The 51,670-nt window shown below is 38.3% G+C and overlaps 2 protein-coding genes across 4 annotated transcripts; one reads left to right on the top strand and one right to left on the bottom strand.

Moving 5' to 3' along the window:
• Window positions 1-1,190: 1,190 nt before the first annotated feature.
• On the bottom strand, window positions 1,191-37,562 carry LOC137045108 (heme-binding protein 2-like). Of its 3 annotated transcripts, none has more exons than XM_067421600.1 (8): window positions 37,434-37,562; window positions 5,030-5,089; window positions 4,846-4,927; window positions 2,925-3,045; window positions 1,938-2,071; window positions 1,690-1,853; window positions 1,493-1,596; window positions 1,191-1,395 (listed from the first exon to the last, which is right to left on the bottom strand). In XM_067421600.1, exons 1-7 carry the CDS (start codon window positions 37,490-37,492, stop codon window positions 1,518-1,520), a joined length of 699 nt encoding a protein of 232 aa, XP_067277701.1. In that variant the 5' UTR covers window positions 37,493-37,562; the 3' UTR covers window positions 1,191-1,395; window positions 1,493-1,517. The 3 variants fall into 3 exon arrangements, with proteins under 3 accessions (XP_067277701.1, XP_067277710.1, XP_067277716.1); XM_067421609.1 differs by lacking the exon at window positions 37,434-37,562 and adding an exon at window positions 9,475-9,845; XM_067421615.1 differs by lacking the exon at window positions 37,434-37,562 and adding an exon at window positions 5,187-5,257 and having other exon boundaries at window positions 1,192-1,395.
• Window positions 19,623-33,258, top strand: LOC137089544 (uncharacterized). The gene is made up of 4 exons (XM_067453143.1): window positions 19,623-19,664; window positions 24,932-25,047; window positions 25,850-27,421; window positions 33,151-33,258. Exons 2-4 carry the CDS (start codon window positions 24,940-24,942, stop codon window positions 33,256-33,258), a joined length of 1,788 nt encoding a protein of 595 aa, XP_067309244.1. The 5' UTR covers window positions 19,623-19,664; window positions 24,932-24,939.
• Window positions 37,563-51,670: the final 14,108 nt, after the last annotated feature.

Here is a 51,670-nt window from a genome sequence, read left to right as displayed (position 1 = left end):
AGTCCCATATTTACATTTTTTTTTGCTTACATTCTTGATTATACATATACAACCGAAAGTTGTTTAATGATTATACTTTTTTTTTCTGTTTCAGAAATTTAGCATAAATACTCAAAGATCCTAAGCTTAGAAAGATGGTTCCAAACCCAACCCACAACTCAAGTCACCATGTTTACTTGTCAATAGGTGGTGCTATAATACACAATATTACTCTGTTGATTATAATTTAAGTCTTCATGGATGGGTACGTTGTTCATATTTAGCCTAATCATTTACCAGTTTTCTTTTCTTTTTGTGATGTCCCAAAAACATAATTTTCATAAATGTAACATGTAAGTAGATGAAAATTCATATTTATTAACTAAATTTATAAATAACTGCACTATTGTTATTTCTGATTTTTAATGAGAACTAAAGAAAGTGATTTCATAATGATAATGAATAAAATACAAATTTCATTTGGGCAATTCATTTAGCTGCTATGCATGAAACAAATGGGAATGTGGGACTACTGACCATGTAAATCCTGACATTAGAAATAATTCAGATTTAGAATTATATATATTTTTTTTTCTGTAACAGTTTATTGAACTTCATAAATTTTACAAAAGTTGGCTTATGTTGTGTATCATATTTTAAACATCTTTTTCGGCTCATACAGTGTGATACTGGACAATATAGATCTCATTCACAAGGAGAAAAGATTGGGAAAGCTCTGGCTTCGCATGGACGGGGGGCCTAAGTTGCATCAGTGTTTCATTTTCAGTGTTAAATGTTCATCTTGAAATATTAATAACAATATTAAAGTTATTCTTCCATTTACAATAAAAATCATTGAAGATTTCACATAAATTGACACGTGTATCCCGACCTGAAAGGGGACATTCTTATGTCCAAAAAGCAGCATGCTTCTCTAATATCCTTTAAGAATTTTTAATGTTTCTGGGTCCACAGCCTACAGTATATTAAGGGTTTGCAATTTTTTCTGTGCAAATAATAATCATTTTACCACTGGACATCCACAGCATATATACGTAGTCTAATTGTGGCCATTTTCCAACCTGCACCTGTTGTATATTAATATACAATATATATTAATTATATTGTATATTAAAAAAAATCCAATAATGAAAAAAATTGGAAAAAAAATCCAATAATACACAAGTTACCAATGATGTTTTTATTTTCATTTAAAAACATATAAAATGCTTATAAGTATGCCATTGTTTGAAATTTGACATTTTTCTTAAACAAACTGCATTTTTTTATGTTCTCTATTGAACCTAACCCAACCCATTTATAATATGTGTTTATGGTATAAAATTCTAAGGTACTAAACACCTAAATAAAAACAAAGGCAGTTTATCTTGTTAGGACTGTAGCACACTTGCTGCTCTGAAACAGAAATTACAAATACATGTCCAGTTAGGCATATAGTCCTCTAAATGATAATTAATGGTCAGACTTTTATTCAGATGAGTTATTTATTTACCTTGTTAGAGAGGACCTCAGAGAAATTATTGACTCTTAGGACACACAGGCTCACCCGTTGCAATATACCACGCCTCATTGCGTCTGTTCCTAATCTTCATTGGGCTGAAACACACACACACAGGCACAAGAATATACATAAGAAATACAGAAATAATAGCTGGCAGAACGGAAGTATCAATTGGAAGCTAAGCGCACCTGTCATAGCCGACATTATAGAAATACTTGTCCTCGTATTTAGCCTGTACTTTGTTCAGCGATGTCTTAAGACTCCCAGCCTGTGATCTGGACACGAATGACATCATCCAGCCCCCGTAGCTTCTGACGTACACGTTCATATCTGGAGTTTCTGTGAAGTATATCTGCAAATACATTGACCTCAGGTTCATTAATAAAGAGTAAGACAATCATTTCAATTCAATATTCATCATATCACAGAGACTCACAGATGAATCAGTAGGTTTGGGTGGGTTGTCCTGGTAGCTGGAGGGCAGGAGGAAGCTGAGAGCAGGTGACTGCCACATACTTGCATTCTCACTGACTTTAATGATGACTGGTGCAGTCATGTCAATCTTAGCTCCTAGAAAATTAGAATTAGAAATTATTTGATTACGGGTGAATCTCACAAAACTTAAAGAACTCCCCCTGGTGATTAAAATCACAAGCCAAAATGAATATAAATTTTTTGATGTCAGTTATGTACATCTACCTCCTCCAATTTTCATTACCATAATGCAAACAAACGAATATATGCGACGAGACTGTAATCACAACTTCTGAAGTGGGAAGTAGGAAAGCAATGAAGGCAGCAAAAGTGAGAGGTTGCTCTTTGCAGAGCCAATGGGTGGAGCTTATATCTAGCTCCTCCTCACAAGTCAAACAGTGGGGAGGAGTGAATTTAATTTGAGCTTAATGGTGCAGCTAGAATGACCAACCACACCCTATCATTTGGCATTAGTACCTGTATGGACGAACAAGCAGAAAAGGTCTGAAGCCAGATGAAATAAAGACAGCCAAAAACAAAACAAAAAAAGTGAAAAAATTGATACGGCAAATCTAAATGTAAAAATTCTGATGATCAAGATCCTTTTTTTCATCGGACAGTCAAGATCATTAATTTTTGAGTGGCGTTCTTTAAACTCATTATCAGTGTAATTACATTAAGTTTGATTAAACAATCTTATCGATAGATGGCAGTGCTGTGTCTAGCTGCACTGTGGTCTCGCAGCCTACTGAATGCATATTAATTAAAGCCATACTCCACCCCAAAATGAAAATTCAATAATTTAATCACCCTTACGCATTTACGAAAGTAAATGATGGGAGACCGCTTTTTATCTTTTGGTAATCCTTTTTCTTTTTTGGTCCCCACAATATAGTTAAAACATTTGGTCCCACATAATCTAGGCAAAATCTGACCTGCGCAAACTCACCAGCAACATTTTCCCCAGTGATGTATTTAAAAAGTTTCCTGAAAGCTTGTATAATCGCAATGTCCATTAAAGGGGATTCAGCTTCTGCGGTTACCCACTTAGCGGCATCATAGTGACGTACCTGTATAGAGAAGGTTACTTCATCTCATTACCATGACCTGCTGATGTGTTTGAGCTTGTCATTTCATTTCTTGCTATACTAGGGATGCACCGAAATCGATATTCTTGGCGGAAACCAAAAACCGAAAAAGAGGAAACCATGGCTGAAAACCGAAACACTGAAAGAAATTATGCCAATTATTAGTACCATTACATTAATGGCTATAGCACTATTCGCACAGGATATGTATTATCAGGGACCTCTGGTGATTTGTAATAATTACAGAGAATGTCTGTGATCTTAATCCTGTGCGAATCGGCTATGTCTGTAATTTGTAAAATAAGAATTCCCCTGCAAATACCATATTTCGCCGAACACCGAGGTCCTGTGATAATATTAGTCTTGTGCGAATCGACAGGATTAGGCGGATCGTATATAATTTTTGCAAGGTTTTTTTCCCCTGTGAGCATACTATCTTTATCTTTCACAAAGAATGGAGGCTGCATTTATAATGTGCACCGTTATGAATTCCCGTTTAAATGAGCGCTTTTTATTTAGCATTGAAACTGAATCATCCACCGTGTGTCAGCTTCTCACTCGGGGTAAATGAAATCTGACTCCTGCCGCTGGTCTGTGCTCAGTTCATGGCGTCTACTATAGCCTACTATAAAATAATCAAAACGATGTGATAAAGTAAAATCACAGGCTTTGCTTATCCAGTGCTAATGCGCCACGCAAAACTCAGATGTGGGGGAGTCATTTCTAAATCACAGAGGTCCCTAGATAATACTAATCCCGTGCGAATAGTGCTTATGACTGTGTAACTTTAGTAAAAATCAAGGCATTGCAATTGCAAAAATGTATATTAAAGTTTCAAATAATAAATCAATTACAAATTATGCAAATATTTGTTTTGCACATTGCAACAATGCACAGTATAAAATTAAATTCAAACTAAAATGTTTAACTTGACCTCACTTGAGTCATGTGTACATTAATAATGTACAGGCCTATTGGCCTGCAGAAAGGTACAGAAATTGAATAAAGTAATCAAACGTAAAATAACTGCATATTACACTGTTTAAATTAAAGATGAATTCTTTTTAAACTTACAAAAGCTATTCAATCAAGAGCAGTGAGTGATGTTCTTTTGTTTCGACATCCCCTTTAAGACCTACTGCTGGGATATGCATGGTCTTTCTTGACTGTATAAAGTTCTCTTAGGGCATATTCAGACTGACTGCTTGGATACTCATCAATATGGACATGTTGATATACTTCTTGTGTAAGTTTGTCCGTTTAAGCGCAAGACTTGAAAGTGAACTCAATATTTGTGCGCTGTGAGACCTGCGCGTGCTTTCGGATGATGCACAGAGACAGATCTTCTCACAGCGTGTGAGTTCTCATTCGGGTCTTCTGGCTCTACACCCTGGCGATGGCGGCGACAACGGACATACGGCAGCACTCGCATGCATTGTTTAAAGGTTACAAAGAGAGACCATTTTGCCCACATTTTTCTTTTATTGTTGCTTTTGTTCGTTTCCATCGACAAAAAAATAAACAAAGCATTCTTTTCAAGTTACAACCCATATTATAGATGCGTCATCAGATGTGAGATGAACCACATACGTCCAACACCGCAGACATGTGAAAAGTACGTTTAGGTCGCGGTTTCTGTTTGCGTCATCAAAACATTTTGACTGTATTGTTTCGGTGATAAAAGTCTTTCGGACGAAAACCGAAAATTTTCAGTGACCGAATATTCGGTACATCCCTACTACTCAATCTATTTATGCTCTAGTTTTCTATCTTATGTCTCACCTCATAGTCAGCTCCCGTACAAACCAAGTCATACAGCAAGCACTCTTTCGTCTCAGAGCAGAAACTGTCACTAGTGGATTCACTGAAAGATGCAAACAAAACACATTAAACATTACATACTACAAAAGACAGAAGTACACATACAGTAGGCTATTGTAGTAGGCTAATTAAACATGAATCTCACCCAACTCTTCCATCTACAGCCAATGCAAAGAGCAGTACGGTCACCCCTGTCAGGCAAATCCTTAAAAACACAAAGTTATTTTTAGGCTACTCTTGTTGTAACTTGTTAAAGACATTCTTGTACAGCAGTGTACGAGAGTAAAAGCTTCCGTACTTACATGTTGTAAATGTTGTAACTGTGAAGAGAAGTGTGTGCATGTTCGCTTGAAGGCTCTTATTTATACATGTAATGTTATGAAAGATGTTCCCTCCCACGACACACCCCTGCCTCAGAGTCATATAAGCATGTTAAGTAATAGTTGGTTTCATCCACTAGGGACAGATTTAATCTTTTTTTTCTTCTAACCTTGTTGTGGTTGAAAAATCTTTTGAAATCATTACACGATGCCATGTTATTGCAATACATGCAGTATTTAGAAATGTTTTAAATACAGAACTATAAATTGATTCATGTACTTTTATATAATTTCTCCGATTTTTATGTAATGGATTATTTGTTATTTGTATTTTTTTAAGGGTGTAAAATTTAATGTAATATTTTTTTAAGGGTGGATAGATAGGGTTCTCTTTAGAAGGTTGTTACAGTAAATCTGGAATTTTGCTGTAAAGCTTAACTGTATCTTTATGTCTGGTGTTCAAATTTTTTTTTGGTCAATATTTCTTAACATGGAGTAGAAAAGGAATATTTTTCAGGTGACAAACTGCAAATGTATGCCCTTTGATAAACGCTTGTTAGCTCACAGTTCTATAAATGCAAATGTTTTTGTTTTAATGTCTCTTCAAGGGTGTCAAATTTATCATGGTTTTGATGTTGTAATTTGGCCAAGTAACTATACACAAAACTTTGGAGTGTGTTTTCCCCCCATTCAATGGTTCTTTGAGTTAAGGAAAATAGGCTCCATGCAAAAGGTTTAGCTAAAAGGAAACTATTCTTTGTCTATTTAGTCTTGATGCTACCTGATATCTTTTGTTTAGGGTTTTGTAATGGCTTTACAAATGTTGGGTGTAGCTGGGTGTCTTGTTTCATGAATTGTTTTGGTCAGCATCATACACCAAATGAGTTCATTCCACACCTGTTAAGATTGTTTGTCAATGTAATTATGCAGTAGGCACATTGTTCAAAGATTTTATGTAGGCTAATACCAAAGACAACCCTCTTCTCATAAAATCGTAATTTAATCCAGTTAATCTTTATTTTGACACATTAATAGTGGGTTTAACCATTTTTTTTTGTCTTTAGTCATAGTTTTTCCCTGCACTTCCCCGAAATTGAGTTCTCTGTGAAACCCTTTTGTATAACAGCATGTTTCATAAGGCAGACATAACAGAAAACCTGTTTTATTTATCAAAGAGCGGACTGCTTTTTTTCTTAAAGGTCCCATGGCATTAAATATTTATTTTATGAGGTTTTTCAACATTAATATGAGTTCCCCTAGCCTAAATGTTGTCCCCAAGTCACTAGAAATTTTGATCAGTGTGTAAAACGAGTTCAGGCTGTCTTTCTCTGCCTTTGAGAAAATGAGAGCCCAGACGAGCTGATCTTAGCTGTGAAGTGCGTGCACTTAGAAGGCCGCATTTGAAGTGCGATTACGTCATACGGGCACTACGAAGGCTGTCCCAAAGTTAAACCTGTGCTGCGTTCCACTCCACTTTAAGACACGCACTTGCAAACTTCCCTAAGCACTTCCCCTTGGGGGAATCCCTGCCGCCATTTTGAAGTGCGTTCCACTTCGTGAAGTGGACAAGGGAAATTTATATGGACAGACCCTTGCTCCCTCGATTTTGACCGAGTGAGCGAGTCTACTTCATGTGGACATTTCAGGCAGCTTCATATACCACAATGCAACGCGTGACGTCACCACATATCGCTTTTCATTTACCCCACCACAAACAACTCTATTTTTTAAACATTTAAAACAACCCAAACACATCCATATACATATAGAATGCTGCATTAAACAATTTCGTAAAGGAATTTTTTTTTATAATAAATCAACTCCATAGTGGATTCCAAGTGATCAAGGGCGTTAGGGTGTTCCAGTTCAGTGCATTGCAAAGTTTCCGCCAGTAGTGGGCACTCATGCAACGTAAGCAATGACGCACATCTGAGTGAACGAGACTGAGGGAAGTTTGCGAGTGAAGGGCATGATAAAAACGAACTGGAACGCAGCACTGCACCTCTGAAGGCCACATTTGAAGTGCGATTGCGTCACAGCGATGCGGCGAAGGCTGCGCAATTCATGAGCGACTTCAAAATGCACCCTTCGGTTCTCAGGCAAAGGAAGGGTACTGTAGATGGAACCAAGGGGGTAATCTAGCGCTCGGAAAGCGTTCCACCCCTAGGGGCTGCCATTGCTAACCAAGCCATCACCTGCTGTTAGCATCCCATTGACTCCCATTCATTTTTGAGTCACTTTGACAGTGAATAACTTTACATCTGAGGCGTTTAAAGACTCCATTTGTCCATTGTTTATTTCTAAAGAAACACGACAATGCATAAAAGGCTCCGTTACCTTGTATCTTACACTATCGCCCCGTAGAAGCTGTTTTTGTAAAAATAGGCTAACGATTGCGTCATAACCAACGCGACTCTGTCGCACAGTTGAGAAATTACCGTATAGACCTGAGGAGACGCTCGCAGGCAATCTTTTACTGTTTATGAGACAGTCGGGGGGACGTGGAGACATAAAGTCTGATAAAGTCAAGGGGGAAGAATGGGGAGAAGCCCATAGTGAGCCAAAAGCAACGGGAGAAAATATTTAAACAACATGATTCAGCTTTCACTTTCCACATCTACTAGAAGACCTACAGCTGTCAGACAGGAGGCTCACGTCACATCTACGTCGTCAAGCTCAGTCTGAGCCTGCGCAGTTCGCTCAGCCATCAGGAAGTGAGTGCCCCTAGGTTGACTTCATTTTTTTGCCGTTGACGTCAATGGGATCGCTCGGTCCATTTCTTTTACTGTCTATGGATGGAACCTTCCCACAACTTCACAGCCTTCCCTATCCCAGAATTCATAGCACACTGGTGGTCCGTCCGCATTCCCTCGGCACTCGATCAGGTTTCCCAGTTAAAGATGTTATAGCGGTCTGTAACTCAAGTGTAGCCTGGATACTATTGAACACAACAGCCCAAGCGCTTGAAGTAAATAAAACGTTAGTGCATTCGCACAGTTCCCTGCCCTGAACAAGCAAGATGAACTTTAATTTCCCAATTTTTAAATGCTATTTATTTCTCAACTATTCTCTCAAGAAGAGGAATCAGTCCAATATCGCCCTTTCCGCTCTTTTTTTTTTTTTTTTTTTACATACACTTTCTTTATATAGCCTTCAAAATATAATCTGTGCGGGGCTGTATTTTTCGTCCCGCTCCCGCTAATCCGCACCGCACCATTCCGCTCCCGCTAATCCGCACCGCACCATTCCGCTCCCGCTAATCCGCACCGCACCATTCCGCTCCCGCTATTCCGCACCGCACCATTCCGCTCCCGCTAATCCGCACCGCACCATTCCTGTCATAGACTGACTGTGACCTCAGACTTTTATAATGAAGGGACTGAACATGGGTATGTGCATACACTGAACTGTTTCCACCATTACACATACACACAATCTAAATGCTGGCTAAATATACAATCTTATGTTGTGTGTTTGTAAGCTGATGTCGGTGTTGTAATATTTGTCCCAAGTTATCACTTTCCTTGTTTTGTTTGTTTAATGCTGAAATTTGTTGAAATGTTTAATGTTCAGTGATGCATGCTATTATAATATCATTACACACACAAAAAAGAACAACATACTTTACAACATAAGAGTTTATTTAATTTCAGTTTAAAGCTACACTGTGTGATATTTTCCCCCATCTAGTGGTGAAAAGGTATATGACCATCCAATGAATAATAGTTTCTGCTCCTCTCAATTTCGATTTCGTTTCAACTCCTACGGTGGCCGATTTAGTCATGGCTTCCAGTTCGACCTCTTCGGTGAATGTTGCTTCAGCTCAAGTGATGAGGTAATTTTTGAAAACTATTATAATTTGCAGTTATTTAATTTACCAAATGATCTATGATCAAATTAATTTATGTAAAATGAATAATAGTTTTACGTTTTCGTTATTTTTAACCAGTTCATTGCTAACATGAGCTGCAGGTTCCCAGACGAATGCAAGCTCTTAGTAAAGTAACTTTTATCAGAGCTATCGTTATTCTGTATATTGTACAACACCACTAGCGTAAGGCAAACAAATTATAATGCAATTAAAATATTAATCTCGTTATCCGCCATAGAACACAGATTTATGTTATAAGGAAAACAATACTTTTTCATCATTGACGCGAGGAAAACTATCCTAGACGTCGTTCTAGTGTTATGCACAGCACACCATGATACAATTAGCCAAGCAACAATAAAACTTCCAATATACACAAATAGGCTGAATTAATATTACCTGTCGAGAAGAAAGCAGGAAACGTCGGCGTTCTTTTTAAAATCGTTGCTCCTCATGAGCTCTTTCCATCTTGGAAAGGCCACTCCAATATTTACTTTTGTCTTGTTGATTTGCCTGTCGCGTTGCCGTCTTAATTCTCTTTTCCGCTTCCTTGGCGACTCTGATACATATTCCGCAATGTTACTAGGTCCCCGACCCGGGTCGAATTCAGTAATCAATGCCGGGAGGTGGTTGCTTTCACACAGAAGGCGACCCGGCAATGTTCCGGGAATATTGCGGGTCCGACGTGCAGTGTGAAAGGGGCTTTAGAGTGATCCTCCATCATCATATACCAGCCTCAAGCAATCCTCCTCTTCACATTCGACACAGTGCCATCGAGTGTAAAAACGCGAAAAGCGAAGCTTGAATTGACGGGTATGTCCCTCTTTGGCAAATGTACTTTCAAGATGGAGGGGCAACATGGCGACCGCCATCCGAATCCTCAACACGTATGTATTTTCAATGGTATATTATAAAATTACGAGAATGCATTATTACTTGAAAGAAGTAAATATACATTAATGAGCACTAGTGATGGGACATCTGAAGCGAGGCTCCGGAGCTTGTGTCGAGCAAAAAGGGGCGTTCCAGATGAAGCCCCGATTCGAGGCTTGTATCGTTTCCGTGAAAATCACGTGACGATGACAAACGAGGCCTCGTTTTCTGTTGAATACGTCATTGCTTCATTCGGAGGATCGCTTTCGGATAAAAGTGGTTTGAAACCTCGCGCCTCTTGTGGGGTTTGCAGTAGGCATTTGCATTGGTGTTGAGGTGTGTTGTATGTAGTAGCGATATCATTATATATCATAGCTTGTATTATATATTATATTACATTTTACTTAGTTTAGTAGATTATTAGAGTAAATTATACATAGTTCAGTAGATTAATAGAGTAAATTAGCCTATATCTAGTTGTATATCTAGTAGTGTGTATACTACGTAATTATAATTATAATATATATTATATATATTTTTAACATGAATGTATAACCCGGGGACATAAAAGTTCCCCCAATTGAAGAATCACCCATATATATATATATATATATATATATATATATATATATATATATATATATATATATATATATATATATATATATATATATTTGCTATTATTATTATTATTATTATTAATAATATTATTATAAGACTAGACTGTATTAGGGAAAGCTTTTCCCATCCCTGCAGTTTGCTGTTCCACAATTCCAGTCCCATAAGCACTGCACTCACAATAATTTATTTACAATCATTCTGGGCATTCACTGTCATCACTAACCCAAAGAACTACTGAATAGTTGAACACAAAGTTGTGTGTTTGTGTGAGTTGTGTGTGCATAGGTTAATACAAGCAGAGTAAAATACTTTATTAATACAAAGGCAATAGAAAAAGGGTGTGCCCACACTATGATAATTTGGTTGCTCAGGATGAATAGATTTGTGTGCGATGCATTGCTTTGCACAGCAGGTGTCACTAGGGAGCACACTGTTTCATGAGGCTTCAGGTAAATGAACCTTTTGGTGAACCAATGGGCTGGAAAGCCTCAGTGGTTCAGGAAGCCTCATTTGGCCATCACTAATGAGCACATTTATTTTTGAAAGAACTAAGTGATTTTAGCTAAGAATAAACTAAAAAAGTTACACAGTGTAGCTTTAACTTCAATACATTTCAAACTGCAACACATACCTTCAGGTGCACCTTTCACTTGCCAAACCAGTACACATGGAAAGTAGCCATTTTTAAGATAGCATTTGCTCATCAAAGGTTACTTCATCTAGTTCTGACCTCATGGGGGAGGGAGAGAACCTGGGATGTAAGTGTTTTCTTATGTTTTGTCTTTATTGTTTTGAGCTCTGTACATGTTAGTAGATGTAAATAATATATGTTATAGAGTTGAAATGTTGTGAAGTTTTTTTTTGTTTGTTTATGTCTTGTCATCTGTTTATAAGATGTCTTGTCTTGTCATCTGTTTAGTGGGACAATCACATTGACTCCAATGTGAAAAAGGCTCAGCAGAGACTGTACTTCCTTCGTCAGCTGAGGAAGTTCAACCTGCCACAGGACCTGCTGATTCAGTTCTACTCAGCTGTCATTGAGTCTGTTATATGCACCTCCATCACTGTCTGGTTTGGTTCAGCTACCAAATCAGACATCAGGAGACTGCAACGTACCATCCGGACTGCAGAGAGGATTATTGGTGCCAAACTGCCAACCCTCCAGGACCTGTACTCTTCCAGAGTGAGGAAGAGAGCGGGTAAAATCATCACAGACTCCACTCACCCCGGACACCTCCTGTTTGAACTGTTACCGTCAGGACGGCGACTCCGATCACTGGCCACTAGAACATCTAGGCATAGGAACAGTTTCTTCCCACAGGCCATTTCCCTCTTGAACAGTTAACCCCCCCCCCCCCCGCCCCCCCAAGGCAAATGCCTGTAAGTGCAATTATTCCCACTTTTTAGTGCAATATCTCCTAAACTCAGGTGATTACTTATATTACATATATTATTTATTATTTATATTTATTCTCTCCACCCAAATACTGTAAATGCTCATAATCTACGTCTTCTGACTAAACGTAACCGTGACCTTATACTGTTCATATTTTTCTTCATATTTTTATTCTTAGAATTTTTTTATTACCGTGTTGTATTGTATTGTTTATGTGCACTGGAAGCTTCAGCACCAAAAAAAATTCCTTGTGTGTGAAAGCACACTTGGCAATAAAGCTCTTTCTGATTCTGATTCTGATTCTGATTATAACCTATAGGTTTTCCCCTAAAATGGTATGCTCCAGAAATAGGAGGAGCCAAAGCCTATAAAAGAGGCAGCCATTTTAGGGAAAAATAGTGTGTAGAGATTGAAACGCGTTTTTTTGGGCCTGTACATTGGCATAGCCAACTTACATTCGTATATTGCAAGTTTATTTCTTTTGTATTATATTTCTTGATTATTTGTCCTGTTTTTTTTTCCAATATTGGTACTGTATATTATATATATAATATTTTTTCTCCTTTCACCTTGGTAAATAAAACCACTGGACCATGCATTTTTGTCCCCAGTCACCTATTTTACACCTCTGCCTGCTGGTACATTCCGCTCCCGCTATTCTGCACCACACCATCCCGCTCGCGCGTAAAATTCACTCCGTGCTCACCCGCTATAAATTATTTTATTCCCGACCCGACTGATCCAGCTAAATTTAGATTTTGTTTCCAGAATCTATCTTTTAAATTTCCCTTACAGAAAGAGAGACACTGGATGGGAATTGTCCGTGCAATCATGTAGGCCTATTTTTCTTACAGCCTATATAGCTTACTGTCAACACCGTAGCTAAAACAAATATCACAGAAAAATAGGCTCAATCAAATGTGACATCTGTCACTCAGAATTATAAGAAAAAATGTAAATAAAAGAAAACTGCTGACTTAGATGCTTAAATAAAGTTTTTTATATGAATGAATCAGACGGTAAAAAAATGAATGAATAAACGTTCACTGACGACGGTCACCGAAAGATCGATCCTCCTAAGGCTGAATGCGTGGCCGACACAGAACAATTTAAATGGCTAGGCTATATTATTAGTTTATTATTATTTTTTATGCAAGTTATTTGTAAATTAAACAAAGAAACTACGTCTATTGTTCATTTTCGTTAAAGGGGGGGTGAAATGCTGTTTCATGCATACTGATCTTTTTACACTGTTAAAGACTTGGAATCCCATACTAAACATAGACAAAGTTTCAAAAGTTAAGGTGGACGTTTGATGGGAGTATTTCTTTGTCAAAAATACTACTTCCGGTTTGTCATAAGTTTCGGCAAGTTTTTTGCGATCATGCGTCCCCTTTGACGTTAATGGGGGCGGAATTTCCTTGTATGGGCCTTACGGACAATTCTACCGGAAGAGCGTGAGAGAGAGAGAGGGAGAGAGCGAAAGTAACAGGCTACCCCCATCAAAGCGCTGGCTCGTAGGCTGCTGCATAGGTGATTTGCACAATTACAATGTCACCAAAAAAGTGCGTTTTTGGTTGCCAGACCAAGACAGTCCTGCACAGATTCCCCAAAAACCCCGCGTTAAGGCAACAGTGGATGTAATTTGCTTTTCCGGATCAGCAACTGAGTTGCGCGAATGTTTATATCTGTTCGCTGCATTTCGGTGCCGACTGTTTCATAAACAAGGCCCAGCTCGACACAGGATTTTCCGATCGCCTAATGCTGAATGATGGAGCAGTCCCAACGATAAAGGTCCCAACGTTAGAACCGCAGGCTGTGAGTAAGACTGCTTCAAATGTCTGTGTTATTGCCAATGCTCATCAAGTAGCCCAAACATGATCACATATAGTTAATTGATCAATGGAGCATGCGATGTGTAGTGCGTGTACATTTGTTTAGCTGGCCACTATATGTGTAACTTTATGTTTGTGTATTGTAAAAGCACTCCAAACAACAATACACAAAGAGTGGGGAAATATGTTGAACTAAATAAGCACGCTTCTTCATTCAAATGCGCTACTATTCCGTGTCTTTCTATGTAAACACTAACGTTAACTTAGCCTGCCGTGCAAAACCAGTCCGCTTAATAACGTTACAATTGTCTAAACCACGCGTAAACACGTGCACAACTGCACTTCCCACATGTACACCTTCAAAGACAAAAATACGACGATATAATTCAAGTATAAATATGTAAATAACACAAGCCGCTAAGCATATTATATAGTTAGTGTATAACTTGTACCACATAGAGACGTCCTGCTCTAGTCGTTTTTGCTGCTGCTCCTGTTCAACTGCAGCCTCTGGGTCTGATTCCGGATCATAAATGTATGGCTGTATCTGATTAAAAGCCATATTTTTATTTTGAATAAAGTTTTTTTCCCGCTGTTAGGGATGACACAGCTTTACGACGCACTCGACTCAACACAATAGCAGCAGCAGCGTACACGTCATTATTTAGCTCCGCTCACACGACACGCCCCCACCCGCTCGGCTTTTTTCGGAAAGACTCGGAACAGCGCATCTTTCTTATATAATTATAAAAAAAATAAAGACTTTTCGGAGATATGCAGGATGCAATGCTACTCTATAGGTACTCAAGATTGACATGACACTGACTGAAACTGAGTGTTTCACCCCCCCTTTAACTTCAAACGTAGGCTAAATTAAAGGGGTACTTCAGCGCTGGGAAGATGAATCTGTATTTAAACTGGGTCATCAATGCAGTAGAAATGTGAAATTATTTTTGAATTTGGTGTCTTCTAGACTGAGAAAAGACAGAAAATGTATTTTTGTCCCATGGGGATGAAAGACTACAATTCCCAGAATGCTTCGCTGCCCTGTGAGGCCATTCCCAACACCACCAACTTCATTACTGTGACTGAGTTAGAGAAGACACTACAATTAAAAACTGAACGTGTGTGTTCAATATAATGAGTGAGTCACCGCGCGAGTCTCACACAAGCCTGCAGTCTCCCTCTCATTTACTGAAGCTTTCGCGCCTCGATCGCCCCCCGGTGACCGGTCCCAGTATAGCCGCCCCTCTGTGTTTTCTAATGGACGCGAGGCAAACTAAATAATAAAATTACACTTCAAAAATGTTTCCCCAAAGTTAGTTTATGTCACTGAAGGCAGTTATCATCACGATGATTTCATTTCAGGTGTTCGTTTTAAAAATAAGTTTACTTTGAGTTAGTTATTTGATGCTATAAAAACGGGGGTGTGACGTCATGATTGACAGCTGAGACTGACGGCTTCTCTGAGTGAAGTTGTCACTGAGGCACTAACGGACTTTTTTCGAAATTTTTGGGAGCAGATTAGAGCTTTAGCTTTAATTTCTACATTTCCATAACTGTTTATTTCACACCAACATAATTAATTGTTCTGCATCTGCGAGAGTGTGGGCGGGCTTTGATATCGCGGCTGTACTTCCTGCTCTACTTCCTGCGCTCTACTGCGCAACTCCGGTCCCGAAATCGCTACTGCGCAGACTCGGTCCCAAGATGTCCGCGCCGTGCAAGGCCGCCTGAAAGCTTCAAATCTGCCAAGCGGAAACCGATGATGTCGAGTCGTCCATATTTTTTTACGGTCTATGGTCTCACAGCACTGAGCACTGACTGCACGAGTGATGAGAGCTGAGGTAATCGCGACTACATTCGCGGCATACATTCACACAGGAGTTCAGTCTGGCACGCGTTTCAGTTCATGCCTTTGCAAGCTTAACTTTCATAGAAATGAATTTGAGAAGTTAAAAGACTTACATTGCTCACCATAGCTCCGTTTAAATGATCCTGTCTGCAAGCTGAGCTCTCCCTGCCAGCTGAGTGTAATCTCCCATCCCCCATGCGCAGATTCAAAACATGCGGAAATAGCTCCCTCTGCTGTCTGTAGTTTTTAGCCTCTGGGCAAACATTCCTCCTATGATGCAAAAATCGTCATTTTGCATCATAGGAGGAATTTTTCCAGAAATAAAATGCATAAATCTCTCGTCTCAGGGAGATATGAGGGGAGAAAGCACAATAATTTGAATATTCTCCAGGGTTTCTACTGATACAAAGCCATATGCTAATCGCTGAAGTAACCCTTTAAGGAGAAGTGGTTTTTCTGTAGCCTAGGCTACATTGTTTATTTTTGTAATGCCCATTATAATTTGTAGCTATAGGCTACATTAAACAGATTTATATATGTTTATACATATATTTTCTTGTCATGTAATTTAAAATGTGTAAATGAAAATAAATTGGTCTATACATTACCCTTTTTACAACTATAGCCTATTTATAGACCAATAATATAACTTAAGTTTAACGTCAAAAACAACAGAAATTTTAATTATCAGCCAAACCAGAAGAAAAGTCTTTTCTACACTTTCATTGCGCTGAACGGGAGAAGCTGGAGCTGGACCGGGATGGGGAATAATGCACAAGAGACTCTGGTAAGGCCTGAGCGGGACATCATCTTCTGGGATGAGCAGGGCATATTTCCACAGGCCGCATTTGCGGGGCTGAATCGGTCGACGGCTGGCATGTCATCAAAAGTAGACAATGCATCTGAGATGAGTTGAATGAAAATAAGTAGGCCAACTTAAAAAAAAAAAAAGACTTGGACGTAATATATACATGTTTAAAATATATTGTAACAGTTACATTTAACATAAGAAATAATCTGTTAACTAATATTTGCAATTTGACAATATTTAACCGGCTACAGATTTACATGCTTATGGTTCTGTCTCCTAGCCTAGAAATCTAGACGCACCCTAGCGGCAGCAAATTTAATCTGCCAAGTGTCGTCTAGTCCTGCGTTCCAGTCATAGACAGTAAAAGAAATAGACAGAGCTATCCCATTGACGTCTACGGCGTTAAGTGAAGTCAGTAAAGGGACACTCACTTCCTGATGACTGAGTGAACTGCGCAGGCTCAGACTGAGCTTGACGACGTAGATGTGACGTGAGCCTCCTGTCTGACAGCTGTAGGTCTTCTAGTAGATGTGGAAAGTGAAAGCTGAATCACGTAGTTTAAATATTTTCTCCCGTTGCTTTTGGCTCACTATGGGCTTCTCTCCATTCTTCTCCCTTGACTTTATCAGACTTTATGTCTGCACGTCCCCCCCGACTGTCTAATACGGTAATTTCTCAACTGTGCGACAGAGTCGCGTTGGTTATGATGCAATCGTTAGCCTATTTTTACAAAAACAGCTTCTGCGGGGCGATAGTGTAAGATACAAGGTAACGGAGCCTTTTATGCATTGTCGTGTTTCTTTAGAAATACACAATGGACAAATGGAGTCTTTAAACGCCTCTGATGTAAAGTTATTCACTGTCAAAGTGACTCAAAAATGAATGGGAGTCAATGGGATGCTAACAGCAGGTGATGGCTTGGTTAGCAATGGCAGCCCCTAGGGGTGGAACGCTTTCCGAGCGCTAGATTACCCTCTTGGTTCCAGTTCATTTTTATCATGCTCTTCACTTGTCGCAAACTTCCCTCAGTCTCGTTCACTCAGATGTGCGTCATTGCTTACGTTGCATGAGTGCCCACTACTGGCGGAAACTTTGCAATGCACTGAACTGGAACACCCTAACGCCGCATTCACACGGGGCGTAGGCGTTAACGCTTCCCATTTACTTTGAATGGGTGACATCATCCGTTGCCGAACTGAATTGTGGGTTCCGTCGCGGCGCTTCACTCGCGTTGCAAGCGGCAGAAGTTGAAGAATTCTCAACTTTTCAAGCGCCAGCGCAGGCGTCATCCAATCAGATCGCCGTATGCAAATATCCTACAGCAGACGCTAGCCAATTGCGTTCATTACTGCTCCGTGAACCATCCAGACCATAGACCGTTAAAAAGCCAGACGCAGCTCCTGGACCACTACGTGATATTCTTCCCGCTGTCGGCGCTTTTTCGGGATTTAATGTACTTAACAGCTTCGTGCACCTGTGCAGTGCGCTGACAACAACTACACGGGCAATCGCACTCGCACATACAACCAAAAAAGGCGCTTTTTTGTGTTGTGTTTTGGTCCAAGCGGCAAGTTAATGTGATTGGCTGTTGTCACTATGACGATCGCGTCAGCACCCAGCTACAGCCACGCCCTCCGTCAAGCGTTAACGCTTACGCCCCGTGTGAATGCGGCGTAAGCCCTTGATCACTTGGAATCCACTATGGAGTTGATTTATTATTTATTTTTTTCCTTTACGAAATTGTTTAATGCAGCATTCTATATGTATATGGATGTGTTTGGGTTGTTTTAAATGTTTTTAAAAATATCATAGTTGTTTGTGGTGGGGTAAATTAAAAGCGATATTTGGTGACGTCACGCGTTGCATTGTGGTATATGAAGCTGCCTGAAGTGTCCACATGAAGTAGACTCGCTCACTCGGTCAAAATCGAGGGAGCAAGGGTCTGTCCATATAAACTTCCCTTGTCCACTTCACAAAGTGGAACGCACTTCAAAATGGCGGCTGGGATTCCCCCAAGGGGAAGTGCTTAGGGAAGTTTGCAAGTGAGTGTCTCAAAGTGGAGTGGAGCAGCCATAGAGAGAGGAGCATAGGAACTCTCAATACCCTTCTGAGCTGTATTCCTCACAATCTGGACGGGCCAATCACGTCGTGTATAGAGTCGGCGGGCGGGGCCATAATGACGACAGCCGAGTTGCATTTGCGTGCTTCTAGTAAACACAGAAACTGGCGAACGGCGATCGAATCAGCTTTGACCGCGACTCTGGAAGACTTGGAGTTAAGCTTTCCTCTGACAAAAGAACAAAGAACGGCACTGAAGTCATTCTTAAAAAGGGAAGATGTGTTCGGAGTTTAGCCGACCGGATACGGTGAATGTTTAATCCATAGACATAATATACATAGACGCCCCACGCCTTCAAAGTTCCATAGACTTACTGGAACTTTGAAGGCGTGGCTTGGCCTGGCCTTCGAAGTGCGCACACTTCACTTTGGGACACAGCAGCTGGGTGCTGCTGGTGTGCGCACTAGGCCATGCACTTCGAAGGCCAGGCCAGGCCACGCCTTCAAAGTGGACGAAGTGCATGAAGCTGCACGAAGGGCGAACCGAGGGGAAGGGTTGCCAGGTCTGAATAACAAAACCCCTCCAAGTGTTATTCAAAAGTATCGGAATCACGGCCAGAATGGGCCAAAATATCCCAAAATGCGGGGCGTGGGCGGTAGAAATATTGAGGCTAGGGCCGGCACTAGCCTCTTTGGCACCCTAGGCAAGATTTTTTTTGGCGCCCCCTTATATTGCGATTTATATCACAAAATATTTAGACAAAATAATTTAAAACCAATAACACGTGTATAGTACTTTTCTAGATACCCAAAGTCGCTTTATACGGAAGCTTATTGCATTCACTTGACAAAAAAAAAATCTACTCTGTTTTTCTGAATTAATGACTTAATTATCTCAGAATTATGAGATAATTTTTCATGAATACATTTTTTTTGCTCTGTTTTTCTGAATTAATGACTTAATTATCTCAGAATTATGAGATAATTTTTCATAAATACATTTTTTTTGCTCTGTTTTTCTGAATTAATGAGATCCCTCAAAATCCAGCCAAGACCTCTATTTTAGCTGGATTGCATGGAAGTAAACATGTCCCGCCTTTCAGCCTGACAACATTGCCAGGCCTACATGAGTTCAGTCAGGTAAGATAGCTAAGTTATTATAGTATGTTAATGCCAAATGATGTCTGCTAACTTGAGGACATGTAAAGGTTAGAGCTGTTTATCAACGTAACGTTACGGGCATATTTTTTTTTACTAACTACGTTAACATAAATAACACCATGAACTGCGCAGTTGGTAGCACAGGGTGCGTCTCAATCCGCTCCCTTGTTCACTAGTCATGGCACTGATTAGGACATAAGTCAATGGGCTGACTCCCTGATCAGTGCCCAGGCAACTGAACTAGGGAGCTAATTGAGACGCACGTCACGCACCCTCAGTGTTTCCCAACCGGGCTGTCGGACGAGAGTGAGCGCACTTGCACAGTGACGCATCTTTAATATGGGTTAACTTGAAAATAACGCTTTATGTATGTCTCTGTAGATGATACATGTGCTGGCTCCTCACAGTGATACATTACAACAGCAATTATTAAAAAGAAAAACGTGGGCAAAACGGTCTCTCTTTGTAAAGTTTGTTTAATGCATGCGACAATGCGAGTGCTGCCGAACATAACCAGTCTTTTCGCTTTCATCACCCGGGGTGTGGAGCCAGAAGACGCGAATGAGAACTCACGCGAGCTGTGAGAAAATCTCAGTCTCAGAGCACTAAAATATTTAGTTCCCTTTCGAGAGAGGTTCCTCGTATTACGTATGGAAAAACTCCTTTTCTCGAGAATGTGAAGCAAAATTTTATTAATAAAGGTATCTATGTAAAGCGCAGTGAGCTGCACGGCCATAGCCCAGCGCGAGGAGCGCTCTGATTGGCCGGGCCGCGGCAACTGCAGGAACCTATGGTGAGGCGGCTGAGAGGAACGAACCAATGGGGGGCGTTCCAGAAGCCCGCCGAAAAAGGTGCTTATATTTTCATACAGGAGGCTATATAAGACCCTAATTCGCCATAGGTGTCAGATTTAATCTCCTTCAGCGATACCTTCGCTGACCTCCGGAAGAAGCACCGCCGTTGAAAAGGCACCAGCGGAACCTGCAGCTGAGGACGACGGACTCCCTCTCCGCCTTCTCTGCCGTTCCAGCTACGCCATCCAGCGTTATATATCCTTTAAACTGTGTCTATGTTGAGTGTTGTATGTGTTTGTGTGTGTGTTGCCGCTGCAACGCCACTTCTAGAGCTTACAGGCTTGTTCTATTCGAGGACTCTCTCGTTCCTCCGCGTCGTTAAGCGCCGCGGAAAGACGGAGCTCTTCTCACTCAAGCCGAAGCTCTCTTCACTCTGCCGCCGCCACGGCTCTTCTTCCGCCGCTGCCGCAGAGTTGTCCTCACTCTTCTCTCGTTCCGTCGCGCTACAGCCGCGGACAGAAAATACTAGAGTGAATAGGCGAACTCGAGCCGAAGCTCTCGTCACTATACCGTCGCGCTGAGGAGGCGCCGCGGACAGACGGAGCTTTTCCTCACTCTTCCTCTTCTCTAGTTCAGTCGTGATATCGCCGCGGACAGAGAATACTAGAGTGAATAAACAAACTCGAGCTGAAGCTCTCGCCGTGCTGAAGAAGCGCCGCGGACAGAGTTTTTCCTCACGCTTCCAATTCTCTCGTTCTGTCGCTCTATCGCCGCGGACAGAGAATACTAGAGTGAATAAACTTACTCGAGCCGAAGCTCTCGCCGTGCTAGAAGCGCCACGGACAGAGTTTTTCCTCACGCTTCCAATTCTCTCGTTCTGTCGCTCTATCGCCGCGGACAGAGAATACTAGAGTGAATAAGCAAACTCGAGCCGAAACTCTTGCCGTGCTAGAAGTGCCGCGGACAGAGTTTTTCCTCACGCTTCCAATTCTCTCGTTCTGTCGCTCTATCGCCGCGGACAGAGAATACTAGAGTGAATAAGCCCCCGAATCTAATTCAACCCCTGGCTTCACGAGCCCAGGCCTGGCAGGCCATTCCTGGTATATAATATTGGGTGTTGAACATATATAACGAGGTTCTCGCTACAGTTTTGCTCGCAGACCCCGCGATTCAAGCCGTGGTCGAGCCCTCTGTAAGAAGCAGTGTCAGTCACGTGCTTCTCGCTGAGGCATTGAAACTGTTAAAGGAGAGAGCGGCGGAAACAGTACACCCGACGCTAGCGAGTCAGGTTTTTACTGTCGCTAATTCCTCATGCCGAAAATGGATGGCGGTCTCAGGCCCATTTTCCAGGCATCTGAACAAAGCACTTATGACACGCTCGTTTCAAGGTGCTGACGGTGAAACAAATCCTCGCGCACATTCGCCCCGGGGATTGGGTTTTCTCAATAGATCTGAAAAACGCATACTTCACGTTACGATAACCCCCTCTACAGGCCATTCTTGAGATTCGCCTTCGAGGGGCAGGCTTATCAGTCATTGACATAGACTCAAGACTCAATGAGCGTCTTACGGCATAAGAACCACCACGTCTTGATAACGTACATAAAATGGCTAGGGCAGCTGAGATCAGACTCTCTTCACTGCATGGCTAAGCATCTCCTTTTATGGGCAGAGCACGATCTGAGTTCCCTAAGGGCGGCTTACGTGCCAGGTATTCTGAATCAGGGTCCGGACATGTTATCCAGAGGACCCATGTCCCCAGGGGGATGGTCCCTTTACCCGCAAACGATTCAGCTCACACAGCACACGCTGCCCAATATTTTTTCTGCAAACGCAGGGATGCCCTGGCCCATGTTGGCCCAGACTCCCTCTATATGCTCCCTCCGATCGCGATCCAGCTGCATCCAGCTGCTTTTTAATAGCCCCACTTTGGAAGAACCGCACATGGTTCTCCAAACTGTTTCAGCTGTCAGACACAGCCCCATGGCCTATTCCGCCAACGAAAGGGAAGATCTGGCATCCCAATCCCGAGCTGTGGGCCCTCCACGTATGGCCCATCAACGGTATCCGGGAACCTCTCTGACAAGTTATGAACACTATTTCGGAAGCTAGAGCCCCTGCTATCTGGCAGCTCTGCTTTGAAGTGGTCAGTGGTTTTCTAACCAGTGTGCTACGTGAAACATCGACGCACACTCATGCGAACTGGCGGAACTGCTCGCTTTCTCCAAGAGCTAACGGACGCGGGTCGTCCCCCCTCCATACTCGGGGTGTGTGTCTCCGCCATAGCAGCTAGCCACGCTCCGATCGCGGCACATTCACTAGGGAAAAGTGATCTTATTGTGTGTTTTCTTAAAGGGGCCAGGAGATTCAGCCCGCCTTGCCCCTACCTCGGTCCCTATTTGGGACCTCGCCATGGTTTTGGAGGCCGTGAAGGGTTCCCCCTCCTAACCACTTCAGACCACGAGCTTGAAGCACATATCACTCAAAACCGTTTTTCTGCTGGCTGTGGCCTTGGTTAACCGAGTGGGTGGCTTACCTGCACTCTCCGTGAGCCCTTCCTGTCTTGAGTTTGGGTCCAGCAACTTCAAGGTTGTGCTCAAACCGAGGCATGGTTTTATGCTGAAAGTGCTATCAATCCCTTCAGTATGCAGGTCTTTTCACTGCTTAACCCGCGTCTCAGAGAGAATAAGACGCAAACCTATTCTGCCCAGTCAGAGCATTGAGATTGTATCTAGAGCGCTCCGCCCCCTTCAGGCAGTCGGATCAGCTCTTCATTGCTTCGGTGGCCGCACTAAAGTTTGTGCTGTCATGAAACAGACTCTCACACTGGATAGTGGATGCAGTCCCACTAGCATATAGGTCTAGGACCTAACCTGTCCTACAGGCATTTAAGCCCACTCCTCTAGAGGCATGGCCTCATCTTGGGCTTGGTCGTGTGGCATTTCTTTGGAAGATATCTGTGCGGCGGCAGGCTGGGCCTCTCCATCCACTTTTATCAGATTCTACAAGTTGGAGGTTCCAGCTCTACAAGCAGGGCTTCTCTCCATCTAGGCTCTATCTTGACCCTGACAAACAGATTGCCTTATGTTTTGGCCTGTACACATTAGCCCTCAAGCACTTATTCATTCATCATAAGATCCGACTATGTCCGATCAGCTGTTCAAACGAACCGACTCTTCCGGTTCTTCATTCCCCTTATAAGCCGCCTCTGTCGGTCTATCGGGGGTTTATTAACATGTGCTTTGGGTATACTGGGTCAGTCAGCACACACGGCGCTTTACATTGTGTTCCCATACGTAATACGAGAAACCTCTCTCGAAAGGGAACGTACTCGGTTACTTTCGTAACCTGGGTTCCCTGAGAGAGAGGAACGAGTATTACGTTCCGTGCCGTGTTTATGCTTCTCAGGTATCGCTTCAGTCGATCTTAAAACCTGACACCTATGGCGAATTAGGGTCTTATATAGCCTCCTGTATGCAAATATAAGCACCTTTTTCGGCGGGCTTCTGGAACGCCCCCCATTGGTTCGTTCCTCTCAGCTGCCTCACCATAGGTTCCTGCAGTTGCCGCGGCCCGGCCAATCAGAGCGCTCCTCGCGCTGGGCTATGGCCGTGCAGCTCACTGCGCTTTACATAGATACCTTTATTAATAAAATTTTGCTTCACATTCTCGAGAAAAGGAGTTTTTCCATACGTAATACTCGTTCCTCTCTCTCAGGGAACCGAGGTTACGAAAGTAACCGAGTACGTTCTCTTGCAAGTCTTGCGTTTGAACGGGCAAACAAACACACACACAAAGTATGTCAACATGTCCATTTTGATGAGTATCCAAGCAGACATAGTCTGAATATGCCTTAAGTGAGCTGTATAGGGCATACAGTCGAGAAAGACTACGCACATCCCTGCATTCGATCTTAAAGGGGCAACAGCCCTAACCCATTTAATCACTAAATAAAACAATTGTGTGGTATAAAGTGTGGTATTAAAACACAACTTTTATTATTTAGCAATTCTTCATTTATAATACACATTTAAGATGTTTACATGAGTTCTGCTTCAGTGTTTAAAGTTGCTCTTCATAGTTTTAAATATTTACAAGTAATAATAACTAAGTGCCTAGATCTGTTTCAAGGTTTGTTGGTCACCTCTTCCCCTCTCTTTGGCCGGACACGTTATTCAGTGAAGATGAACGTGTTACCTAGATTTTTGTATTTATTTCAATGGGTTGCAATTTTCATACCCAAATCCTTTTTCTTTTCTTTTTTTACATTGTGTATCATGAAACATCCATGTTTAGCAACGTTATCACTCTTGGCCTTTATTAATGTTCTCGTAAAAAATGCAGAAATCAATTTTTGAGATTAAAGCAATTACACTTTTATGTTTAATATGTTTATATTTGTGGTGCAACACATATTTACATAAATGCTTCCTTTTTCTAACATTTGTTCAGGGCCAGCTATGGCTACGTCTTCAAATACCCCCCTCCCACAAGATGATGATCTGTGGATGTTTTTTCAGAGCCGAGGGATTCCTGAGGAAAATATTCAGAAAATGCAGCAAGATCATGTAGGTGATAGCACATTCATGCTTGCAATATATACATTTTAAATGTTTTACGTTTTACTGAATCTCAGCAGATTATACAAGTAATTATCAAAAATTGTAACCCTATCACATTTAGTGCCAGTGCTTCCGATTTTTTTTTTATGCACACCTGCCTCTCCCAACAATGCATTCATGTCTTCCCTATTGTAGCCCCGTAAAATAAGGTTTATCGGTATCTTTAGGAGTCAATTCACTCTATATTTTGGTCTCTACACTACATAAACAAGTAACAGTAGTTAGACTGTAACGTGCAGTAGCATCACTATTATACATTCAGGCAAAGTGCTGACTTAAATGCTTGAAATAATAAATAAATAAATACACAAAATAAAATATTGTGCATGTACAACTACTGCTTCCCATTTTGTTGTGATTTGATATTGTTTTAAAACGATGGAGTAATGTTTAGATGCCAGCACAGGCCTTGTTTGGGAGCTATATGGAATAGTCAATCAGTCCCCTGCATATCTTTGATGTCAAGGTTTTTCACTTTTAATACACTGTATTTTCAGCATCATTATGTCACTCAAACTTCATTGTCATGCTTACAACCATTTTTTTAGACAGCTGTTTTAAATTACTTAATATTTTAGCTCTTTTTTTTATTCCCATGTGAAAAAAGAAACAAGCAAGTGAGGAAAAATAGAAATAAATTGCTGATTTGTAGTTACTGCTACGAAATTAATTTTCACTCAAATGGAAATATAGCCATCTCTTAGATTAAGGATACCTGTCTTACTGTATTGTTTTGTTTTCATTACAGATTGACAGCTCGGTAATTGGAGAAATAGATGATGCCACTATGACTGCTTACATTCCAGCATATGGTGATAGGATTGCTACAAGGCGTTTCTGTATGGAAAAACAGAGAAAAGGTGGTGATGATCTAAAAAGACTGTCCTTATTTGAAAAACTTAGAAGAAAGATGGGCACATTTGCAAGCAATAAAGATACAGATCAAGATTTTGAGGAGGAGCATTCTATGCAGCCAACAAAGATACATTTGAGAAGTAACAAAAGGGCCGTGAAGATGACAAGGAAAATAGAACTAGGATGGATACACAACAAGAAACAAGTGAGAAAACGCAATGGTGGAGGAACCAGAGTTCTTGATATTTCCAAGAAAGCTACAAAAACAGAGATTCTATCACAAGCTAAAAAGCTATTTTTCCCCAATGAGAAATCGAGAAAGGGAAAGTGGGAAGAATTCAGTCACAATATTGTTGACTTTCAGGAAGCATACCTTGATGAGGGTGTTAGTGTTGGAGAGCTCTATGAGACACATAAGTTGGGGATTTTAAGATTTTACTTGTTCACAGAAAACCTGACAAATGGAGATGAAGTGTTCACAGAGTTGACAGAAGGAACTGATGAACAGACAGATGAAGTAAGGCAAAATGAGCAAAAGAATATCACAACAGAAGATAATGAGCAGCTGACACAAAAAATGCATGACAGTGAACAGCAGACACACACTGTGGAAGCTTTTGTCTCTACTGCTGCAGAGATTGTTGATATTACATCTTTGTGTGATACTTCGGAGGTCATTTTTGGCCCTTTGCAAGGTGGACCATTTTTAGAAGATCTTGATGACACAATCTTACACGAGCCTATAGAAGAGCAAGAGGCACAGATAAACATCAACGCCTACAGCTCAACTCCTGTCCATTCTGACACAGTGCCTGCTGGCCCATTAAGTCCTACTTATGAACTTTTGCATGTGACAGTGAAACTCCACAGAGTCAATCTCTTGGAGGAACTGATTACCCAATTCAAGGATGAAGCGATGATGTCCTACTCTGTGAAATACAGTTTCATTCAAGAAATGGGGGCAGATGCAGATGGCGTGTCCAGGGATGTATATGCTGCCTTCTGGACAGAGTTTTTAGACTGTGCAGCAGAGGGTGCAGATGTGAGGGTGCCATCGCTATCCCCAAAATGGCAAGAGGAAGAATGGAAATCGGTTGGTAGGATAATGGTCAAGGGATTAAAAGACCATGGATATTTTCCTTCTCGGCTGGCTCAAGCCTTTACAGCAGCAATCACATTTGGCGAACACACTGTCTCACCTGATTTATTGTTTGACTCACTAATGTTTTATCTTAGTCAGTCTGAGCACGATCTCTTGTCCACTGCTTTGCAAGATGCCCTTGATGGTGATGAGGAAGATGAGCTTCTTGATCTTATGGATCGCATGGGAGTAAGAACAGTACCAACACAAGAGAACTTGAAGGCTGTGCTTCTCCAAGTGGCCTACAAGCAAATAAGCAACCAAAATATGCACTGGATAACATTGCATCAGTCGCAGGACCAACTCTCAGGGAGTTCTTCCCCAGTGTGCTGGATATGCAGAAGATGTATGACGATCTTAAACCATCAACTCGAAAGGTATTACAGTTGATCAGAGCCTCTCCAGCAGAGAACCAAAGTTTGCGATTTTTACATCAGTACATCAGGGGATTGGATGAAATAGGCCTCCGGAAGATGTTAAGATTCGTGACAGGGTCTGATGTCATCTGCGTTAAAGACATTCAAGTCATATTCACCCCTCTGGAAGGGTTTTCAAGGCGGCCTATTGCACATATTTGTGGCCCAACTTTAGAGCTGCCATCAACTTACAACAGCTATCCTGACCTCCGAGCTGAAATGGAGGCTATACTGTCCAGCAACTTCTATACAATGGACATTGCATAGAAGTATGTCTCACTCACTCACATGTACACACTCTTCCCTCTTGCCCAGTTATAGCTTTATCAGTGCCATCTGGTTACCTTTGGATAGTGTGTGAATGTGAGACAGAGCACATAGGGGAAGTAATTAACTCAGGTGCATTATGAATGCAGAGTGATTTATTTTTTATTTTATGTTTTTCAGTTTCAGTTTTATCCAGAATGTCATTACCAAACTAACTATGGAAACATGTTTACTGGCTGATGAACATTTTGTTGATGGACTCCAAATATATCCAGCCCATAAAAAAAACATTTACACATGACAACAAGAAACAAAAATCAGTTTGATTTATTGATAGTGATACAGGACCATTCAAATGTCATTTAGGTTGCCCTGTTTGCACTGGGCCCAAAGTGTGTAAAATCACATTTGGTCATGCTGAATAGTTCCACCATGAGGACAAATTCGCCATTTTGACAATGGCAACATGTTTTGCAATGTTTCATATGCAGTTGCTGTTTTTACCAGACTTAAAGGGATAATTCAACCAAAAATGAAAATTTGATGTTTATCTGCTTACCCCCAGGGCATCCAAGATTTCGTTGTGTTTGTTTCTTCAGTAGAACACAAATGAAGATGTTTAACTCCAACTGTTGCTCGTATAATGCATGTCAAATGGAAATTAGACCCCATTGACATGCATTATACGAGCAACGGTTGGAGTTAAACATCTTCATTTGTGTTCTACTGAAGAAACAAACACAACGACATCTTGGATGCCCTGGGGGTAAGCAGATAAACATCAAATTTTCATTTTTGGGTGAACTATTCCTTTAAACTGTCTGTAGAAACCATAGACCGTAAAAAAATAGAAACATATTGAGTGGCTGAACATTTTGTTAATATACTTTAAGGTCCACTTAACCAAAAAACAATTATAATCCTTTTACACAATATTTTAAATTTACTTTTATGTAAGCCATCATTTCTGTTAGCAGTTTAGGAGCATACTTTTTGGGATAATTTAAAATAAATGTTCTTGTAAAGTTGCATTTTCATTGTGAAATTATAATTAACTAGGACCCTAAGGTAATGTCAGTTCATGTTTAATCTTAATATTGGCAGTGTTTGGAAATCTTTTCTAACATACAGCACTGTACATTAGAAGGTGTTCTGCTTTTTACAAATAAAAAGCATGTTTCTGTCTTGTTTTGTACAGATGTTTTCAACCAAATCAGGTCTTTACTGCAGATAACACACATGGATATTGTGTCACAGTAGAATTACTGACAACTGCACTAAGGTTCCTGCATTTACCAGCACTCTTTAGATGACATATTTAAACAGTCACCTCTGCATTAGAAAATTTACCAAATAGGCCTATTTCCTACATACACAGTATATCACACTGGGGAGAAAAAATGTTCCACTGCACTGGTTTAGCATGTATTTATATGATGCCAAATAATTGTGTAAAAAAGTGCAGCCCAGAGACACATGATAACAAGATACAATAATATGTTTGATTTAAAGGCCATCCAAACATCATGTAGGTTCTCCTGTTTGCAATGAGCCCAAAGTGTGTCAGACCACATCGGGTGATACGAAATAGTTCCACCATAAAGACAAATGTGCCTTTTTTGACAATAGCAACATGTAATACCTTTCATTTGCAGGTACATAATTGTTCCCAGATCTGTGGGTGGTTGAGATGTACTTTTTACATAATGATTAATAAAAATAGATGATATGGTGCTCATTTGGGAGATGTCAATTATGAAAGAGTTGTTTATTATTGATTGCTTAAACACAGTACTTCTATCAAAACATACACAGTGAATGTGATGGTATATAACCTTTTCCGTCCAAACTGCAATTCTGTTGTTGTTTTTTGGCTATTAGGTGCTCACATTCAGTCATTTGATCCAGTAGAACAACTTGTGATTATTCAATTTGGGTACGTATGTAAGCACGTAAGAACATGTAAAGTTCAATGGCTTCCTCTGGAGAGGTTGGTGGATGAAGACTGTTTTCTGCCATTGCAAGGCAGCAAATGTCAAACACTGTATTATCACAGGGATATGGGCTGCATTTCCCGAAACGTTCTTAACTCTACGTCATTCTTAAGTTATACCTTAAGGTATCCCTTAACGTTAATATGTGTTTCCCGAAACGAACTTAGTTAAGAATACCTTCTTTAAGTCATACTTTCGTAAGGTTGGTCTGGACCACTCTTAGCTATACCTTATCACTATTAACAGTTCATTCCACTAGTGGCCACCACTGTGCATAGACTGCTTTATATGTCAGTCTATACGAATATAATTCCGAAGTTGCAATATACACCCAGTGTTCAATAAGGCTAATTGAATTGTTGTTGTTTTTTTATGCAAGGATTAAAATTGTCATAAAAAATGTCATTACAAACACTGATGGTTGTTAGCTTTTTAATGATATTATTATCCAAAGGTACATCACCTGGCTAACCATTAGACAGGAAAGGCTTAGGAGCCTATTTAAAGGGAATGATTGTGGAAGAGGGTTTAGTCAAACTTTGGCAGGGAGGCAGCGAATAGAATTGTGCTAAATCAAAAACGGCGCCGTCCGCGGAGCCATTTAGAGTATGTGCACTATTTCATACATGAAAACTTTAGTCCCCTGGCTACCATGTCAGAAGCTGCTATTAAAAGAAATTTCACCTACCACGAAAGCAAATTCAGCAGCTTTTAGATCTTGTTGGAGCTACTTGTTGTTGGATTTTAGGGCTGAGGGACAGCTACTCCCTCAGCCCTAAAATCAGCTGCTGGCGGCTCTTCTCTTTCTTTCTTTTTTCTCCGCCATATCAGCTGATTATATGTTTTGCGTGTTGCGTTTTTATTGACTAGGCCATCTAATAATATAATTTAGTTATTTACACAATAATGTGATGCAGCTGCTACATGGGCAATCATCCCTGGCTGTGGAGTAAATCAAGACACTGTGGAAAATATATTGTAATAATTTAAATGACGCGTGATGCTCATGATGGGGTTGAGCATGAGATTGCTTGTTCGTGCACTCATTTCAGAATTATGTAAAATTTAGGTGCAATTTTTTATGATAAATGAAAGTTCAACTATTTCTGAAGTGCTTATTTTATAAAGAACATAATTTTTTCGCATAACGCAGTGAAACAGCCCCTGAATAGAGTAAATAATCGATTATTGAGCCATCGATATAAGCCAATTCAGCACCGCCGCCACGGACAGCACCCGCTAACGTCGCACTTAAGAAGGTATACCTTAAGCGACCTCCTAAGGTATAGTTCGGGGAACACACCTAGAAATGGTATACCTTCAGTTAAGTTAAACCTTTAGAGTCTTCGTAGCGCTCTAAGAGACAACGTTATCGGGAAATGCAGCCCTGGTCCTCTCTCACGACATTCCTCCCTACAGGCCTGATCTTCTGTTGGGATACCTCTTTAAGGTACTCCCTAGCACCAAAAAGTTGGGGTAGGGTGTACATCATCACTGGACGTCCCCCTGGGGACACAGCATTTCTGGATGGCCGAATTCTGTGAGTGTTCCAGAGGTGAACAACATCCTGCAGTTCTCTCTAAATATAAAGAAAGTAAGTAAGAAAATTAGTTCACACCGTTGCAATACCACCTGCAGGCAAAATAAATGCTTATGGTCCAATATGATACAGTAGAGCCATTTCTCTAACAGTTTCATGCATGTTAAATTCTACATTTGAAAACAATAAATCTCTGTATGTTAAAATTTGTTTTATATGATCAGGGTCAGATAAGTCATCCCTCTCTCACATATTATCGAGGACCAAATTACTCGAAATGAAATAATTCAATAAATAATGAATTCAATAAAACAACAATTAAATGTACCAGTTTATGCTGGAATAATTCAATAATTTATTAATTAAATAATTAATTAAATATTAATTAAATAAATGTATCTATTTATTTTGTAAAATTAAATGAAATTGTTAAATATTATTCACAATTACCTCTTCCACACACACTATTGTTATGTTTAAAAATTTTCATTATTTAATGTGCTTTTTCAAAAAGACATTTTTCATAATATGCTGCATTTACGAATGACCTATGTGACTAATCATGCATTTCCAAAACACCATTTTCCCAAGGATTTTTTTCATAATAATAGAGGACATTTCACAAATGCCAATCAACAGGCAGTGGGCGGAGCTTGGCGCTGATTGGATAATCCTTTCAGGTTCATTACTTTTTTCTGTCTGGGTCTGGCAAGTGGCAAAGGGAAATTAGGGAACTGATTGGAAATTAATATGGCGGTAGGAATTGATCAAGATAAAAACGCTGTATAAAAATATATAATTTTTTTTGAAAATACAATAGAGTCAAAATACATTTTCAGTCACATAAGAAATGAGAAGCACCCTTGGTGTTCTGTGACGTCACTACACAGATCGTTCTGTCATGTCTGCTTCCAATAAATACTTCTAACCAATCAGCGCCAAGCTTCACCCATTGGCTGTTGATTGGCATTTGTGAAATGTCCTCTATTATTATAAAAAAATCTTTGGGAAAATGGTGTTTTGGAAATAGATGATTCGTCAAATAGGCGTCATTCGTAAATGCAGCATATTATTATGAAAAACGTATTTTTGAAAAAGCACATTAAATAATGAAAAAATAGATTTTTAAACATAGCAATAGTGTGTGTGGAAGAGGTAAGTGTGAAATATATTAAACAATTTCATGTAATTTTACAAAATAAATACATATACAGATACATTTATCTATTTAGTTATTTATTTAATATTGAATAAATTAATTATTAAATTAATTATTTCAGAATATACTGCTACATTTAATTGTTGTTTTATTGAATTCATTATTTATTTATTTCATTTTGAGTAATTTGGTCCTACATAGCTACTGAGATCCACTTATCTCTTAAAAAAAGTCAAATATGTGTTGGAAAAATTGTGATCTACAAATTAATTTATGAATCTAATTAAATAACTAAAGGTTATCACCCATTTGTTATTGAACAGTTGTTAGACCTATGAAATTAGATGATTACGCTGCATGTCACAACATTTTGGCGCATTGACAAAATATGATAACATATCACAATTTACATGTCTAGAAGCACATTTCTTACCTCTATTATTTCAAGACATGTGAACTGTATTAGACTTTTGTCTAGAAAGTCACCGGAGAAGTTGTCAGAATCTTTTAGATCTTGAAAAAGGTTGATCCAGAATTGTGCATGCTGCTTCTTCAAAAATCCCCACCAATGCTCTATCCGTTGGTTATGATTGCTTGAGCCATACAAATAGCAATTTCTCGAAAAGTCGTCCGTATGATCATGTCTCATGAACATCTGCATCTGTTCCATGTAACAGTTCTCTGTCCCTAAGTCTGAGCGAATTCGGGCGGCTGTCCCATTCATTGATAACACCGCATCAATAAAGTATCCAGCGATGACCTTGGGATCACTACTTGTAGAGTAAGCATGTAGCCATATCATCATTCGTGAAAACCCGTCGATTGCACCATTGATGCAGATTCCATATGGTTTGAGTTTATCATACGAATCTACATGCCATAAAAAGTTCGGGCCTGGATTTTGATACAAACGTCACCGAAGACGATTCCGGCGCCTCAGCTGCACTCCATGGGGATCTAGTATTTTCAACAACTGCCTGATTGTCTCTTGTGTCACCACGTAGCCAGCTTGAATGCATTTCAGATGCATCATCTTATATCCGTGAAGCATACCATATCTGTTTAACTGATCCTGGAGAAATACAGCAACGTCAAGCAGATCAGAATGTTCACAGTAAAAAACGTTGGGTTATTTTTTTAACCCAACCGTTGGGTCACACATGTTGGGTCAATATGTTGGGTTATTTTGCAAAACGTTGGGTTATTTTAACATCGTTGGGTTATTACATTCACCCATCAGCCTGTAAGTAAAAGCAACACTATCAAATTAGCTTTGATACAGTGCATCCATTTATTATTTCCTTTAGTGATTTTGCTTGTTAATAGATTATCCAATAGTTCACCCAAAAAATATCCCATAATGTACTCACCCTCAAGTCATCCTAGGTGTATATGACATTCTTCTTTCAGGCGAACACAATCAGTTATTAATAAATGTCCTGACTAATCCAAGCATTATAATGGTCAAAATTTGAAGCCCAAAAAAGTGCATCCATCCATTATGAAAGTAATCCATACGGCTCCAAGAGGTTAATAAGGGCTTTCTGAGGTGAATCGATGGGTTTTTGTAGAAAAAATATCCATATTTAAAACTTTATAGACTAAAATAACAAATTTTCGACAGACAGCCTTCCTTATTCAACTTACAAAGAAAGTGTAACGCCTCTCGCAATTCAAAACGCTTACGCTACGTTCAACTTAATCGTCTCGGCATTTACGCTTTTTTACGCTACGTCCAACTTTATCGTCTCGGTATTTACGCTTTTTTACGCTACGTCCGACGTTATTCTCACAGCAGTTACGCTTTTTTCAGAAGTTGAATACTTAAGGCGGTCCACTGGGAGCTAGATATTTTACTTTATAACGTGGTAAATATGGATATTTTTCTTACACAATCCCATCAATTCACTTCAATGGGTTCTTATTAATCTCCGGAGCCGTGTGAAGCACTTTTATAATGGATGGATGCATTTTTGGGCTTCAAATTATGGGCTTCCATTATAAAGCTTTGAAGAGCCAGGATATTTATTAATATAACTCAGATTGTTTTTGTCTGAAAGAAGAATGTCATACACACCTAGGTTGGCTTGAGGGTGAGTAAATCATGGAATCATTTTCTTTTTTGGGTAAACTATCTCATGAATTACCCTTGTGTTGTTGTAAGACTTTCGTTGTTCTTTAAAACACAAATGTTGAAGAAATCTGCGAGGTTTCTGTCCCTCCATTGACTACCTACGCAACTACCACTTTAAGACCCAGGACAGACAGCATTAAAGTAATCCATGGGATTCAAGTGGTCTAACCTCAGTTTTATGAAGCGACACGAGTGCTTTTTGCAACAACAACACAAAAAAAAACACAACAACATTTGCTCTCTTTTCAACACAACACGCATGCGTCAAGGGGCTCTCGTGAACATGTGTTGAGATTAATGTTTTGTAAATAAAGTGGTAAATTATGGTTAAGGGATAGAATATACGCTTGTCACTTCATAAAACTGAGGTTGAATTACTGGAGTCACATAGATTACATTAATATCTTTACTGCCTTTCTAGGCCTTTCTGTGTTCAGAAGATGAACCGAAGTCTTACAGGTTTGAAACAGCATGAGGATTAGTATGTTGATTGGTGAAAAATGAACAGCAGATGTAATGACTAATTAGTGACAATTTGTTTAATTCAGTACAACACTGCTTCATTGTAACTTTTACGTAATTTAACACTGCTGATGTTGTCACAGTGCAAGCAAACTGAACTTTTTTTAATTCTTTTAAGGTTGGAACTAACATGGAGCATTAGCTGAACAGTGAGACAAGCCAGGATCCACATGACGATGCTTGGGGACAAAGAGACCTCGCTGACTTTCTTCATTTTCATTGTGGAGGCAGTTGAACAGAAGACCTTATTTCAAGCACTGGCTGTATGTTTCAGATTTTTTTTTTATTTATGACATGAACTATCCAAAGACCTCTGCCCCATTTGGGAGATTTTGTAGCATGCAAACTTGAATATATATTTTGCTGCCTCATTAAAAACTTTGATTATCATAATTTGTATTTGTTTTGCTACTTAAGATATGTTAACAACACATAAAGGCATACAGTGTACAATGTAGATTTTTTAATAAAGTTGTTTATTTCTGGAAGAATTTAATATTATGAATTTGTGTATTCTGTCCATATTTGTATAGGTTTTTATTTAATATTTGTTGTGTTCATTTTTAATTTTTGTTTTGTATGTACACCTTTTATGTATGTTTACCTTATGTACATTTTTGTGTATTATGTGTGCTGTGTATTTTGAATTTAATATTTACACATTTATGTATATTTACAATAAATATTTACTCCCCAATATTTAGTTTGACATTTAAAATATATATTTTAAAGCACATGTATTGTTTTATACAAATAAAAAAATCTGTATTTGAAAACAATGGGTATTTTATTTATTAAAATAATGGCTTGAATAAAAATAAAAATTTAACTCAACTGTTGGGTTACTTTTAACCCAACTGTTTTGTAACCCAATGCATTGGGTTAAAATAACCCAACGTTGGGAAGGTGCTATACCAACCCACAGTTGGGTTACGTGTTGGGTTATTTTTAACCCAACGTTTTTAAGTGAGTTCTTTTCGTCTGAACAGGCGCAAAGTATTGAGGTGTCTGCGCAAAGTTGACACACTAATAACAATACCATTTATATTACTTAAAGACAGCAGTATTTCCCAATGTCTCAAACCCAAAGTAAAATAAAACCGGATTAAATTAGAAAGGCGGGACATGTTTACTTCCATGCAATCCAGCTAAAATAGAGCTCTTGGCTGGATTTTGAGGGATCTCATTAATTCAGAAAAACAGAGCAAAAAAAAAAATATTTATGAAAAATTATCTCATAATTCTGAGATAATTAAGTCATTAATTCAGAAAAACAGAACAAAAAAATTATTCATGAAAAATTCTCTCATAATTCTGAGATAATTAAGTCATTAATTCAGAAAAACAGAGCAAAAAAAATTATTCATGAAAAATTATCTCATAATTCTGAGATAATTAAGTCATTAATTCAGAAAAACAGAGCAAAAAAATTATTCATGAAAAATTATCTCATAATTCTGAGATAATTAAGTCATTAATTCAGAAAAACAGAGTAGATTTTTTTCTCTCAAGTGAATGCAATAAGCTTCCGTAGCTTTATGAGAAAACCTGAGCCTAAATTATTTTGCCATTGACGTTTTCATTTATTTTGTAAAAGGGTTTCAAAGTCACATGTTTAAATAGTGTATATAAAAGTGCAACACTTTTGGTTAAAACAACAACAACAACACTTTTGTAAAACAAAAGATTAAAAAAAAAATTCAGTTTAAATATTCAAAATGCAGTATTTTTTGGTAAAATTCAAACACTGGACCAAACGCAAATCTAAATCACTAAATAACAAAATTATAATTTACCTTAAACAAAATAAAAATAAAATAACAATTAAATTATTAGGCCTTTGCTAACTGCGTTTAATGTGCCTCTGAATAATTACAGAGACATTTCAAACCAATTGGCATAGCATAAAAAACGACACTGTTGTTGGCCTTACAAAAATGCTGCTTTCAAGCCATGTTAATGCATGTTTTTCAACACTGCAAAAAATGCATTTCTTACTTAGTATTTTTGTCTTGTTTCTAGTCTTACATTAAGAAACATTTACTAGACAAGTAAAAAATATTTTCTTGTTTTGGGAAAAAATAACTCTGCCAGTGTGGTAAGTAAAATAATGTTGTTTTAAGATTATTTTACTTACCCCACTGGCAGATTATTTTGCTTATTTTAAGCAAAAACTCTCTTAATTTGGAGTTATTTTTTATGTAGGCTAGATATTCATCTGTAAAGTTATGTTTAACGTGTGTTAGCTTAGTGCACACGTCACGCACAATTAATTAATTCAGTGTTTCCTTCACACAGTCTTACCTCTGGCTTGGTCGCGTTCTTCCTTGCGCACCAGATAACTTATGAGGTCGTTTTGACATGTCGCCACTTCTTCTTCTTCTTCTTCTTCTTCTTCTTCTTCTTCTTCTTCGGCTAATTGGCGGTTCGCATGTCGCCACTTCATCCAGCACAAGCTATCAAAAGTAAACAAATCGGCACACGGGTCACGGGGCCTGGCTCCATCCTTCAGCCAGGTGTCAATCAATTGGGGGCGGGTGTAGTAATGCTCTTATTTTGGATTTTTATATAATACAAATTATTAATACTATTTCGAAGTTTAGTTTGCTAAAGATATCAGCATTTTGGTAATGTTTGTAATTTTTTTACATAAAAAAAAAAATAATAATAATATCCCTTGGCCTCTTTGGCGCCCCCTAGCGAGATTGCGCCCTTAGCATTTGCCTATACTGCCCTGATACTGCCTATATAACGGGCCGGCTCTGCTGTGTACCATAGGCTACAAACACCCCAAAGCAACAGTAGCCTAAATGCAGCCCCATTCCAGACTTGGCAACAATGAACCGCGTAAGCGTCGTTAATGGCCTATAGCAGGTTATGACAACTGAGAGCGGACGTTCGTGAGAAGATTTTATATATATATAAGTTTATAAGTTGGCCTACTTATTTTCATTCAACTCATCTCAGATGCATTGTCTACTTTTGATGACATGCCAGCCGTCGACCGATTCAGCCCCGCAAATGCGGCCTGTGGAAATATGCCCTGCTCATCCCAGAAGATGATGTCCCGCTCAGGCCTTACCAGAGTCTCTTGTGCATTATTCCCCATCCCGGTCCAGCTCCAGCTTCTCCCGTTCAGCGCAATGAAAGTGTAGAAAAGACTTTTCTTCTGGTTTGGCTGATAATTAAAATTTCTGTTGTTTTTGACGTTAAACTTAAGTTATATTATTGGTCTATAAATAGGCTATAGTTGTAAAAAGGGTAATGTATAGACCAATTTATTTTCATTTACACATTTTAAATTACATGACAAGAAAATATATGTATAAACATATATAAATGTGTTTAATGTAGCTAAAAATGATAACGTGCATTACAAAAATAAATGTAGCCTAGGCTACAGAACAACCACTTCTCCTTAATTTAGCCTACGTTTGAAGTTAACGAAAATGAACAATAGACGTAGTTTCTTTGTTTAATTTACAAATAACTTGCATAAAAAATAATAATAAACTAATAATATAGCCTAGCCATTTAAATTGTTCTGTGTCGGCCACGCATTCAGCCTTAGGAGGATCGATCTTTCGGTGACCGTCGTCAGTGAACGTTTATTCATTCATTCATATAAAAAGCTTTATTTTAGCATCTAAGTCAGCATTTTTCGTTTATTTACATTTTTTCTTATAATTCTGAGTCACATTTGATTTAGCCAATTATTCTGTGATATTTGTTTTAGCTACGGTGACAGCCGGCTATATGAAAAATAAATGATTGCACGGACAATTCCCATCCAGTGTCTCTCTTTCTGTAAGGGAAATTTAAAAGATAGATTCTGGAAACAAAATCTAAATTTAGCTGGATCAGTCGGGTCGGGAATAAAATAATTTATAGCGAGTGAGCACGGAGTGAATTCAGTGGCGCCTCCAGAAATTTTTCATAGGGGTGGCCAGATGGGGCCACTTAAAATCTTTGGTTGGCACCAAAACTAGAAACCATAATTTCAGAATTGCATTCTACTGGTGTAGTAAACCGGCCTGTAGCACGTCACGACACATAATTCCCGATAATTTCGCATCGTCTAACGTTAACTTCTTTTGAAATTGTTGACTGACGGGCATGCGCTGACCTGTTGTTGTCTGAGTGCGCAAAGATTATTAATAAGTCTATTAATTTATGAGGCTCTTCAGTTCAAATTATCCAGTACCAAAATAATAATACTCTTTATTTTCCAAGTTCATAAATGATTTTCAAAACGGATTTGGGAGAAAAAAAAACATACACACAAAATGACTTATTTTAAATATACAATATATATATAAAAGTCTTGGGCATGTCAAAGATTAGTAACAACTTTAGCTTTGATGCATTGTTAGTTTTTGTGCAGCATCAGATTTTTCCTCCCTGATTTACAGTTCGTGGCTGTTTTTGCCCCATTAACTTCTATTAGCCACATTTTTTGATTGGAAAGCCATGACACCATATACTCATGCATTCTTGATTGTTGGTGGTTTTCCCAGTTGGGAAGAGGTAAAATGTGTAATTTTTACAGTTGATAACCAGGTGGCACCATTAACCCTTTAGATAGGCCTGTGCTGAAGAAGAAAAAAAAGCAGTTTAGTTTCTGGAATTTGTATAGAGTATAGTATAATAACTGCATATAAATGAGGGATTAAAAAAATCTAAATATGCTGCACACAAACTAACAATGCATCAGAGCCAGTGTTGTTACTAATCTTTGACATGTCCAAGACTGTGATAAAAGGTCTAAAAATATCCAGTCCACAATCACTTTTTATATTGAAAATAGGTTATTTTGTGTGTATGTTTTTTTCCCCCCAAATCAGTTTTGAATCCGTTTTTGAAAATAATTTATGAACTTGGCAATTAAAGAGTGATAAGAGTGACAATGAAACAATGACAGCAGCTCAACAACAAACATGGAATCAAGGATGTAAACTTGCAACAGAACACATTTTAAATTATTTTACTTTTGATTATTTTATTTATTTCTGAAGAACTCTTTAGAAGCCTGTTATTGGTGTACTTTAAAGGAATAGTTCACCCAAAAATGAAATTTCTGTCATCATTTTGAAGAACGTTTGTAACCAAATGTTTGCTTTGGGGGCAACATTGACTTCCATGCTAGGAATGTGTCTTCATGCATTCTACATAAAGAAATGCATACAGGTTTGGAACAACTTGAGGGTGAGGAAATTATGACAGATTTTTCATTTTTGGGTGAACTGTCTCTTTAAGCAGTCATTCTGAACCAGTAACCACTTTACTGACAATTCTGAAATTCAAAAATGTTTAATCCTCTTTATTAATTTACTATTATGACTATTTTGTTATGTAATTATTTGTCCCATTTTAATCAAATTTAATCAAAGCGCCGCTAAAACCCAATCTTGCTTATTCTAAATATTGATTGGACTAGTACCTAGCGTCCCCCCCCAAACCTACGCCATGGCCAGCGGGGTGGCCAGGGGTTCGCCAGGGGTGGCCGTGGCGCCACTGCCGTGAACGAACTATTCATATCTCAGTCAAATAATTCTCTAACATGACGCAATCGGTCACAAGACACAGGAGAGCCAATTACATTTTACAATCAATGCTGACGTAATGACGCAATTGGTCACAAGACATACGAGAGCCAATGCAATTTCACTATGAAATCTGAAGTACGGGCGGCAATATTTGAAATTTGAAAAATAAGACCACATACTTGGAAATAACTATTACAAAAGATTTAAGGGACAGGGAAGAAAATAATATTCAAGTTGTTGTGCAAAAAAATAAAAGAATACTGAATAGCTGGTTACAAAGAAATATCTCAGTTTTCGGAAGAATTTTATTAACAAAGATGGAAGGGATATCAAGATTAATTTACCCAGCATATTCATTAGCAGTACCAGAAAGGTGCATTAAAGAAATAAACCGAATTCATTATGATTTTATTTGGAACAATAAGCAGCATATGATTCGAAAAAATGATATAGTAAAATCGGTAGAAGAAGGAGGGATGAATGTAATCGATTTTGGGGCAATGAATGGTATGATCAAGTCAAGATGGTTACAAACATTTGTTAAAAATGAAAAATCTTTATGGTTTAGTCTTCCTTTTCATCTTTTCCAAAAGGTAGGGGGTATCTCTTTCCTTTTACGATGTGATTTCGAACCTTTAAAACTACCTTTTAAGTTATCAGATTTTCATGTGCAGGTGTTACTATATTGGAAAATGCTGTACAAGCATAATTTTACGCCACATAAGACTATAATTTGGAATAACAGGTGTATTTTACATAAAAGGAAATCTTTATTTCATAAAGACTGGATGGAAAAAGGAGTTTGGGCTGTAATACATTTAATGGATGAATATGGTAATATGTTAAGTTATGAAAATCTTAAAAAAAAGTTTAATTTGGACTGTTCATATAGACAATATTCTTTGGTTGTTAAAGCTATTCCTGTAGCATTGAGAAATCTAATTAAAGGTATATTGCAATACTCTTCTGTAATACCCACACTTTTGGATTTGTTTATAGATAAGTATAATTTCTTGGATGAAAAATGTAATAACAAGGTTTTGAGATCACTTATTACAAACGAATATTTTCCTCTTCCTGTTAAAAGAAAAAATCTTTCTCCAAGGTTTTCAAAATTTGACACTATCAAAGTTAGAACCAGATACTTATCATTTCCTTTGTTACCTAAAATGAAAGAGGTACATTTCAAAACAATGAATGATATTTATCCATGTAACGAATTTCTAAGAGTAAGGTTTAATTTGGATAGAAATGTCTGTACATTTTGTCAAAAAGATATTGAATCTCAGGAACATCTTTTTTACAATTGTACGTTTGTTAAGTCCTTTTGGGACCGATTGTATGAGTGGTTGGAGACAAAAAATGTAATACCTGCCTTTGATTATCATATTGTCAAATTTGGTCTCTTTTTGGAAAACAAAGATATGGAATTTTTGTGTAATAATATGATGATTGTAGCCAAATTTTACATACACAAATGTAGATTTGTTAAAGTTTCTCCATGTTTTGAGGCTTTTAAAAATGACTTTAAAATGTTATTTAAATCCTTAAAACAACTTAAAATGAGAAGTGCCTTAAAGCTCTCTAAATTACTGGCAATATATATGGACTAGCCATTCCTGAAATCTAATTTACTCTTATAATTTTCCTTTCATGTTTTTTATTTTTTTATTTTATTTTTATTTTTTTATGTTATGTTCTTATTATTTTGTTTACAATATGCTGCTTGGTTGTATTGTTAATGTCTATCATTGATAATGTTAATGCCAATTTGTTATTTGAAATGTTTCAATAAAAAAAAAAAAAAATTGAAATTTGATGTGTTTGTTCATGATCTTCGGCGGATGGAGATGCTGATCGCTTTTGGGGATTTTCTTCATGCAAATCAATCGTTTGGCATCGGAAAACTTGGCTTAATTAACTTTTTTGAATAACTCGTGGATGCAGTCGTGTGTTAGCACTTTGAGATTTTGTTTAATATAAAGTGCATTATAAATAAAATTTATTATTATTATTTATTATATCCTGTGTTTTATATCATATTCACACAAATGGGTTTAGGGATGGGATGGGGTTGGGTTACATGTTAAAATGTGTCTAAATAGTGTAAATAAAATGCATGTAAATTAAATCATGTTAAAATGTGTCTAAATAGCGTAAATAAAAGAAATGTAAATGAAATTATGCTTGCTGATTTAATTGAGAAGCACACTCCAACATGTCATTATGGCAAAATTATAAACCAATAAATAATTTAAAAAAATATATATATTAACCATGACGACAATATTCCCATTCCCAGTGCGTATGTGTATGTCGCCAAATGTTTCTCATTGAAATGAATGGAGTATCCAACGCACCGAAAATTGACGATAAAGGTAACTGTTGGCGAGGGTGACGACAAGGGGTCCGGGTCAAGCGTCCATATGTGACGAGTGGAGAATGTGTTGACATTTAAAGTATATTGAGTGTGTTCAGAGGATTGTAAAGGCAACAACATTTTTGTTTGTTTACAATTTTTTGTAAATAAAGAGTGTGACATCATCATTTTTGGCCGTTGCAACGTCCATTGGCATTCTAACGTTAACTTTACTCCCATAACGTTACGTCTTGTTGTTGGAAGCGCGTTGTAAGGTAGGCAGTTTTTTATGTGTTTTATGTGTGCAGGCTCTTTTATTGTATAGGCTATGACCGTGTAAACTCAATAACCCTTTTATTTAAATGTTTAATGTGTGTCCCGTAGACCCCAGGGGCGGTATTCAGAGTTTGGCAGTTGCCATAACCTGACATTTAGGACAAAACAGGGGAAGTAACATTAAACAGCTCGTGATGCTGTTCATTAGTTCTCTTGCTTGAGTTGGCATTTGATAGCGCATTTAAACAGCCTATGCCGCATTTCCACCAAAGCGTTTTTATCCATCTGAAAACGCTAACTGTTAGGTGCTCTGCTAAATACGCCTCGCTGAGCGCTTGAGAGGGTTTTGGTAGGGCAGCGTTAGGCTACTAGTAGGCCTATCTCATTTCACAGAATCACAGATAGTTTGTTTCTGTATTGATTCTGTATAAAAATGCTGATACAATGTAAAGTATTTGGCCTAGCTCTTGTTTTAAATTATTTTGTGTCGTTATTATGCTGCTTGTTTTCAACTGTTGACTTTGCACAAGCAGAATGGGACGGTTGGTCTTTGTTGTATTTAGCTGGATTTTATACGACAACCAACCGCGTGAAAGAAACACTTTGGTTTAATCCCACCACCGCAAGATGTTTGTTCAAACCAGATTTACGACAAAATGATTTAAAAAAAAACACAGCCAATGAAGAGCGTCTCTGCAAGCGCGCATTCAAATGGATAGGACAATTCACCATGCCGAAGCGTTCCTATGGCAACGCTAGTAAATTGCTTGGGATTCAGTCATAGCTAACATGATTATTGAGGGACTGATTAATTAATTAATTCAGGAGATAGCAATGCATGAAATGCCTAACCTTGCTCCAGTAGATGTAGCGCTAGTCTAATACCCCAATTTTTAAATGAGCTTCAGCCTACCATTGAGTAGTTATTTTAGTGACTGTTGCTGTTTGAATTACAATATGTTAGGCTATCGTAGATGGTCTATTTCCCTGTTATCTAACTATTTACCTGTTTTTTGGTTTTCAACAAATAATTTGCACACATTTGTTCTTTATTTTTTGTATCTGAAGCTAAAGCAGCAACATTGAAAGCTCCGGTGTCTGTGTTTAACACGAAAGCTTGTGTGATCGCGGCCGGCTCGCGGTGCAAAAAGTCGTGCCGTGTACCAGCTGATTTGATGCGATGATCAAATTAAATGACTCGTAGCGTCTGCAATATCTCACGAACTCCCGATGTTAAAATATGTTATATTAATCATTTTATATGGACCCAGGCAACACGTGTATGTGGGGCCCACGTGAATTAAACATGGGCTACAGGGGCATGGGCGTAGATTACGCGGGGGACGTGTCCCCCTCAAATGTATTTTCGTCCCCCGCACTTTTACTGGGTCTCACCGATTCTAGTCGACCCGCTCCGAGCGGAATTCGAACTGACGTTACCCTGCAGACTCGGAGCCTTCATCCACAGTCCCGCACTCAGAGTCCCGCATGCTCCATTATCAGACCCCTCGTTTTTAACAAACAGCGCCCCCTGCTGTTCTGAAGGTCGTACAACACCCTTATCCAAATAAGATGTATTATTACTGTGTCGTTTCATTTAAAGTTTTCCAAATAAATCTAAACAAATTAACGATTTTGCAAACATCTTTGCATTCCCTAAAAATGTCATTGTTTTTTCTGACTAACAAAGTACCCAGTAGTTGTTTTTTTTTAAATAAAAGAAAATTACTGATGGAAGTTATACAATTACAAATTGAACTATCCTTTGAAAAATGTTATGTGATATTATATTGCTACAATGTTTTTTTAATTCCAATTCCAATGTTTCTTTTAGGTCAACCTAGGCTAATGGTCTAATAAAATATACATTGCTAGCATTAAAAAACCTGTTGATATCTGGAATCCAAAGCAAAACTCAAATAAGAATAGACAAAACACCAATAATAAACAAATCTGTACAATTCAAAAATTGTATTACTAACTGTAAACTGTATTATTTACAGTAGTTATTATTTTACGTTATGCAATTGAAGATGCAAAGTACAGTCACTAACACAATTCTTTCTTACTTTTTTCTTTGCTTTGTCCTGTTTACGCAAGATGATGTTTAGGTGATATAGTTAAAGTACAGACTCGTTTATTATTGGGGTTTTGTCTATTCTTGTGTGAGTTATGCTTTGCATTCCAGATATAAAAAATATGGTTTTGTAATGTTAGCATTGCGTATAATATGTTAATTAGACCATTAGCATGTGAACCTGAAAGAAACATTGAACAAAAAAAAAAAAGAATTGTAGCGATATATCACATAATATTTTTCAGAGGATAGTTCAATCTGTAATTGTATTTTGTCCATCAGTAATTTTCTTTCAATTGCCCACACTCTTTATATAGAAGAATAGAGGAGGCGCTGTTTCTTAAAAACGAGGGGTCTGAGAATGCGGGACTCTGAGTGCGGGACTGTGGATGAAGGCTCTGAGTCTGCAGCTTCATAATGTTGAAATTAACAGGGACACTAAAGACAGCCTTCTCTAATCTCGGTTGATAGCGTGCTTCTTGAGGTCACGGTCAAATGTATTTACATAGAAACCAATGTGAATACATCAATATTTAAATTCAGAGACAAAAAATAATCAATGCATGACCTGTCATTTATTCGCATCTAAATAGGAGGAGGGCACTCTCACAGAAAGTCCAAAAGCGTATTCGTAGAAGTAATACCCTGTCACGCTGGAGCTTTTTTTAAATATGCTTTATGTGTGCTTTTCAAGCCATCTCAATGTAGCTTATTTATTGACAATAAAGTATCATATGAATAATGCAGATTTTTTAATGTTTAGTATCTTCTGCTCACCAAGGCTGCATTTATTTAATCAAAAAAAGTTAAAACAGTAATATTGTGAAATACTATTACAAATGAAAACAGCTTTTTCCCTATGCGAATAAATGTTATTTATTCCTGTGATCAAAGCTGAATTTATCATCATTACTCCAGTCTTCAGTGTCACATGATCCTTCACTAATCAATCATTCTCCTAAGAACCATAAGAAACATTTGTGATTATTATCTGTGTTGAAAACAGTTGTGCTGCTTAAAATGTTGTGGAAACCATGATACATTTTATTTTTCATGATTCTTTGATGAATAGAAAGTTCAATGGACAGCATTTATTTGCATTTATTATATAAATTATCATCTTTTATAATATTAAAAACATCACTTTTGATCAATTTAATGCATGTCTGATCAATAAAAGTCTTAATTTCTCTCTTTTTTTAATTTGACCACAAATGTTTAGATGGTTTCCACAAAAATTAAGCATCACCATGAGCAGCACAACTGATAATAATCATAAATGTGTGTTGATCATCAGATCCTCATCTGAGAATGATTAGTGAAGGATCATGTGACACTGAAGACTGGAGTAATGATGATAAATTCAGCTTTGATCAACCAATCATAAAATTGGCATAAAAAATACGAGAAAAATATTATAGATATTAGAGGTTATTGTTCAGCAGTGTATCCAATATCCTACCAAATTAAAGCAAGAGATAAATTATATCTGCCCAAAAAATATTTTTTGGGTATTATGACATTTCTGTCCCCCTCACTTCTGAAAAGATGGCTACGCTCCTGTACAGGGGTACAGAGTGGGCATGGGCTCAAAATGGGCATCTTATCTGGGGCCCACTTGGGTGAACCAAGTAGGTCCCACATGGGCAAACCCAGCTGGGCTCCTCATGTGGGACCTTTGGTTCACTAATGGGAAATGAGAACATGGGTGGAAAATGGGCTATTCGGTCAATTCATTCACAGTCAAGACAAGTGCAAACACAGTCAATTCCAAAGGTTAGATAGTACACAAATATGCACCCTTGAAAAAAATGTATTGTTATTTTGACACTTGAACACAATTAATGTGACTTTAATCTAATCAAAATTTAAAAATTCCAACACAATAGCAATTTTATTTTGTTTATTTTGTGATCACAGAGCAGTGCCATACAGGGACCATTTTAGCTTTTATAATAAAAGTGTACATATTAAGTGAAATATTTCCTTTCTCAAATATTTAATTTTGAATAAATCTTTAATAAATTTTATTTAGGCACAGAACCACTAGTTTCCGATTAGTAATGTCTTTAGAATACTGTTCCAAATAAGTTGGAATGTCTTCTGCAGGGTTAGGTAATACTGAGTCATTGTTAATAGGTTACACCAGGATCTTTACTTTATACTTAACACATTTTGTATGTCTCCATCATCAATCACACCTGATTCAACTCATGAGCTCATTAGTAGAGATTTCAAAACCTGGGTGTGTCAGATATAGTGAGACATACAAAATCTGCAGGGCTGGTGGTAAGACAATGTTATTTTTTTTAAAATTATTATTATAAACCAATACTTGTTAAGCAATCACCAATAACCAATCACTTAACTTGTGATTCTTATTCTTATTAAGTGGGTCATTTTTTTCTTTTTCTTTTTTTTAGGATTCTTAAGCTAGCTGAAATCTTTGAGAACCTGACACCTTGCACTTCTGTGGAGACTCCAGGTAGGTTGCAGTTCTGGAAAATGGTGGAGCTGGAGACTAAAGGGTTTGATGTTTTCACACTTAAATCTTCACCTTAATTATTTTGCAGTTTGTGTCGTTTCGTCGCCATCTGTTTTTGTCTGACCCTGCTGACCATGTCATCAAGACCAACTAGATGTGGGGCACCAAAAAGCTTTAAAATGTGAAAAAGAGAATTTAAAAAAAGGGACACAATGGTTGACTATTTTGAAAAAAAATTCAAAGGGCTGTTGGGCGAGCGATTATGGGGGAGTGAGGAGCTGCACTGTTTTTATATTTTTGTTTGTGAAATACATAAACTTTAAGTGTACAGATGTACATATATAAACAATACAAGTTTTGTCAAATTATGTCACTAAAAAAATATTACTTTTTTGTGGTACTTTTGTCAAAAAAAGTTGTAACTGTAATTTAGTCATTTTCAAATTATGCTAAATAACCCTTGCATGATAAAGTATAGCATGAGCTACCGGTTTCTGTTGATTAACTTTAACATTTTAGTGTAGTTTAGAGCAGTGTTTTTCAAACCTGTCCTGGAGGACCATCAGCCCTGTGTCTCTCTCACTTATCACACCTGATTCAACTCATCAGCTCATTAGTAGAGACTGCAAGAACTAAATTGGTGTGTCTGATAAGGGAGACATACAAACTTTGCAGGACTGGCGGTCCTCTAGGACAGGTTTGAAAACCACTGGTTTAGAGGATTACATGTAATGTTTGTATTATGGGGTTCACTATAAGATAACTCATACAGAAACTATAATAGCCCATCTATATATACCCGTTGTAGCCCATAAGAGCCCTACATAAACCCTATCTGGGTCCAGTCATTAATCCATATGGGCAGACCCATGTAGGCCCCAAATGGCTGCGACCTGGGTTACCCATATCAGCCTGGTATGAGCCCATCAAGAGACCCATCATTAACACTTATTGGCAGACCCATGCAAGCCCCAAATGGGTGTGACCTGGGTTACCCATGTGGGCCCAATATAAACCCATATGGGCAGACCTATGTAGGCCCCAAATGGGTGTGACCTGGGTTACCCATATCGGCCTGGTATGAGCCCATCAAGAGACCCATCATTAACCCTTATTGGCAGACCCATGCAAGCCCCAAATGTGTGTGACCTGGGTTACCCATGTGGGCCCAGTATGAGCCCATCAAGAGACCCATCATCAACCCATATGGGCTAACCCATGTAGGGGCTCCATAGAAACTGATAATCTATTCAAAATATTGTTCATAACAGATCGATAATAATGCACTCCTGACATAAATTAAGAAATTAAGTTCACTGCAACCCAGTCAGATTGTTATAGCATATTATTATTATTATTATTATTATTATTATTATTATTATTATTATTATATTTAAAGTAATTGTGTCTATATTTTCTGTCTCTACCAAAAATGTCAGCAACATCACACACATTTTAAAGAAAATGTTTGGTTTATGGTATTTGTAACCATAGGCCTATGTATGTAATTATTTTATTACTTTAATGTATTATAATGAGTTTGCATTGAACAGTTGAGATGCATTTCTAAATTATGGATGGCAGATGAGAGAGTAGAGTTACCATGACAACTGCTACGCATCCACAGACAGCAGACTGGGCGTACCTTTATCGTCATTTTTCGACGCGCTGGGTGCTCCATTCATTTAAATGCTTTGGCGTCATACACAGACGCATTTAATTCTTTGCGTTTGTAAAAGCAGACATGATTATATTAATATTTAAAGGCTACTTTTATATTTTGGAGCAACTAACCCAACTCCTACCCTAAACCTACCCACATCTTAACAATATAAAACACATACCAGGCAAATAAATGTACAGTCACAAGTATTTATTGCAAAATCTGACCAAAACAATATAAAAGTATTAACTCATGTTGCATTCCAAGTCTTCTGAGGTCATACGATGTCTTCATGTGAAGAACAGAGTTGATCTTGATGTTTTAATCGCTGAAATGATGATTCTGCTGCCCCGTGAACGAACTATTCATATCTCAGTCAAATAATTCTCTAACATGACGCAATCGGTCACAAGACACAGGAGAGCCAATTACATTTTACAATCAATGCTGACGTAATGACGCCATTGGTCACAAGACATACGAGAGCCAATGCAATTTCACTATGAAATCTGAAGTACGGCAATATTTGAAATTTGATGTGTTTGTTCATGATCTTCGGCGGATGGAGACAACATTATGAAGCTGCAGACTCGGAACCTGCATCCACAGTCCCGCACTCAGAGTCCCGCATTCAGAGACCCCTCGTTTTTAAGAAACAGCGCCTCCTGCTGTTCTGAAGATCGTATAACACCCATAATCCAAATAAGATGCAATATTACGTTATCGTTTCATTTAAAAATAAATTTACACAAAATAACGCTTTTGCAAACATCTTTGCATTCCCAAAAGATGTCATTGTTTTCTCTGACTAAGTACGCAGTAGATTTATTTATTTATTTAATAAAGAGTGTGGGCAATTGAAAGAAAATTACTGATGGACAAAATACAATTACAGATTGAACTATCCTCCCCCTAAAATATTATGTGATATATCGCTACAATTCTTTTTTTTTGTTCAATGTTTCTTTCAGGTTCACATGCTAATGGTCTAATTAACACATTATACGCAATGCTAACATTACAAAACCATATTTTTTATATCTGGAATGCAAAGCATAACTCACACAAGAATAGACAAAACCCCGATAATAAACGAGTCTGTACTTTAACTATCACCTAAACATCATATTGCGGTAAACAGGACAAAGCAAAGAAAAAAGGAAGAAAGAATTGTGTTAGTGACTGTACTTTGTATCTTCAATTGCATAAGGTAAAATAATAACTACTGTAAATACTACTGTAATACAATTTTTGAATTGTACAGATTTGTTTATTATTGGTGTTTTGTCTATTCTTGTTCGAGTTTTGCTTTGGATTCCAGATATCAACAGGTGACCTGAAAGAAACATTGGAATTGGAATTTAAAAAAACATTGTAGCAATATATCACATAACATTTTTCAAAGTATAGTTCAATCTGTAATTGTATATCTTCCATCAGTAATTTTCTTTTATTTAAATAAACAAAAAACAAAAACTACTGGGTACTTTCTTAGTCATTATTACGACACAGTAATAATACATCTTATTTGGATATGGGTGTTATACGATCTTCAGAACAGCAGGAGGCGCTGTTTCTTAAAAACGAGGGGTCTGAGAATGCGGGACTCTGAGTGCGGGACTGTGGATGCAGGCTCCGAGTCTGCTGATCGCTTTTGGGGATTTTCTTCATGCAAATCAATCGTTTGGCATCGGAAAACTTGGCTTAATTAACTTTTTAACTCGTGGATGCAGTCGTGTGTTATATCCTGTGTTTTATATCATATTCACACAAATGGGTTTAGGGATGGGATGGGGTTGGGTTACATGTTAAAATGTGTCTAAATAGTGTAAATAAAATACATGTAAATTAAATCATGTTAAAATGTGTCTAAATAGCGTAAATAAAATAAATGTAAATGAAATTATGCTTGCTGATTTAATTGAGAAGCACACTCCAACATGTCATAATGGCAAAATTATAAACCAATAAATAATTTCAAAAAATAAATTTCACCATGACGATAATATTCCCATTCCCAGTGCGTCTGTGTATGTCGCCAAATGTTTCTCATTGAAATGAATGGAGTATCCAACGCGCCGAAAATTGACGATAAAGGTAACTGTTGGCGAGGGTGACGACAAGGGGTCCGGGTC

This window comes from Pseudorasbora parva, chromosome 2, assembly GCF_024679245.1.
Source record: "Pseudorasbora parva isolate DD20220531a chromosome 2, ASM2467924v1, whole genome shotgun sequence".
Classification (NCBI taxonomy): Eukaryota; Metazoa; Chordata; class Actinopteri; order Cypriniformes; family Gobionidae; genus Pseudorasbora; species Pseudorasbora parva.
The sequence above is the reverse complement of the archived record's forward strand: the minus strand, read 5'-3'. Positions and strand labels throughout refer to the sequence as shown.

Excerpts from the sequence above, each read along its gene's own strand:
- LOC137089544 (XM_067453143.1), top strand. The coding sequence starts at position 24,940 with ATGGCTACGTCTTCAAATACCCCCCTCCCACAAGATGATGATCTGTGG. Across the intron at positions 25,048-25,849 it reads AGAAAATGCAGCAAGATCAT|ATTGACAGCTCGGTAATTGG; the intron begins GTAGGTGATAGC and ends TTTTCATTACAG. Across the intron at positions 27,422-33,150 it reads TCTCAGGGAGTTCTTCCCCA|TTCTCTGTCCCTAAGTCTGA; the intron begins GTGTGCTGGATA and ends TCCATGTAACAG.
- LOC137045108 (XM_067421600.1), bottom strand. The coding sequence starts at position 37,492 with ATGTCAAAACGACCTCATAAGTTATCTGGTGCGCAAGGAAGAACGCGA. Across the intron at positions 5,090-37,433 it reads AGAACGCGACCAAGCCAGAG|GATTTGCCTGACAGGGGTGA; the intron begins GTAAGACTGTGT and ends TGTGTTTTTAAG. Across the intron at positions 1,597-1,689 it reads TATAATGTCGGCTATGACAG|CCCAATGAAGATTAGGAACA; the intron begins GTGCGCTTAGCT and ends TGTGTGTTTCAG.